Here is a 50,864-nt window from a genome sequence, read left to right as displayed (position 1 = left end):
CTACAATAAGGGAATGCAATGTCATTTGAGACTGTCCTCCTCTGTCCTTTGTTCAAGCAGCAATTACAAGTCATATTTACGTTTATAGCATGGCCGTAGTAATTATAACGGGAGCAAAGCAAGAAGAGCACTAAATTTGATATAAGGTGGCGGTGACCCGTCGCCGTAATTTTCTTAGGATATCATGCAAATTGTTGTTCATAAGTTCTTGTACGATATCATACAAACCCATTGAAGAGAATATGTTGCACATTTGAACCATTGTTAATATGGAAATATTGAGTATAGCCGTTTTAAATGTCACATTTTCCCAAGGCATACTTCATTGAGTGTGTATAAATGTAAGTAATCCTTAGCTGTTAAATAATGTATCATTGTGTAATAGATGAGTAAGAAGGTGTTAATAAAGACATTTGGGTAGACTGGTTGTTAAAATATTCCATAGTCTGTTTCATATCTTCCTCCTGCAGCATTACTAGTTTTGACCTTTATCTCATATTCATCAGTATTCTGTAAATGAGCTTCAAGAAATCTGAATCAAAATCCATTTGTTAACAACTTATTGGTAATTGCAAACCGACCTTATTAACAAGCTAGAAACCCAAACAAAATAGGTTATGTTGCCCAAGGATAAACATCACATCTTCATATCAGACACAGCAAAAAAAGGTTGTTCTTTCACGCGGCACATTGCTGATCTTAGTACAGCCAATTATTATAAATTGCTTATAGGGTGTTTCCTGTATGAATGTGGCACTAATAACTTTGGAACCACACTATTGTCTTTCGGTGGCATCACTGGGAAATATCTGTGTGCAGCCATTTTGTCCAGATGCAGAAATTTCAAGCACCTGTCATGAAACCTGAGGTGACATTTCAATCGCTGCTGAAGGCCTTAATGTATATGCATTTCCTGCACAAAGTCAGTAGGTTGTAAAGAGCCATTGGAAAAAAAAGAGATGCTTGATGCAGTGTGACAGCCAAAGCGTTGGGTAGAGTTTCACATTCTATATATAAGCCTGGTGACTTGTGTCCCTGTTGCTCTGTTTAAATGCCACAGTCCCACTGTCAAAACAGAGAGAGGGGCGCAACAATATGATGGACCTTTTTGAGACCAACCCTTATCTTTTCAACGATTTGCGGTATTTGGAAGAAGGGGATCATGGACCACTACAGCACCTGGACATGTCCGGGGTGTCTCCTCTATACAATGGCAATGACAGCCAGGATAATGTTCCGTCCGAGACCGGGGGGGAGAGCAGCGGGGAAGAGCACGTCCTTGCGCCCCCGGGTCTCCGGGCGCACTGCGACGGCCAGTGCCTCATGTGGGCCTGCAAGATCTGCAAGAGAAAGTCAGCGCCGACGGATAGACGCAAGGCCGCCACGCTCCGGGAGAGGAGGAGGCTCAAGAAGATCAATGAGGCCTTCGACGTGCTGAAGAGGAAGACCGTGGCCAACCCCAACCAGAGGCTACCCAAGGTGGAGATTTTACGCAGCGCCATTAGTTACATAGAGAGGTTACAGGATCTGCTGCAGACACTGGACGAGCAGGAGAAAAAGCAAAACGGATCATCCCACAAAGAACACCGTGTAAGATATCACTGGATGCCAATAAAATCCTCCCCATGTGTCCCCATGATATTCCTTAGGAGTCTGTCTGTGCGCCTGTGGAGGCTATTCAGATATTTTTTTATAATGACATAATTGTATGGCTTTTATTCCCAGTTGTATCAGCAACATCCCTATAATATTCCTGCATGACATTATGATGTGTTTACTGCATGTTTATATCGTGGTGTCACTATGATATTCTTATTACAGTTGAGGCTAACAGCATGATATTCATTAAGGATGTCCCTAATGTTAAGTTGGTCATTTATATATATTTGGGTTTTATTTGGAGTTTTATCTCTGTCAAAAGAATATTAGGCCTGTTTCCAGATATTTTTTTTTTAGGTTGTCAGTTGCCAATTTCATAAAATGTGCTCATGTTCATGTATAAGGTTTTAAAATTAACTGACAAAAAACATTTATGGGTAATTTGTGCATTGTTACAGGTGGAGTATCACTGGAAAAAGTCCTCAGAGACCTGGCCAACCTCTGCCGACCATTCGACCGCAGCAATAATAAACCAGAGAGAAGGTACATATGTCAAACTTCATTTATACAATCAACAGTAAAAATATAAATGAAATCAAACCATTGTATGTCAATGGCCTTTGTTTTTTCCAGGAACCAGTGAGTCTTCTGCATCCTCCAGCCTCCGTCGTCTGTCCTCCATCGTGGACAGCATCACCAACAACGACAAAAACAACTTCTCCACAAACTGAAACATTAGCGAAGACCTTCGACTATAGACAACCATTTTCAAATTTCAAATTTCCATTATTTATCTCTAAATTATTTCCACTATATTCAACCATTCTGACTTCTGTTTGTTGTGTAGTATTCATTTGTACAGCAGGAGCAACACATTTGTACATATTTTATAATATTGTAATGTTTAGTTTTATTTATTTTATATTCAAAAGCAGATAAATTCCTTTAAGAAAGCTGATATTGTATTTAAATATTTGTACATAGCTGACCAAGCCAATAAATTAAAGTTTTGCAATACTCTAAACCACTATTTTCCTAATTCTTCAAGGGCATGCTGGGAAGGAAAAAGCCTCCATGTATATGGTGTGACAGAGGCAATTCAAGCATTCCACCACTTTTAGAATCTTTAGGCTTCTTTACCATTGTAATGTTAAAATCAACAGTGGTCATGAACAGTTTAAAATTTCTACTCGGGCACAAATCATGGGTAAAACATTTTCTGCAAATAAAAGGTCACTCTACCCCTCTCTGTATCTCTGTGTTTTACACCAACACCGTTACCAGTTCAAGGTGTACCAGTTCCCCCCTGCGTTCACGGCTGTTAGAAGTCCATAAAATCAGTTCAAACTGCCCTGAAATAGTTTGCTTCTCTTTGTTCCAACTGGCCTCCAGCAGGACTGATCCCACAACAGTAACTTGAGTCCCCTCCAAAACACAGCGTGCCTCTCCTGTCCGATCATATGTTGGGGGACATGGAAACTTGGGCAGCAGGATTGTGGGTGCAAAGCCCGCTGGGATAATGAAGTTATTTGAGCCATGAGGTCTTAATTCATCATCACTTGCTTCATCGTCACGTGATAGAGTGTTTACATGCGAGCTATTAAAATGCGTGACGGGACGCTAACGGCATGGAAATCCATTGAGTCTTGTTTGTCGTGTTTTGACATGAGAAGGGGGCGTTTGTTGATGATGTCGAGGTGTGCCTGTCCCCCTCAGATCTCTGTGGACGACACAAAGCCCTGGTTGACCTTTGGGACTCTGCCTCATCTCTCAGGCCTGCAGACACACACGCACACACACACACACACAAACACACACACACACACACACACACACACACACACACACACACACACACACACACACACACACACACACACACACACACACACACACACACACACACACACACACACACACACACACATACATGTCCATGCAAACTGTCACATGTGTGTCAGGTTTATTAAAAGGTCAAGACTACAATGTAACATCCCATAAGGGGAAAACAAAGCTATCTCAAAGAACCAGGGGGAGTGTTCAAACTGAGTTTTTTGTGCCTAAAAAGTGTGTTGAGTGACTGGTTAAGGATGCTGAGATGCTGTCCTATGTGCCCACAGCTGTGAAACCTTCAAATGACTGTACCTTACATGTGATACTTGCATGTTTCCTGAGTACATTTAAAAGGGTTTCATAATGTATTGTTCTTTCAATTTGTAAATGTTTAAGGTTTTCTTTCACATGTATTGCCAGTTTTGGGCAATTTGTTGTTTTTGGTTATTAATAAAGTTATCTAATCTAATCTTATACTCTGCTACATATAAGCAAGTGTTAGTCAAGTAAAATTCTACTTGATCAACTGCCAGTATCACTAATACTTATCTGAAGATATAAATTGTAAATGAGGACATTCTGTGTAACTACATATTTCATACTTTTCACACATTTTAACTGCAATACTTCTGTACTTTTAAGTAAAATTTTGAAACCAGGACTTACTTGTCATGTAATATTATTTTTCCGTATTTGTATTGGTGCTTTTATTGTTAATAAGAGCTGAAAAACATACAATAATCCTTAAATGGCACTTTTCTAAAAAACTACTCACATCTTTGACCAAATATCGTGTTTTCTGTAGACACCAGACAGAAACATGATACCCCTAAACAGTAATGTGGTTTTAATGGGCTCCTGCCCACGCACTCAATCTGATAGCAGTGTTACTTCATCACATTTTGCAGCTCCATGGGTATCTGCTCATTTAACGTCTTTGGTAATGACTGCACTGACCTAAATTGTAGACCAAAGAAATGTTTAGTTTAACGTGGGTACTTACTGTCTGAAATGTAAAATACTCTCTTGACATACTTGACATACACATAAACCTGCAGTTGTCTTTGCTGTAAAAACTCCATATCCAGCTGGGGTTTGAATCTTGCTGTCTAATACAGGACAGTATACTGTGTGTTCGCTCCATCAGACTCCACTCCCCACAAAGCAACGGCACATTCTGAGAGCCCTGACTTTCTCTTGTTTAACTTTGCAGGCAATTCGGTGTTGTTGATGACACCATATCATTCTAATTTGGCAGTGTTTTTTTAAAAGTCTAAGCCGATGAAAGGCGAGCAGTTATTGGGGGGGATGATAAGCCTAGAGGCTTTATTTTCCTTGAATATCCTGCGAGGAAAAGGATTCACTGCAGCAGGGCTGGCATGCACCTCTTTCTGCTCAGTGCCAAACAAATGCTGTTGCCACTCAAAAGGCTTTTTTGTTTCACTTATTCTTGTGGGGAAAGTAAAATGGACTTTATGTGTGGTGAAAGCTAGCCTTAAACAAAAACCCACTGAGCTTTGAAAAAGTTTTTTTTTTTAATTCAGTGTTATTTAGGCCTATTCACATTAATTGATTTTCCCTTTGAAAAACACTGAATAAATGTGTACTTTTGTATGTGCATATTTTGTAATGTAGTTACAGAGACATTCTTAAAACTCCAAATTCACTAACAGGATTTTGGCAGTTAATACATATAAAAATGTGATTAAACATGAGCTTAAATTTCACCTAAAGGAGCTTTAAAGAAGTATCTATTTTGCTGGAATGTTAGTGATAAATGGCCTATCTGTCAAGGCTTTGTGTTGCACCAAACAAGCAGCATATTAAGTCAAAGCACGAGGCAGTTTGGAAGAAATAAGGTTTTCAGACGTGATGGGTGATGGACATAAAAGATCACCTCCTGCCCTTCACTTAACTCCGTCTCTGACCCTTGAGAACAACAAAAAAACCAAACTCAGAAGAGTTCCCAAGAGACCAGCCGAGCGCACTGATCGCAGCACCGGCCCGCGCGCAATAACGGTGCCAATATAAGTATTAAACGCCATGTGCTGCGCCGATCTAACTCCAGCCTCAATTAGCGATCGCTTGATACCAGGTTTTCTCATTGTCGACCTTGTTCTCAGCCTTTGATCTCCTCAGCAGCTACAAGCGCAGGAGAGCCGATGTCTTCTTCAGCTGTGCCTAATCCAAACTCGGACGGCAATTCGGAGGCAGCATGTATACTGGTGTTTTCTTAGGTGCGCACAGTTCCCAGAGAATGGGGCTCGCCAAACGTTTTGACACATTGTGAGAAATATCCGCATTGTATCCTTGTAAGCTGTCAACAACATAATTAGCTAAATTAGTCTGCAAGTCAGGCTCGAACTGCTCAGAAAAAAGCCCCTTTCAGTGTGAAAGAGAGAGCAATTCCGCAAATAGAGAGACAATTAAACTTCACTCCAGAGCAGTTTGCTATGTCACCATCTTTATTTTCCAGAAACAGATGAAACTAAACAGAATGAGGCAAAATCTAAAGAAAAGTACCTTTTTAATAACATTTCTATAACCTATTGTGATGGTTTGATTTGCACTGTAAAACATTTAAAAATATCCAATGCATTTGTATTATCTTTTCTGTTAAAAAAAGTAACACGTAATAGTCATGCTGAGATTGCTTAAAACCCCTCAAACCTTCAGTCCACCACTTAATAAAACACAAATAAAACTCCTGCACCATAATGGCCATCTGTTGTGGGCTGAATCATAGTACCTGAATTGTGTCAATAACTTTTAACGGTTAAAATTTGGTACTTGGAGGCAAAATGGCGCAGGGAATTGTGCAGTGGTGTCAATTGTGTAATTAGTGTTTTGATGAGCTTTGGCAAACAGGGATCCCCTCATTCCCAGCACCTTCAGTGATGAGCTTAGGGTGTTTAGAAGGGGCTTACCACTGTCATGTGAATTTACAGGGCTTGAAATGTTACACCTTCCTTTGCAGCTGGGCTGCATCTGCAACGCTGTTGTCTCCGTGAAAATTGGCCTGCCGACTCCTACAAGTAGTCATCCTCTTCTTCTGCATAGTTTGACTAAACAAAACACAATCTTTAAAATGCATGTCTCCGTAGCAAAGTGTCACTTTCTTTGTCAGGCTTTGATATGATGACGCCTGTAGGCCGGTTACAGATAAATCGAGCAAAATTAAAGCTCTTACGATTATTCAAAAACGAGTCACGTTGTGATTACAACGGCAAATATTCACCCACACTCCTGAAACATTCCCAAGAATTGTACTCATCATGGCATTGCAGGAGAAGGGCAGTTGGAAGGAGAGCGTGGTGATGAGTAGGAAAACACCAGTAAGTGCAGATGTGGGAAACTCTGCAGGGTTCTGGGGGGTGAGAAGCAGCGCGTTGAGATGGGGCAGGGAGGGAGCTGAGCTAACCCCAGCCTGCCTTCTGGCTGGGCCAATGGGCCATGGTAATTAGATCTGGCCAATGTGGGCCCTGGGCTCTGGCCTGGGGGCATATAAGGGGGGCCTGGGGCAACAGACTCCTCATATCACTCAGAGGTCTCCTCTCTCTCACCCCACTCCTCTACCCTCCTTACTTCCTTTGTGCCCATCTCTACACCCATTCAGACCTCTTTTCTTCAGCAAATATGGACGTCTTCTCACCATCTCAGGTCTACTACGACAGAGCGTGTGCTTCATCTCCAGACAGCCTGGAGTTTGGCGCCGGCTTGGAGCTCGATGGCTCTGAGGAGGACGAGCATGTGAGGATCCCCGGAGCCCCCCACCAGCCGGGACACTGCCTCCAGTGGGCCTGCAAGGCCTGCAAGCGCAAGTCCAACTTTGTGGACCGCAGAAGGGCCGCCACTATGCGCGAGCGCCGGCGGCTGAAGAAGGTCAACCACGCTTTCGAGGCTTTGAGGCGCTGCACCTCTGCCAACCCTAGCCAACGCCTGCCCAAGGTGGAGATCCTGCGCAACGCCATCCAGTACATTGAGAGCCTGCAGGATCTGCTACGTGAGCAGGTGGAAAACTACTACGGCCTACCTGGAGAGAGCAGCTCTGAGCCCGGGAGCCCGCTGTCCAGCTGCTCTGATGGCATGGTAAGACCTCTCATCCACATGTTCAGCCTCTTCATGCAGACATGTGGTTCTGCAGAGTCTTGCTCCAGCTCTGAAACCAATGTAATGTCAGCAAAGGAAACAACTACACCTGCATGCGGGCCAGAACTTCATCTATTAGAAACTTCACCTCAAAAGACCTTTATTGTTGTATTTCCAGAGTCTTATGTTTAAGCCCCATCATTTCTCAATACCATGCATAAGTATTTCATTTCAAAATAAAGCTTGCATTTTCAATTTAAAAACCTATTGTTCAAATAAGCTTGTTTTGCTCCAAGACCTCCTTTACGATGCTTCTCCATGCATGTCACACTCTCTCATTGTTCTTCAATACACAAATCTACAATCTCTGCCCTCTGTGTGTGATGGGTGTAATTAAAGGTCAGGTTGAATTAGTTGTTCTCAACAACAGTCTGAAGGAGACAGTGTATCAGCTAATACAAAATAACTTATCATGCTGGCTAGAGTAATGGCTTTCCCACCACGGGACACTTTATAGCCCTAATAAACCGAGCTAAATCCACCTTACTGAAGTCTGGCAGGAAAAAACGGGCGCTTTTCTGCATTCCATCCTGACTGCATGTTCTGCACCGCTGCCAGGATTTTCTGCAGATTTACTAGGAGAAAGTGTCATCTTGCACAAACTGGTGTTGCTTCCACTGATACAATCGATTCGGCACGCTCAGATCCAGGCAGGGGAAGGGAGTGCATATACTGCCACTTTGGCTTTAAGGTGGATGTGAAATAAAGAAGGCCATAACTTTGGAATTCAGGATTTATTAGCCTGTCCAGTATATTGTGAAGGGCATTAGTTGTTTTTTTTGTGCAATTTGTCCTGCAATTCCTTTTCCGTATATACTTATGCACACATAAAACATCATTTTCTGTTTGCAAGACTTCAAGGGTAAAGTTGATTTCTGTTTTTTCTTGCAGGCCGACAGCAACAGTCCAGTGTGGCACCATCTGAATGCAAACTACAGCCACAGTTATTTATATGCGAGGAACGGTAAGACCTTTTGAGAGCAACAGCAGCCTGATGTGATTATGACTTGCATTTGAGTCAGCATAGTGCATTAAAAACCCAATAACGTGATGTACGTGTGTTTTATTTTGCCTCTGGGAGTCCAGAAGTACCAGGATTTAAGCACATATCTTTTGTGTTTTTTTTTTAATAAACACATGTCCTCTGTCTTCCTCTTATCAGACAGTTTAGGCAACAAGGCAGCCGGAGCCTCCAGTCTGGAGTGTCTCTCCAGCATCGTGGACCGTCTGTCCTCGGTGGAGTCCAGCTGCGGGCCGCCAGCTCTGAGAGACATGGCCACCTTCTCCCCCGGCAGCTCCGACTCGCAGCCCTGTACGCCAGAGAGCCCCGGATCCAGGCCCGTCTACCACGTCCTGTGAAGGAAACCTTGCTGTGACGTGGATATATTGCCACGGGCAGGCACCCTGCTCTCACCATACACCAGCTGCATTTGCAACAAGAGATAAGAACTAGTGTTGTGCGAATCTGAAGGAGACTCAGCCGTATCTGAAGACCTGCGGCAAGCAGTTTTTATATTGTACATGAGATTGTAAATACGTAATGTAAATGCCCATTTATTCTATACATGCTATTATACCCAATGAGACATATTTAATTATGACAGTTAATGTAATGATGCATTATTCCAACATGAAGTGGTATTTAAGCTGTTTTAATTATTTACTTTACATGTTGCCATTAAATCTTTCACGGTTTTGTACAAAAATTTGAGCCATTTTGAATTTATTTCTTCTTCCTTTTCTGTTTCTTTGTGGCCATGTGTTCAAATACAATCATCAGGTTAAATGTAGGAGGTGTAATAAGCTAAAATAGTCAAGAAATAGGATCACTTAGGTTTGTGTTTTTCACTCGTGAAGACACCATGAACATGAAACACCAAAAACTGATGACTAGCTGACACCGTTGTCATTTATACACATTTTGTTTTGGAGAAATGAAACAGAGTAACACAACATCCAAGGGTGAGAGCAGTTGCCATCATAACTGATCATAACACTGATCAGTCACAGTTTAATGGGTTTGTAACTGTTTAAAGGTGCATCATCAGCTAAATAAATCATTTAGGATACTGTACCAGGTTCTCGTGCTTTTGCATGCTAATAAATACAAGTCCTAAAAGATGACACAATCAAAATAAAAGCGCAAGTTGTTTATCACATATCGCGCAGGGCTCATCCAGAACATTCTAGACTGTCTCCAGCTAACAAGGTGTGGAGATCACTTTAGAAACTGATAGAGGTCAACTGATACCATTAATCATTTGACAGGGCTATAATCACTCATGTAGCCTACTGCGTGTGAGTCATTACAGCGGTGTAAAAAAGACATTTTATCCTTCTAAAATATGTTTTTTTTCCTGCATTATAGCAAGGTTTTAAAGAAAAGAAGACAGGCATGTTAACAATTAATGAAAATTTATTTCAGTTTACCAATTAAAAACACATTTGTCCTTCTTTGTCCACAGCTCTTTGTATATTTTATGTGCCTGGGAGTGTTCAGGGGGAAGCAGCACCGTGTGTACCTGTTTGTTCTCTCCTTCCAAATGTGAGTCATCATTAACACCCTTGATTATACCATCAACACCAGAGTTGAGAACAAATAGCCTCTAATTGCGCTTTGGGGGGGAGGGGGGATTACATGTGTGTTCTATTGCATCGTGTCTTTGACCATGCTGTGTTTGACTTCAGTTTATGTAGTCCGATTGAGAGGCAATACAGCAATGTAAAAATCACAATACTTACACAGAAAGATCTATATTATATAATATCTTTTGTGGTTATTATTCTAATGGGTGGCTATGGCTAGAAGGTATAGAGTGGTTGCCCCTCAATCACAAGGTGTCAAAGTGTCCCTGAGAAAGACACTGAACCCCAACTTGCTCCCTGGATGCTGCATGTGTAGCTGTCCACTGCTCCCACAAGATGGGTTAAAGGCAGTAATTGAGTTTCACCACATTGTACTGTCAATTGTTTATGACGAATGACAATGAGGTTTCGGAGTTCTTATGATTACATTTATTCAAATTTCCTTTCCTATAATGTCTTTTACTTTTGCTCGGCCTTTGTTATTTGACAAATACAGTAAATAGAAGATATCTACCTGTACCTCTCTTATAGGATTCCTTAAAATGGCGTCTCAATATATCATCATTTTGCTCATTGAGCATTGTGTTCTTCATTATTGTTTGAAATGCTGATGAAAAACTAAAGCCATTTTAATTTAGTTATTCCTTGTCAACAGTGGTGAAAGTTACAATCAGATCCTTCAGTAAAAGTAAAAATACTGGCATTCAAAATCCGGCATTCAAAAAATACAGAAGTGCTCGCTACTAAATAAAGTATTAAAAGTGGAAGTAAAATAATTCCCTCTAAAATGTGGGACTAGAAGTGTAAAGTGGCACAAAATGAAAACACTCATGTAAAGTACCTTTAGAGGTGGGAGAAGTGTTCCAACACAGAATAAAAGAAGCAGTATAAAAACACTCCATAACAAGTAAGCACCCTAAATGTAAAATACATAACTGCTGTTAGCAAAAGGTAATTCAATTATTAAAAGAAATAGTACTCATTTTGCATAACAAAATGGCCCGTGTTGTACTATTATATATTTTTATTAGATTATTATTGCCAGTGCATTCATGTGCAAGTAGCATTTTTATGCTTAGCGTAGCTTTCTACCTGTGCCATAAAGATTAATTGGTGCACACATACATCCACCTATCCAACAGCACTTTCTTACTCTATCTCTGGAGAGAAGCTCAGAGTAAAACAATACCAGCAGTTCCACAGTGGTTCAGTCCCTCTGCTCCGGTACTGTGAAACACCGTGGACATTCCAGCAGCGCCTTGTGTTTCACCAACCACCACGGCTGCGTGCGTGCGACACTCCAAATGTCACTGATGTCATTTTCCATGGCACTTTGGTTACGTACACTTTTGTTGTGATTCATGAATCGCTCGCTCACTGAGCCTAGAGTGTCAACACAGACACATCCAAGGCCCTGTTTACATGACAACTAAATATTTTATTAGGTGTGCCTTTCGTTTAGATGGCAACAGCATTTTTGGGACTTAGAAACGCAAAAAAAGTGAAACCAGTGGAAATCTGGAGGGTTGAGATCTGCTCACGGTGGCTCTTGTTGAGTTTATGTCACAGGCATGTGCCAGTACAGGAAAATAACAACAAACATGCCGGATTATTTCCATATGTCAGACCTTCAAGTTGCACTAGAAGCTGTGATGAACACACAAGAGTCTTTTCAGCAGTTATAGGAAATATTCACAGATAGTGTTACTGATCAGAGAAGGCGCGTAAATAACCTCCATCAAATTATTGATGCACCAATTTGTCGGAGGCGAACCAGACGGCTTTGGACGAGACCTGGGAGAACCAGTCAAAGGTGGTGCAACTTTGTGGAAGGAGTAGTTGATGACCATGCATGGCATGAAAACTTGTATGTCCAAAGATGGTCTTAATTGTCACCTTAAGTGAAGAACATCGTCCTTACATCAAGGGTGAAACAACAAACATGAAAGCACCTGTTGGAGTCTTGAAAAAAGGTAGCTTGCATGTTGTATTATTTGAGCGGTTGTTGTGGCCAAACATTAAATCAGGGGAAATAAAAGATAAACAGGGAGAGACCTTTATAAAATCTGACTTTCATTATTTATTGATGTGAATTTTAATCTTGACAGAGCATGGATATTATTTTTTTTGTGATGAAAGGAGGGAAACGTAATAAAAACACAACAGTGAGAGTGATGTCTGCAGCTTTCAAATAATACATACACAAACACACACATAAGCATGCAAACACACAGACAGACATATGATAAGGGACCAAACACATGCGCAAATAGAAGTAAGAAGGCTGTAGCAAAAGTCTACAGAATGGATTTCAAGGATTCAGCCATGTTGAGCCAAGTGTCCAACGTCTTTTCTGGTGCTTCATTCATGCAAGCTGTAGAGTTCAATATATATGACATCCAAAACAAGTGTCCAAGTACGAATAGACACGTCATGAGGGGTTTTCCAACGGGTTGCAATCATTTTCTCAGCAGCTGTAAGTCCAGCAAATGCAGCTTGTTTTTGCATTGTAGAGAGTTGAAGGGCTGACTGATCATTCAGAATCTAAACAGTGGCAATAAAAGGTTCAGTAACATTAATCAAGGTGGATATTTTGGATGCAGAGCATGGATATTATTTTAAAAATAGTGTACTTCTCAAAAGCATGACTCAAATACCAGCACAGTCATGACTGTAGTACTCAGTGAGACCACAAGGATGAGGTGTTTCTTGCATTTCCTACATCAACACCTCATTTTTAGCTCCTACGTTTGGATTCTAATGTAATCAAAACGAATGCGCAGGTTTTTACTTTAGGGAACTATATATAGTCATAATCCTAACATTATGACTCTTGAAGGTACTTTAAATTTGAGGGGAAATACTGATCTTACGAAGGAAGTTTAACTGGGATCTTTGGAGAATTGAATCTGCCCTCTGGCAAAATCTGTCATGTGGGACAGCTGTCTAAGCTAGGATCTGCAAAGGTAGACAAAAGGAGATGATACGATGTAGTTGCTTCTTTAGTTTATGCGGTTTAGATCATTTACTCACTATGACACACGTTTTATTTCGCTCCTGTGATGTGATGTGATCCTGAGGAGGTGTTACATTCTGGCTCTTTGCTCCTGATTAACAGCCATGGACACGGGTGAGGAATCTGTCATCTGCATTAATGTCACCTGCACTCTTGAGTTTTTTTTCACTTCAGGCTTTGATCGGTTGCTTCATAATTAGTCGTTTGCTGGAGAATAGCTCCAACAGGGATTTTATTGCACATGACACCGTGTACAAGATGTTGCCGGTGAAGAAACAGCACTGCTTTGTGTTTCCAGTTTTTATCCTTTGAGTTTAATACCTTCCATTCACAAGAGTCTCTTGATTAGTAGCAGTGTCAGCTCTGTGTATTGAGTTAACAAAAGGTCCTTGACTTTCTGTTCCAGGGCTAAAAACCCGCACGAGTCTTCGGAGGGGCATTTCAGTGCACACGGTTTAATCACCTCACCTTCAGCAGCTGCACTTATCACTGAGAAGCAATCAGAGACTGTTGTATTATTATGTTATGAGAAATGAACACATCATAGTTTTTACTGTTTTACGGTATAATGCTGCATGCTACTATACTTTCGCCAATTTTGTAATTATTCTAGGTACCTGACTGGGGGTCAAACCAAGACACATAGCCATCATTCAAGAGTGAGGTGACCTTGGTCATTTTTCATCTTATCAGCCTGAGTGGAGTAAACATTCTAAAGTTAAATAATCCAGTATTAAGACTCTGATGTTCAAAGTTCTAAGTATCGCCACATGGCGCTTAAACAGCTGATTTAACACATTTTTCCTTTATGATCGGATAAAGGGATAGTTTTTAGTTTTTTATTGTTAAATGGGGGTGTATAAGGGAATCATCCATTGTCAGTGTATTACCTACATGGAGATTTGGAGAAGCAGGAAAGAGCACCGACACAGAAGCTAACCAATGTACTGCTCTGGATAGGGTCAGCAGTTAAATGTATTTTAACCACCTAAACAAAAAGGCCCTCCTAAAAAAACATTCTTATCTGTATAAGCATACGCTATATTTAAAATATTTTCAACGTTTTACCTTGCAGTAAAGCAGAGCCTTAGAGAGAATGAACTGAAATTGTCTGATTGCTCTCTTCAAAGCTGTGTCCTGCGAGGTACAATCACAGTTTTTGTCAAAGGAGTCTGGTAACTTGGAAGAGAGCATATATATTTATAACGGCTCCAGTTCCCCGTCCTAAAGGGCTGTCTGCGGCAAGGTAAAGCAGCCAAAAATATATAGCGCCACTTAAACTGAAATAGATTTTTTTTTGGGGGCCTTTTTTAAGGTGTCTAAAACATGTTTAACTCCAACTACTGCTCCAACTACTCCATACTGTAGGTAAGACGACACTATGGAGATGTACCTCATGCAACCCCATTTAAAAAAAATCCAATCTATCCCTTTTTAAACTCCCTACTGCAATGTACGCTGCCACAATCTGCTGAACTCTATGTTCCCACCAAAACCTTTTATAAATAAATAAGGTTTTATCTTTTTGGGAGGGCTTAGATGTAGCAAGATCCCCAACCAAACCATCTTTATTTTTGCAAATCTATATTTTCATGTACTTCTTTGCAAATAATTATTCAGAAGATGACAAACATGATTTCTGATGCTCCCGCACAGTTAGCTAAATGATAAAAAGGTAGTATGGGAAATGAAGAAAGGGTCAACAAAGCATTCACTGTACACAAGCACATAGATTTATTTATACAAATATAGTATGTATAACAATTGCATATCAACAGTTTGTTGTCGCTTTTTTATCTTGACGGTAAGTACAGGACCATAAGCTTCAAAAATGTTCAGTCAATTAAGAAAGAGTACCTGTGATTTAAAGATACAAAAAGGGATCAGTTGTATGGAGATGCTTTGCTTGACGAGTGAGTGTCCTATAAAACCTAAGCCCAGAGGTGACCTAATACAACAGCTTTGCCTTAATGTGACCTAAGTGCTATCAGGTTGTTTAGGAAATGGTAACGCGCAACACATTTTATGCATTTAGAAGGATTTTGCTCTGCTGGACTTGTGCAATTAGGTGTTATGTTATGAAAGGTGATCACTTTCTGTCAACAAATCCATAAAGGAATAATCATAAAAAATGCAACATATTAACGTCATGACAGTTTTTCATTCGCTGTTTCATGGATGGAGGAAAAAAAACAACCTCTGGCACACAGGAAGTGATGTATTTTATGTTTTGGATTTAGTTAGGATAAATTGAAGGGAACAAAAAGAGGTAAAGCCCGCACAGTTGAGCAAACAAAGAAAAGAAAGCCACTTACAGAAAAATAGAAAAAGAGGAGAAATACAAGATGATAACAAAGACACAAAGCAGTGATCTCGGGGAAGTGTAGGGCCAAAGAAAAACACACAACAAGGAGCGCTTAGCACCAAAGACGATAGAAAAGTAATAATCACTTTTATCAACATTTTCGTTACAGGTACGGAGGATGACAGAAAGAGAAACATTCCACTCAGTCTCATGATAACTTCTCAAAATGATTGTCAAAAGAGAAACCAGGATCTACATGAACTATGGGCTAATATTCAGCAGTTATACAAGGAATAAATAATAATCTGCACATCTTAGGAAGAAAATAATATATTTAAAAGGAAGAATATTATGTATGATAAATCTCTGATCTCATAAACTATAAAATAGACTGGACAATAATTCTAGCATTATTTTTGTGTATTTAATTCCCACTCTGTTCGAATAAAAACTGGTGACATTCTGTTTGCCTGTCGAGAACAGGACACTTTACATTTCTGAGGACTGATTTTAACTTTGGTAAAATCTCTTGGTAACATCTCGGTCTCATGGTATATTTTCTAGATAAATCTCAGTTAGGAGTCTGGTAATAATCACAGTTATTGCACAATAATTATTTATGCCACCTGTAAATCAATAATCTCTTTAAATGGCACAGAGGATATACTGGACACAGAAGTTGCCTTACAGTACATAAGACCCATTTTACTTTACAATGATTTACATGTGCACGTATCCCATAAACTCTGTATGTACGCATGTATCCGATAGTGAATTTTGTGTCAAAGGATGAAAAAACTTAAGAATGTGTGTTATTGCTAAACCTACAAGATACAAAATCTTTCCTGCTACAATATATAAGGTAAAAAAGAGTTCACAAATTCCATATTCCAAAACAGGACAAATTTGACAAAAATGAAAATAAAACTGATGGTCATTCATACAGAGATACAAGCACCTGTTGAAAAATGAATAGAAACACCACTGTACAAATGATATCTATGGCAAAATGGCAAAGGTGCCACGGTGTAGTGGAAGTGGGTGAACAATCAAAAGTGGATGACTGTAAACAAACCAACAAACACAAGAAACGGGCGTTTCAGTCAGACTCACAACCGGGGAGAACAACTTATAAAAGTGAATACAAAGTTAAAATGGACAACTTTCATTGCTAGACTCCCTCATACTTGTTTTTCAAAGCACCAATTTTTAGGACGAACGGCTCTCTTTGTTTTTGCTCAGTAATCGGTGGTACACTGGAAGGGAGAGAGGAAGTAAAAGAGTCTTCTACTTGTTGGTTTCTACCACGATGGAGAGATTCCTTTGGGATCCTCAACAACAAACAGATGGTCTTTGAGATCCACCTTTTCGCTCGCCTTCACTTCTTCTTTTTTTGAAACAACCTGCAGATCATTAAAAAAAAGAGAGAGACAAACTGAGAGCGGTGCCTTAGAGCTCGCTGATGGTTCAGACATAGAGACTTGAGTGTTATCTTGACAACGTTCTGCACAATGCATATTTATTTATTTCCTAATTACTCTGTGTCACCTCCATACTGTGCAATATGTCATTTCCATTTATCTGCACCTTACTCATCTGTATATCTGTGTCTATGTAAACTGTCAGTTTATATAAGAGCATTAATAGTGTTAATATTACTATTATAATTATAACTCTAATTCTATTTGTTTTTCATTTTCTTATAATAATTTTTGTACATCTTTATATTTGTCTATTTAATGTGTATTTGTTAGATTCTGATGTGTGTACATTTTTCTTTTGAACTGCTTTAACGAGGGAATTTCCCCAGTGTGGGATCAATAAAGTTTATCTTATCTTATCTCATCAAGCTAATTCTGTATTGCCTGAGGATTTTACTAAATTTTTATACTGTTGATTCAAGTACTGTTTGATTCTCATACCAACTTTAAAGCTTCAATTCCTCCAACTTCTGTACTTTTGGTACAAAAATATCTGCTTTTAAAGGAATAGTTTGGATCTTTTGAAGTGGGGTTGCATGAGGTACTTATCCATAGACAGTGTATTATCTACAGTAGATGACGGTCAGCACGCTCCCAGTTTGGAGAAACAGGCAGGAGTACTGACTCGGAAGCGAACCAATGTACTGCCGTGGACGAGTCAGCAGCAAAAAGCATTTTCTTTACTATATGTGAAAAAAGTATGTGACTGTATTCATGTCTTTACAGTATGTTTTAGAGCTATAGTTTTCAAGCATTAATCTGCTAAATAGAAGATAAGTGGTGTCAAGGCCTGTGTGTGGCAGTTCTGTTGTGTTGCTTGCAACACTAGAGTGCAGAAACAATGCTAGCTACTGTAGCGCAGGGCACTTGCTGACTCTGTTCATTGTATTACACAGGCACAGAGAGCATCTATGCAGGAGAGACTGTGTGAATGCTTTGTTTTTCTGCACATAGAGCTGGTGCCTTGGAATAAAAAGCTGAAAAACAAACCCTGGGAACCACAATACAACACAATGCAGAGTCATACCCACTACACAGGCTCTGAATAAAAGTGGGGGGATGTGTTTGTTCCAACTACAGAAGTAAACTTTGGATAATGCAAGACAGGAAAAACTAATGTTGACTCAAAACTTATTATGAAAATGTATGTAGGTTCTAGTTTATGTGGTATGGGTCACCAAATGCTGCCTATATATGCAGGGTTTCCTGCAGCAATGCATGGTGGAGGCGGGTCACCTTGCCTGACATACATCCATTAACAGCTAATACATTTTTATAAAACAATACATTCAACTCTCAGGGAAAAAAAGAGTAGAGGCAGTATTTCTTTACATGTATTTACCATCTACTAATTAATGATCAGGAGTTCAAACACTTAGCTGTGTAATGTAGTCACCTGTGTTGGTAGACAGAGAGACAGTCAGAGAGACAGTGACAGAGACAAATGAATGCCAGGCAAACCAGTGGCTTATGTTGCATTCTTGTCTGCTTGTGTGTGTCACTTGGTCAGCAGCCGCTTGGCCGCAAAAGCAAATTTCTGCGGTCAGCATGCCAGCATTGATACTGTACAACATGAACCCTGCTCAGTTCCCTCTCTGTAGCTCTACCATAATACACTGTTACAAGCTCTCAAATACCTTCCCAAGCTGCACTGTGCCAAGTGCAAGACAAGAGATATGCTTGGGGGATTTGGCATCAAACAGACTGCGACATAGGGATCCTGGACACAGGCCCGCCTCCAATACGTCAGGGAAACGCTTAAATAATTTGGGAAGCCTGGCCAGAACTAAGCATAGCATGATATGATTTAGCTAGCTTAATGGTCTGTTTAATGTCTGTAAAGTTTCTTCTTGCTTTTAAGTTGAGCTATTTTCACACAGTAAAAGTCTGCTTTAGTTTGGCTGGCAGTGCAGAACTTTGTTCTAAATTTGGACTGTAAAAAATATTGTTTAAAGCAGAGGTTTGCAGACCCTCTATCCAGCTGTGGCTTCCAAATAACAGCATTTGAGGCTGTATTATCATCGTACCTGCATGAGCATGAGCCTCAGAAGTAATTGGTTCTACCTTGAATAATTTATAGCCTTTACAACAGAATCACTGGCAGAACATAGCAGAAGCAGTGAAGTTTGCATGCACAGACGATACCAGCTGCTGAGGTTGCTTAACATACCACTGAGGTTTTAGGCTTCGTGCTGGGATGTAAATGTTTACTACCTGCACATGAGCCAATGAAAGTAGTTGCAAGGCATAGCATGAATACAACTTAAAAGGAGAGTTGAGCATGCTTCTTTCCATCTATTTTCCTTTGCTGAATGCTTGCAAAATGTTTTAATTTTGACACTTTCAGGAAAACCACTTTACCAATTAAGTATGAAATAAACCATACAGATGAAAAGTAAGCTTTCTGAGGAGATTTAAAATATGAAAATGAATCCGCCTGTTTCACCTTGAAACTGGAACAGATGGGAGTCCAAAGCTGTGCACATGCTCAAGAGGAAAACGATGAAAGATAATACTGTATGTGGATATCATTTGCATCAATATCTGTATATCTGTAAAAATAACAAATAGCATACACTTTGGATCCAAAACTCTATCAAATAAAAAAAGGAAAATCCATGTTGAAGCTCAAAGATAATATGTGTTTCTCTTGAGTTTACCACAGCCCAGTCCAGGCTCAGCTATGCAAACTGCGACTCTAAGCCCAAATAAAGCCACACACCGTTCATAAAGATGCCCACACACAGAGCTGAATCAAAATCAGTAAAGTATCCCTTTCATATGTACTTCTAATATGTCCCAGCCTATTAAAACTTGTGGGACTGGCTAATCGTTCATGTCAGTATCCTCTTCTCTGGTGGTGCCTTACCTTATGTCCGACCCCCACCCTTAAAGCAATGAAGCGCCTCACCTACGACATGTGGTTCTGCTGAGAGGCCACGTTCTGCTGCTGTTGCTGCTGCTGCATGAGGATCTGCTGCTGCTGGCGTCGCCGGGCCGTACGGAGCTTCTCAAAACGAGCTTCCATCTCTTCCAGCACTTTGGGGGTGTAGCGAACCACCAGCTTAACACTGTCCTTGGCCGCCTTCAATAGCTCCACCGCTTTCTCGTGGTGCTCGCCCTCCACGCTCTGCAGGGGGTTTAGAGACAGAGAGAGAGCATCATTTTAAATTAAGATGATTAGAATGTGCATTCTTAAAAAGAGTAACTCCCATTTCCTCTGTGATGTTATATGAAACAAGCAGACTTACAGTCAGTGTTATTCAACTCTCTGTTGCTGTTGGAGTATTTCTGCTTCTTATTCAAGACGTGCTGCACTTTGATGTCAATAGCTCCTGACTGTTGACTGACATATCAAACTGAGCATTGCTCCATTTTGTGAGAAGTTGCTAAAAAAATATTTCAGTCACGGATATATCTGTTTGGAAGCAGGCTTAAATAATAAATAGGGATAGAAAATCTTATCTGCACTCTCTCTCTCTCTCCGATCCATATTATTGAGGCTTTGTCCCCACATTCTGTATCAAAGGTCAGACCTACCACGCCATTGACAGAAAGGAGCTGATCCCCTCGCTTTAGGCCGCCCTGCCTCTCAGCCACACCTCCGGGGATGATGCGGGAGATGTAGATAGGGGAGTTCTGCTCCTTGCCACCCATCACGTTGAAGCCCAGCCCTTCCTCCGTCTTGGGTAGCTCCACCACTCGTGGGTGGGAGTGACCTTCACTGGCTGCAAATGCTGCGACCGTGGCCTGAAGGAAGAGAAGGAAGATGATCCTTTGTACTTATTACTTTACTACTAATTCAATTCAATTCAATTTTATTCATAGTATCAATTCATAACAAGAGTTATCTCAAGACACTATACAGATAGACCACACTCCAAAATTTACAAGGACCCAACAGTTCTAGTAGTCTCCTAGTCTCCTCTGACTATCTAACTATCCCCAAACCCTGAAAAGATACCTGTATGTGCTATTAATGTTGAGACATTATATAGTATAACAATGTATAATACTGGGTGGAACTGAGGCCAAACATGGGCTCAAACTTAACCTGCACAACCTAAAACATTTCATTAGTAGAGCTAATGCAGAGAAAGAAGAGTTTACAGCGCTCATTTTCAGAATGATAATTGTATTTTGAGGTTGTACCAGAATAGGTTAACATGGTTTCATTTTAGAAAAACGCCACATTTTTGTTGTGCTGCACATTGCTGGAGATTCTGTTTTCACCCTGTGTGTTTTAGCTACAGAGTGAGACATTTCACTTCTTTACTATCTTTGTTGGGAGTCACATCAGCGCAGTAGCTAGGTAATGACCACATCAGCTAGCCTACTGTTTTTCCAACTTTGGTTAAAGTAGGATTAGCTGGGAGACTTCTTCTAAACGAGGGACACTTGTGGAATGCCTGCAGAACAGGGACATGGAAGTAGTTCTTTTGTAGATTATGGTGAACTAGTGTGTGTTGTGTGGGAGAACGAGCTAGCATGCTAGCATGCCATCTTGTCTCGGCTAGTTATGTAGAAACCCGATTTTGAACAGCTCACCCGGAGACTGAAGGCAGAGGACATTCAGAAACGTGTACCTTACTCAAAAGAGCATGGATGTTTTTTTTCAAGTTTGTATGTGTGTGGAAGCACCAGATACACAAAATCACACCCCAAATCCCATGGTAACTTGCTAATGCAGAAGGATCTACAAGTACAATACAGAAATATACAGTAAATGAATCATGAAGACTATTAGATGCAGTTGAACGCTCCAGAAGTCCTTTCATACTTTTGTTACAAACAATGTTCCCAAAAGTCATGGATGAACTACATCCTTCAAATACACTTATTGTCTTTGGAAAAGCTACAGGAAATCTTAAAAACAAAGAAAAGGGTTTCTTTTTCATTGGGGACAACAGGTGTTAGGGATTTATAGTCTTACTTTTGCGAAGGGCTACTAACACTAACTACACTAACCAAAGCTACACATCAACATGACATCAGTTGTCTTGTTGTTTGAGTAAAACAGCAAGTCTTGCTGCATTATAGCTTCTAGTCTTCAACGTTACACTCACAATGAATGCAAAGGATGAAACCCATTTTAAAAGTAGTAAAAAGTGATTGTGAGGATGGCTAACAAAGCATTAAGATTTAGTCTGGGCTAGGGGAATTAGACTCCACATGTGAAGTTCTCTGGCTTTCTAAGCAAATGGATTAACCCAACCAAGTTCACACTGGAGGAGCCGCCAGACACCTTTCACCCTCTGTAACTCTACCATCTGGTTGATGTCGCTGCCTGGCTTTGAGGTTTCTTTGAAACGCAAGCTCCTTGCTCCTCATACGCTCAGAACAAAGCACCCAGGAGCTTGTTAGCCCAGGCTGGGAACGCTAATGGCAGACGAACAGAGAAAGAGACACCCCGTGCCCACTGATCCATAGATGCTTTGCCACAGGTGCCTAGCTGTCAAGTTGGCATCATCTATGATATGTAAGGTAGAGCGAGAAAAGGGAGGATTAAAAAAAGGTGGGGGTGGGGAGTTTCTGTCAGAAGCTTTTGCAGATGTGTATCTAAATTCCTCAGCAGCGGGCAAGTATCTTGGCACTTTGAGGCCTTTGAGACGTCATCCAGGCAGCGTCCCTATCTCTGCTCTTCCTTCCATATTCATAAGCATCTTCATTTCCACATTTATTTCTGCTGAAACTGTTTTGCTCATTTCTTTCTCCTCTCCTGCTGCCTGCTTTAATCTGGTTGTTGCATCTGCCAATTTACCCTCTCCCTCCCTTTTTTCTTTCTGTCTTTCTTCCTCTGCTCCCCTTCCCTCCGTGTCCCATTGTGAAGCTAAATCCATGCTGTCGCCTCCCAGGCCTCAGAGCACATCGACCTTCACAACTTTATCTGGATTTCTGCAAACAAAAAAACAATCTGGCAGATGGCCGGCGCCTCTCAAACACAAGAGGAATTTCAAATTAAAAGCGTGCTAGAGGATAACCTTTTGGTAACAGCAACACAGTGTAAGTACGACTTATATATATTCAAAGCCACTTGATCATCAGCTCCCATTATTTTCTCAGGAGCCCTGGTAGTCCCTGTCTCCATTAAGATCAGTAATAAGGGCCTTGAGCCAATAATTAGAGGCTGAACTGATTTAATTAATGAAGCAATCAAAGAGTGTCAAGTTGTTCAGGTGAAACACAAAACCCAACTGTCAGGAGATTCACCATCCCACTAACTAAAGTAGGGTACTCTGGTCATTATTAGACTTCATTTTCAATACCATTGCTGCAGTATTAGTCTTTTTTTTTTTTTTTCAGACTATCTGTGTGATACTGATTAAATTGAATTTTCGCTTGTGCCTGGCTTAGTGCTATCTAAAAATACCTTTTAAAAACATCCAGTGCTTTCAGTTGAGAGTGTGCCCACAGGTACGTTAGCTCAGGCCATTAGCTGTCTGTTAATTGCCCAGTGGATATGCAATTTAAATATAGATTTAGGAGCAGTTTTGGCCGAAAAGGCAAAAGTAGGAAGGAATTTAAAAGCTGCTTACTCTACTCATTCATAGAGATGTTATTTTTAAGATCACACCATGGTGCCCACTTGACAAATGACATTTGATTGACATTGATATCCCAAATGGACTAGGCTAACTGATATGTCATTGAAAGAAATCCACCAGATTTACTTTGTTGAATCTTTCCTTTTGTTGAATGTCTAATTTTGTGCAACTGTTTGCAATGAGGGAAATGAGAATATGGATACCACTGTCATGTCTGTGCATGAAGTATGGAGCTGATGCTAACAGATGTTTAGCTTAGCTCAATGGGAAACAACTACAGTAGCATGGCTCTGTCCAAAGTTAAAAATACACCCGCTGGCACCTCTATAGTTCACAAAGTAACATGTTTTATTTGTTAATCCCACAAATGTTTTAAATTTTTGTATAGACCTAACAAACAAGATATAGCTTGTTAATTAGTAAGCTTTTGAGTTGCTGGAAGGTGTATTTTTTAACTTTGGAGACAGCCAAGCTAGCTGCTTTCAGTAGCCATTTAAGATAGGCTAATTACCTCCTGGCTAAACCTCTATATTAAATGCACAGACAAACCCCAATGTTTTCATCTAGAAAAAAAGATGAAAGAATTTCAAAACTAGCTGTTTTTAAATTTATTTTTATGTACAGATAAACGAACAATAGCTTTAGAGGCCCTCCTTCCAGACTTTATGCTAATTTAAGCTAATTACTAAATAAGCTGTGCTTTTCTTTTAATGTTAAAAAACGGTTAGTGGCATCAACTTTTTTAACTGTGCTGGATTATGGTGATATACTATATATGCATTCATCTGCTCAATGCCTTCAGATGATTGACGCAGCCTATCATGCATCGTTGAGATTTATTACTAATTGTAGAGTTCACACCCATCACTGTGAGCTGTATTCTCGTGTAGGGTGGTCTGCTTTGGCTACACGGAGGCTTTGTCATTGGTATACATTTATATATAAGGCTATTCTTGGTGCGCTTCCATCTTATTTATGTTCACTACTTATGAAGAAAAGTACTGGTCATTACTCTCTCCGTTCTCAGGCTGTTGTCTTGTTTTCTGTCCCATGGGTCAGGACTGAGCTGGGTAAAAAGACCTTTGCTCACTCTGCTCCCTTTACATGGAATTTGCTGCAGAAGGACTTGAAACTTAGTTAATTGGTTCCTTTGAGTATTTTTAAGCTGAAAATGAGAAGCTTTGAGTTGGACTCCCTCACATGTCAATGTTTTAATTGAGATTTCATTGTAAGTGCATATTTGGTTTTTATGTGTGTGTCTTTGTATGTATGTAATGATGTGATGTAATTTTGATGCCTATCTTGGCCAGGTCTCCCTTGCAAAAGAGATTTTTAATCTCAATGGGTATTACCTGGTTAAATAAAGGATAAATAAAAAAATAAAAAATACTTCCTGACTAGTTTGCTCATATGGCGCCATTTTGAATACTACCAAGCACTCACCCGCTGTTAGCATTCCATTGACTGCCATTCATTTTGGAATGTGAATAACTTTAGATCTGAAGCGTTTAAAAACTTTATTTGTCCATTGTTTATTCCTAAAGAAACACGATAATGTATGAAAGGCTTCATTACCGTTTTTGGTAAATAAAAACTAGGCTACAGATTGTGTCATAACCAAGCGACTTGCTGTTGCATTGTCAACAAATCACCATATTGTCAGGAGAAGCTTGCATTTTTGACTTACATTAGCTGTTTAGGTTTAATAACTGATGTTAACTAGCATTTTAGTTAGCAATAATTAGCCTGTGCCTATGTTATCTCCTCACATATATCTACGCTCTCCGTCTCGGCAAGATTCGGAATGACTGAGATTTCTCTTGGCACAGCTACCAGAAGATTTACAACTTTCAGACAGGTTTACACGTCACATCTACGTCGGCAAGCTCAGTTGGAGGCTGTGCAGTAACGCTCAGCCCTCCGGAAAAGTGCTTCTATTAGACTTCCCTGGTCTCTGTCCAGAACAATGGAATCTGTTGGTCCATTTCTTTAACTGTCTATGCACTTAACCCACAGACATGTGATGAGAGGTACCAATCTTCTCATCTAACTCTCAGCAAGAACGCCAATAAGTATGTTCATCAATATGTTGATCTATTACATAAAACAGCAGTTTAACTGCAATTCACCAGACTCTGCACCATTGTGCTCTAGGCAGAGTGTTGGTTGGAAGAGGCAACAAAAGCACTCATCATTTGAAGTCTTGTACAATCCCTCTGCAACCATCCTCTCTTTCTGTTCACATCCTCCACATACCCACTCATCCACTCCTGTGATGTATTGAAAAGGAGTGGACCCAGCTGGACATTGAACAACTGAAGGACAAAGAGGCGCTCTCATCACTCTCCACCCTGCATCTCATCATCCTCATCCTGCACATGGAATCAGACAAGCCTGCCCACTTTGCTTTCTTTCAGAGGCCTGTGTCTGTTGCAGGCAAGGTGCTGATGACAAGTCCTGCTCAAGTGACCTCTTTTGTACACAAACATTTGCTTATTCCAATCACACTGCACCAGGAAATATCTAAATCTGGATTTTGTTCTTTACCTGTGACACAACAAGAGTGGTAGAAGCAAATATATTAGAAAAAAAAACGGATTTGCTTTCTCAATCTTATATGAGCTTAAATCAATAAAGAGACATGAGCTGTCATCTTAAAAATCTCATGTGAGCAGTGAAGCGTGATTAAACTATCAAAGCCTGCAAAGTGAATATAGAAATAGGTTATCTTTGTTTGATTTAAAATTACACAATAAAACATCTCCTTAAACAAAAAAATGAAGACATCAATCTAATGCAGCGAGCTTGTCAGTTGCGATAACAGCAAGACAAATATATGTTTTTATCATTATACTGTTTTACAGAGTTTAATCCCGGTTGTGTAACAGGATATAAGGTGGCATCAGTGTTGCTTGTCTAATGGGAGTAAAGCAGAATAAAGATGGATATCTAGTGGCTTTTTATCTGTTGATTCATGGTGAACATTATGTGGAATTAAAGAAAGATTTACAGCTCAAATCAAAGACAGTTAGTAGCTTAAAATTGTTGAAACAAGGATGACGAGCTGGACGTTCTAGTGGATTCACTCTGAATGAAAAAGAATTCCGACATTATATTGTAAACACAGTTTGATATATGCTGTCAGTCTGTCAGTTTGTTTGACCGTGTGAGTTGTGTTAATTCACCCAAAGCATGCTAACTTCTACAAAAAAATCTATGAACATTCTACAATGTGTGTAGCCTAAATAAAATAGTCAATTTGGTTGGCGGAATTTCCATTTTCATTTGTCTTGCAATATATATCAATTTTTACCAGTTCATGTCCTCTCTTTGCCAGATTCTGTAGTGTGCATCCGCCTAGCTTTCCACTGTTATTCTGCTTGTCTGTTCTGCCTGATCGACTCCCTGACTCACGGTTTGATGATTCTGGGTAAACTTGGACTTTTATCTTACCGGCCTGTCTGTGACTTGTGCTGTTGGGTTCAATCGTGCCTATTTTCTGAGCAGTTAACAACAGAGTTAGTTTAAATCTCGCCAATAAGTAGGGTCTACCAAATTACTCCTGATACAGTGCTCGCTCGGACCACGTGACATATGTTCATTCTGTTAAATCTACTGTAACTTTTAAATTACTGAAAGAGTCCAGTATTATTCAACTATGATCTTTTCATAATTGGATTCATTCTGCCAATGGGTCATGTTAGTTTTGCACTCAGCATCTCCATTTTGAGGATAAGGGAAATGCAGACTCTGGCAAAACTACCTCAAACAGTGCAAGCCTCCTCCCAAGCTTTCCAAATAAACTTTGACTCACTCATAAACTCAGAGTCCAATCAAAAACAACAATGCTGGATTAGCTGTAACTGCATTGGGATTGCAGTACTTGTGCGGAAATGTAGAGCGTAGAGAAGTATAAGATAAAAGGTATGTTTAAGTTATTGTCAAATCAAGAAAACTAAGTGCAATGTTATTCTTTGCAGTTAGCTAGTCAGTTTTTTTTAAGAAGCCCAATACTATAGATCATAAATTTTCCTCAAGGGGTTTGACAGTCTGTACAGTTACGGTGCACTACTAATTGCTGAGCCAGGGGACTCGTTTATTTTCAGTCTGACAAGTTTCATGTGCATTTATGTAAAACTGTGAAGACTGGGCGTTGTTGCCTAATACCACGCACACTCTTAATGAGGGCCATTAACAAGTAGAACATACTTTGCACATTTCATTCTGCTTTGGCCAGAAGAAAAGATCAGGTCCAGGTTACTTCATTGGTACCCGTGGGTAACCTAGGCTTACAGTCTAAGAGGCAGGACACCCCTAAAACTTTGTAGACCACCACATAACAAGCAACACACCAAACATTAAAACATGTAATAGAGACAGTAAAACATGGATAAAAAGAACAGAAAACAGTACATGACCAAAGTGCTTGTGCATTTTGTGCAAATAATTCTAATTCTACAGTTTGTTTAATAAAGTGATTGTCGCTGGGACAAAACTGTTTTTGAATCTTGTAGTCCTGCAACCGGGGACTTTTCCGTCCAGAAGGGAGATCCTGGACTTGCCTATTCACAGGGTGTAGGTTATGTCCTAAGATGGCCATAGCTATCCGCTGTAGTTGTCCAGCATACAGGGATGCAGGGTGCAGCTGGGACTCCCCAGTCTGCTTACTTGACCATATTTTACAATTTGATTTAGGCGATTGTTGTGCTTAACTGAAAAAAACATGATGCTAAGGAGAATGATTTGATGGATTCAATAAAAGCATGATAAAATAATGCCATCTTGGTCTTGTCTCATTCAGATCTCCAAGGCAGCTCTTACCTTGGCCGTGGCCCTGGCCTGGTACTCTGGACAGCCATTCACCGTGATGGTTTCATGCATGTACTGGTACACCTGAAAGTAATGAAGACAGACAGGTGTTAGAACTATGTTTCACATGGTTTGAAACTGAAATCCCCATCCTACTAAGCTCAGTTAAGCAACATCTTATTTCCATAGTCAAATAATGGTATGCCTTCACAGCTGGCCGTCCAGAATGTACTGTATCAGAATAACTGATGGAAAACACATGGCACTCAGGCCCAGAGTTATTGCATGCTAGTACTACTATATCTGGAGCAAACTCCCAGAAAACTGCAACTCTCAGTTCTTTTAAATCAAGGCTGAAGTCCTTTCTTTTTGATGTTTTGCCTTTCTTTAAATGGTTGTTCATTTCTTCAATGCTTAATTTTTTATACTGCACTGTACTAACTGTTTTTATTTTTAACTGTTCATTCTTGTGTTTTATCTGTTTTTTTGAACTGTTTTTGTGTAAATTGCCCTGTTGCTGTAATGTGCTATACAAATAAAGCTGCCTTGCCTTGCCTTGCCTTACCAATCCCACTACTTAAAAATACTACTCACAAATAAGTCCGCTTACATTTATTTTACATATTCAATCAATATGTACATCTCATTACTTTGCCCTCAAATGCATTTGTAGGTGAGGCCATGCAAATCAAGGTTTTGCCCAATTTCACTAAAACCTTCTTAATGCAAAACTGCTTTGAAATGCAAAGACATCAGCAGCAAAGCAGTTAAGTGAGAAAAATAATTTTGTGTCAAGACTCTCAGAGAAGATAAAAGAATATTTAAATTACTGTATTAAAGTATGTTTTAGGGTACAGCGTTACCAGCCTTAAAGATTACACGGCCTAAAAGGAAGTCTCCAGCTGAATAGTGCTGTTTATTTGTGCAGCTCCTTGGTATTAACATATATTTCACTGATCATTAACGCAAATATCTATGTCTAATCTATGACACAAAAAACGAAGACAGTTCTGAAGGCTAAACGGATCCAATTATAATTCTCAGCTCAGGAAATTTAGGCATAAACTGACCCTTAATAAACAGCCCATACGGTTTTTAGAACAGGCGGTATTACATTTCTGCTGGGCCTGAATTGGTGTCAAGACATGCGTGACTGTATGTCGAGCTGGGTGAAAAACTATTCAAACTGAGGCAGACAGAATCAATGTGCCTTTCCTGTTAACATGTGTCTTTTAAAGACATTGCACAACTGAACATGCTCAAAGAATAAAAAGACAATACGATAGATACAGTGTTGAATGAAGATATATGGTTAATATACTGTAACACAAAACCCTTTTCTAGGAAACCGGTCTGTACTGCAGCTTAAAGTCACATCCATCCAATGCTGCAAGCAAATACAACAATTGGAGGATGGAGATGCTGTTCAAGTCATTGAGATGTGTGGGCTGATTACAAAAAAAGCCTCAGAAGAAAGGTTTCTGCTGAGTTTGTGCAATTGACACAGAGAAACTGAGAAGTTTTCCAAGTACAAATACACCTACTTCTTTTACATGTACATGTATGGCAGTTTCAGTTCATTGAGCAAATAAGCAGTCACATCATAATAAGAGTTCTAATGAAAACTTCTCAGTGCAAGTAAACTCTCACTCTTTGACATTATATGTTATTATACAGTATCTATTATATGTTATGGCTCAGAAATGAATTTTAATCATCTGTTACCACTCACTACATGATGTCTCTCAAAGCATGGCAGCTGGCCTGGAAGCGAGCACGCCTGCTGGCTTTGACGTGCCTATGTGCAACATTGCAAAGGCCTTGCTTCTCTGAATCTTTAAAGGATGTATACATATAGGATACAAACCACGACATAGTCGTGTGTAAAGATTTCAAAGAGGAGTGAACAAAATATCCCTGAGCTTCTGTTGTCTTGTTTGCTCATGAATTTCAAAGACCAAATGAGTTTGCAACTCTACCACTCAGACTGCAACACATTTTTGTAGATTTATAGCGCTGATGTATGGGCGGAAAGGAGGCTGCAGTCACGCACACACACACACACACACACACACACACACACACACACACACACACACACACACACACACACACACACACACACACACCACCCACGCACACACACACACACACACACACACACACACACACACACACACACAGCTCCCAAATGATATACTTTCCTGAGGTCTTCTTCCACCTTTGCACTTTTTGAGGCTGAGCACAGCTTTATAGATGCCATGAAAGGCTTTTCTTGCCTTTATCTGCCTGCAGAGTGGCTTCTTACTTCCCTCAGCTTTCTTTTTTTTAACACTACTGCAACTGTTTACTGTATTACACCTATTTATTCTACCTGCATTTTTACCTGTAATGGCCCTTTTCAAACAGCAGTGTTACAGATAGAGCTGAATTGCTCATGTCATATTTCCTTTGGGGAAATAATTTGGTTCTTTAGCTGCTAAATGCTCAGCTATGTTCACCAGGCAGAGAAAAAAAGAAAAAATTATACTGAGAACAGCCGCCTGCTGGGTCTGGAAACAACACTGATGAGAGCTGTAACTACCCAAACAGTGAACAAACAATGAACTGATAGATACAATGTTAGATAGCGTTAAGGGGAGTCAGGTGAACAGCTTTTGTTCCCCTACAAATATTTAGTAATGCAGCTTTGAAAATTCTTTTTGCATTCTTTTTGCATATTTAATTCAATTTTCTGTATAAGAAATGAGAACTAACTGAGGAATATATTAATAGTATCACAGTAATCTAAAGGACATAAAGCAAGATGCACATTTAATATCTCTATATGCATTAACCCAAATGCAGTGTCCTGAATGACAGAGACATAACATGGAACAAGCTGTGTGCTTTTGAATGTCAGTCTGCTCTTGTTGTGGCTTTTCTCTAAAGAGGCCTTCTGTCCTACGGGCATATTTTCAATTCCCTTTCTGCCTTTTCTCTGGCCAGACATCTTCACTGCCCCTCCCTGATACCATCAGTCCACCCTCTCCTACATGTTTCCTTCTTGGATAGTAAAATGCACACACACACTATTATTTCTGATAGGATACACCTGTGAGGATGCTAGAAAGCCAGAGACCAGAGAGAGATGCCTGCAAGGCAAACTAACAAGACAACGCTGCTTGTAACTATACAGTCCTGCTTCCTCTACTGAGTCAGGAGAGGCAGGAGGGGGATTTTAGCCTGGCAATGTGGTTGAAAAAGGATGAAAACCAGCACAGGGTTTAACAACACACTTTCCTTCTCTGCGGTGCTATCCTTAAAGGTAAAGGTACTTAATTGTCACAGACACATACATGTAGTGAAATTCATTCTCCGCATTTAACCCATCTCTCAAGGGAGCAGTGGGCAGCCATTTACAGCACCCAGGGACCAACTCCAGATCTGAGCCAGAACTTTTCTCAAAGGCACTGACTGGAGAACCCAGTACATGTTTTTCGATGGTGGGGGAAACCAGAGCACCCAGAGGAAACCCTTTACAGAAAGGCCCAGGAGGACCTGGATTCAACCCGAAACCAGGGACCTTTTTGCTGTGAGGCCACAGTGCTAACCATTAATCCACCATGCTGCTCCTCCTCACCCTGACACAGAGGGGAAAATAACGAACTTGCACAGACTGACTTAATGTACCTTTTGTCCTTTAACTTAATTTGGAGTGGGAGGCTGAGGCATCATTGATGGAATCAACACAAATCCTTTCGCTTTCGTAAAAAGCCCAGTCAATTATGTTGATTGAAATTCTCTGCCGAAGTGCAAAATCAGTTGCAATGTTAAATGCTGATGAAAGATGTTACGGTTCTAGTCTGCTTTTTGCACTTCTTGTATTGTCGGGTGGGACCCCCTAACCCAATGTACTACAGATTCCCACTCTCCATCATTTCCAGCTGGTTAGCTTGTCCATTCATTTCGTCTTGTGTCCTTCTTTTCCTATTAACAAGGTTGATTGACCCTGACAACTCAATCAGGATGACGCGGTGAGACTAAAGCACAGACCCACAATTCTCTCCCTTGCATCCCCCCACCCCCCATCAGTGATGAGCATGGTGGGGAAAGACAACCAGATCATCAAACAATATCTCTTTGTCACTTAGCCCAACACTGCTGAACAGACTCTTTTCCCTGCTATCCATTCTTCATATTGACAGCCGGCCTGTCATCCTTAACAAGGCTGATTCATGTTCGGTAAATTCTATTGACTAAGACTTAGGTTTTGGAGGTACACTTACAGTGGGGATTTTTTACTATATAGACAAGATTAGTATGTCCATCTTATCGGGCTCTGTGTCGGCCCACCAGACTGTGTAATGAGCTCCATCACATATGTGTGTGGAGAAAGGAATCATATCACTGATTTTCAAAAGCCCGGACTTGTAAGAAAGGTCATCTGAAATAATGAAATGTCCCTGAGGTGTGTGTGCGTGATCCAAATGAACATGGGGAGGGTTGGACTTTCAGTTCAACCTGTGTTTTATGGCTCTTTTACCTTAAGCATAGTTAACACTGATGGATGAAATACAGGAAAGAGAAGCGAGTGCAGTCAAAATGAATAAGAATATGATTATATAAAAAGGAAGAAAACTGTTCCCATTAAAGGACTATACCAATTTGCCTTTTGCATGCCTTTATACAAAGCATATAGTATTTTCTAATGCAGATGGATGCATGTTATTCTCTTTGTGTGTCATTAGTGTCATTATGTTATAAAAGTCTGAAACCTCAAAATTGCTTGAGATTGATATTCCATCACAATGAGCATATTTTCTCAGTTATTTATTTATTTTGTGGTCATTTTTGTGGCTGAAATTGTTCATTATCATTTGTTGTATTCATGTGGTGTCAAAATAATCAGAAAAATGAGTTCCTGGCTGGGAAGATTCAGATTAACACCCCTCAAGTCAGATAAACAACTCAAAAAGTCTGTGAAAATACATCATATTACGCAGAAACATGACCATGACCATGACCATGATCAAATGTCGGGTTGATGGTGAGAAACTCTTTTATTAATTAATTTCTTTTAAAATTTGTAATATGGTATTGCTGTCCACACTGAGTACCCTAGATTGTTTAGGAAAGGTATTTATAAGCATTAACCCCAAGTCATGTAAAGCAATATTTTAGTGGTTTTAGGTAATGTATTGGGGGAGTGATGAAATCACTAATACAAAGCGTCAAACTGTGTCAGCATACTTGGTTAGAAAAATGAATATTACTGCAGAATACTGAAAACAGCTGTCAAAATGTTGAGCAATAAAATTGCCTCTTGTTTGTAGTGTTCATTTTGTTTTCACATTACGACATTAAGCTCATGAACCGAAGTCGGAAAAACAACTTCCCAGGTTGCGAAATGTGAACATCAAGGACATACAGCATGAATACAGCGTTTCTTCCAGGGTAGTGCCCTGCCTGGTAGGAAGCTCCAAGTAGATCTAAACTTTAAATCTAAATGACAAACAATACGCAACAATTGAAGTATTAAACATCATAATGTGGATCTGCGGGTCATCTGGTATAATTATATCCTGTGGATGTGAATGGCTTCTCTAATTGTATCTGGTACAAACTGCACATCAGAGGACACAGCTGTTTAGAACTGTGATATTCCACCACAACAACACCTTAAATGCTCTATGTAATAACAATAATAATATACAGTATGCTGTGGCCTGCACTTACAACCCGCCCTCCAGCTGGCTCAGCACCACAGAGAGAAGCCGTCAGCCTCTCTTCAGCCTAGTCATCCCAGAGCATCTCTGATTATTTCCCTGATGACTGTGTTTAGGCAGCTCTTTGTGGGTGACGTGGTCTGCAGCTTCGCTTCTTGGAAAAGGGCATTTGCTGCTGCTACTGAGGCCCTCTTCAGAGGTTTTTGAGAATCATTATCATTGAAATCCAGCGACTGGCGCTGTGATTACTCAGCCGGTTGCCAGACATGCAGTTGGTGTCGGGGTGTGCCAGGCCTCCCCTGAGAGGGCCAGAGCAGAGCTGGGCCCTGTGAGTGGAGAAGACTAGAGCTTTCTTCCTTCCTGTCACTTTGCATGCTGTCGGGGTTTTTACACAATGCTCTGTCAGAAGCCATTTCTCTTAAATTAGCGTCATTGCCAGTTTTGTCGAATTTTTTAATATTATAAGAAGACCCTGGCTGTAAACAAAGCTTATAATGAGTTTCTATAAGAAATATGTTGAAAACACTATAGAATAAATATCTAAGTGACAAACAGAAGGTTGCAGAATTTGTTATGCCATAAAAAGTGACTTTGGTAAACCAGAGATGTCAGCAGCTCATTGAGTCATTGACACAGATAAATACTCCAAAACATATTGTGGTTATTTTTTGCTCTAAATCAGTAACATTGTATTTAATTGCCCTTTTATTTGCAACACAACACTATGATTAGGTCTGCTTTCATCCCAGGATAAATTACATTTTGACTTTGTTTACAACTAACTTGCAACACAGATGCCGTCGCAGCATCTGTCTCTCTGCTCTCAGCCCTGTTTGCTTAACAAATCCATGTCACTGGGCGATGTTACAGTAAATCACAACAGACAGGACACTAAATATACAAGATCTGCCATTATCAGCCTGTGTAGGGGGGCTATGTAGAATGCTCTTGTTTTCTCTGTACCCCGTCCGCCTGATGAATGGTGTTAAGATGATGAATAAGTGGGTGGGTGTTTGCCTGCTAGTAAATAAAAGCATTCCAAGCAAGAGGTGAAACTCTCCTCTTTATGGTTCCTACTTTATTCCGTGCCTGTAAAATGGAATTAAAACCAATCTCTTACAGTGATTTTGTTAATTAGAATTCCGTGTAACAAGCTTATCAAACCTTCAAGTTAATGAAATTCTCATAATGTTTTCTGGCCTCGTGATCATTGAACTGTACCGTGTGAATGTTTTATGCAGTCAAAAATTCAATTCAGCTCCAGAATTTTAATCAAGGTAGTTTTCATAATGCTGCAGTCATTTTTGATTGATGTAACACAACAGTAACTTAAACGTACACTCACAGATTTTGTTGTTTTATAGCCATAAGTCCACCAAAAATTACTGTTTTGCTGAGTTTCAAAGCATCAGTAGTGACCTACAGCAGGAGCATGTTTTGGCACCACTGTATACTCAAACACAATCAGGGAGTTATCTTTCCCCTATGATACAGCCAAGTCATGGAACCACTGTGCTACATGTTTTAGCATGGCAATAGCATGGGTCATGTCATGCCTTCACCATCCTAGGAATAAAATGATTGTGTCCAGTCTGGGTCCAACAAGCTACATGACTAACATACCGTCGGTTAAATTCACATGAATAATGCAAGGCGAAAATTAAGGACTACAAAACAAAGCAATTTTTACAATATACTGTCAATGTAAAAGCATGACGACAACAACATTAACAAGAAACATTTTCCACAGGCTCTTGAAACATTAGTGTGTCCAATCTTTCTAGCCATTCCAACATGATGAACTACCATACTACGTTCAAGCTAAGCTATGCCAACAACAACCTGCTGTTGTCTAATATTTACCTCTACATTATGTTAAATCATTTCTTCACAGAAAGTCATGGTTCAACTTTTCTGGTTTGTTTGGATAAATAGAGAAAAGAATGGTCTTGACAACACAGCAGCCATGACTAAACAGGTAAAAGAGCAACAAGAGCGGAACGAGTTTAATGAAAGATAGGAAGAGAACTACAACAACAAATGCTAGCCCGAGAAAGGTCAGCGTAGAAAATTAAAATCAATAAATAGTCTTGAAGAACAAAAGAGAATGAAAAGACATGAGTCATGCTGATGCAGTTTCATTGACAGTGACTCACCTCTCTGATGGCTGTGCAGAACTCACTCTGAAGGACCTTCTTCAGTGACTGGAGCTTGTGACCAGGCACGTCACCGGACTCCTGCAGCTTCTCCAGCAGCTCGATAGCCCTGGCAACATCTGGCCGAAAGGGGGACACAGATATGGTGTGAATGTACTGCATGTGTGTGGGCCATCATGTCAAGGGCAAAGAGTAGAAAAAAATGCTTTATTCAATTACATAACTGTAACAGCACAACCATGAGAAAGGCGCTGGAGTGAATCAATGAGTAGGATAATAGAAATAGACTCAGTCAAGGCCAGCTGAGGCAAGAAATATTGCAATCCCATCCATGGATCATTTGCATTGGCTCAGCTTTATGCATGAGAATGGAGAGAGGGAATAAGTAAGGCACTCATTTGTTAAGAGGTAACACTTGCTGGTAAGAGTAGGCACACGCTAGGCCTTACAAAGCATTTAACTAAACCTAAGCCTTAATTTAGAGCTTGTGACTCTGGGGTCTACTGAGCTCTCCTCCCTTAATTAGCGTGAGTCCAGTGATTCTACCAGTTTGGCTGATTCATTTCTTACCCTCTGAAACTGGCAGACCAAATAGAGCTGTTTAATGGAAGGAGTGGGAAGGGATTTGGTGCTCAATCACTCAACTGTTGGGTCAATAACATATTTTATTCAGCTTGTGTGTCCAGAGACCTCCGACCACACAAAGAGAGATGATTGGTGCAGTTTTACAGCAGAGCTGTGGAGCGTTCTTGCATTCTAGTTTCACACCCAAAAATATATTGGTGTTGCATATACCCCATGAAACATCAAGCCACCATAATCGCTTGAAGAGTAGAACTGTGTGTCGGTGTCCCAACTGGCAGTGGCAGATGACCGCCCACCAAGAGTCAGGTTCTGTCTGAGGTTTCTGCCTGTAAAAAGGAGGTTTTTCCTCGTCACTGTCGCACCAAATGCTTACTCGTGGGAAATTGTTGGGTCTTTGTAAATCATAGAGAGGGGTCTAGACCTACTCTATCTACCATACAGTGATGAATTGTGCACAGAGGCATCACACACACACACACAAACACACACACACACACACACACACACACTAGTATTGAATTCTAGAAATGTGGGAGTAACTCAATAAAGCAGACAGAGGAGCTTTTACTCTCTGAAAAACTGTGGGAGACAAGAAAAAAGTAGTCTCCAGCTCTGACAGTGAGAACACTGTATGAGGCAATGAAAAGGAAGTGTGGAACACACTAGGATCGTACCTTTTATTGCATCTTTGCTTTTATACTACGTGTGGAGACAATGAGCACCGAAATCCAATGCCTGTTTCTATGTCAAGCCCTCTACAATGCAGCTCTGAGGATTATATTGATCTGCTTGAAATTGCAAGTACAGTTCCCATTGAGGCCGTTTGTGGCGCACGACAACTCGTCTAACGGGAGTTGTATTGGCAGATGAGAGCTGGCAATGAGGCGAGTCATCACAATGATGGTAATTGGCCATTAATCAAACTACTCTACTCAGAGTCTTGTGTAAAGATGAATCGCACTGCTTTGACGCGCCCTGCACAGCGTTCAAGCTCAATGATTGGCCAGGCGTCCATGATTGCATGTTTAAATCATATATGCTGACCAATGAGGTATTCCAACCTTAACCACTTGAGGTCATTGCCTTACCTCAAGTATCTGCCTACCACTCAGCTGCTACGGAAAGCACTGGGTGAATAACAACGCTACAATTACATTTATTTACCACTGGGGGCAGTAGAAACAAGTTGTGCACAACACAGCTTTGATATTTTAAGTTTATATGGTGAACTTCTTGACAAACAGTTGAGTATGTATACATCTAGTACTTATAGAGCAACATTAGCATTCATTTGGAGTTGCGTCTCGGCCCCATGTCAAACATAAGTTTAGTATTCATATTCATTTCCAGTATTGTGTACTACACATAGAAACAATCACAAGGGGTTCTAAGGAGCGGCTATTCTGCTAAGTATGCCATATTTCTGTTTTCTATCTAGGTGTTTAAGTCAGTTTTTCCCTCTATGCCTGAACATCAACAAATAGAGATTGTGAATAGCTTGTAATGAGCTGGTATACTTCCAAGCAGCAAGGGCATAAGCAGGAGGTTTATGAGCATTTGATTCTCATTAAAAGGAGGTCAGGAGCCATTCAGGAAATATTTTTCTTTCCTCTCTGCCAATATTTTCCCATGCTCATTAGCACCATTTTCTTCACTCGCATCAAGGACTTTGACGGGGCGAACTTGACTTCAAAGATTGATATTGCAGACATTTTAGTGGGGCTTTCATCTCGCTGATCAAAAGTGAAATCTGCCCATTTCCTAATATAATCTTTCTAAGTTGAATTTGGGTCATTTTAAATTATTTAGCTTTGGATCAAACAGAGGAACTGCTCAATTAAATGTCCCAATGTTACCTACATTGACTATTGTAATAACTGTAATACCGTAAGCGTGCTGCAGTGAATATATGTCACGTCCCTTTGCAGTTTTAACCCAAAGTAAAAACATAAAGACCGAAAAGGTAATTACACGTGTCCACGCAAACTGAGTGGTGATAAGTGGCAATCATATATAATCATATACATAGAACTCTCTGGTTCACACAGAGCAGCTTAGAGGTAATGACATGTCTGCTGGCACCGTATTTGCACATTTTCCCTTTACTGCTCCCAGTGATGTCTAATCACTGTCACACTTTTTTATTCAAGTGAGATACCTTTGTGAGAAATTGAGAAAACAAATCAAATTATGATCTCAGTTTTGTATAGAGACAGGTCAGATACATATCCTGGTGGGTTATTTCTAGCACATAATATAATGCAAATACATTCCCTTCAGTTCTTTGTAACACAGGTTTAAGCAAAAATGTCCCATGAGTGCATTTAATTTCCCTTTGCTCTGCATGCTTGATGTAAAAGTGGTACATTATATGAGTTCTGTGACCGATCAGAGGGGTGTAAAAAAACAAATAGGGGAAGAGGCATTCAAGGGTAATTGTGTTCCGTGACAGAGCAGCTGAGATGACTGCAGGGGATCACTGTTACGTCACATTAAAACCAAATGATTCCCAGTTCACATGTGCAGCAAAATTACATAATACAGTAATTGCCTGGCAGTGAGAGTGCGGGAAATAAATCTCCTGAAAGTCCCTTTGCACTCTAATAACACTGACATGCTGAAAGACCGTACATAGGTCACGTTATACCTTCAACGGAGAAAAGAGGCTGATAGAAAAAATGAAGCGTAGTTGAAGATAACATTCTACAAGTATGTGCTCAACAACACCCACATGGTGTGCCTATTATATGCACAGTCTATGAATAACTTCAGCTGGAGGGTTATACATGAAATATGATCCCACCCGTGACTAACCAACCCTGCTATGCAATCACAACAAGCATGAACCCCGGTGGATACAACACAATTTTGACATAAATAAACAATAAAGTGTATTTTAAGCCATGCATTTCTATTGACTTCACCAGTGGTGAAACAGGCATTGTGTTATACAGAAACACTTTCATATCATGCCTCTTTATGCTTCTCCTCTACATTTCAGTTGCAAATATAGTACTTTTTTATTCTTTTTCACTTTTTTAGGGCTTGTACATTTGGGTCCATCTGAAGTGCATACCAACCCACAAACTGAAATAGGACAGCCCACTCAGTTTTTTTATGGACTGCCTCGATCAGAAAAAATGGGATTTTTCATTCAAACTGGTCATTCAGATTTGTCTCCACTCAAGAACTACCATTGCAAATGTTTATTGTTGATATGTTAACATCATAATATTAAATTTCAACAATGTTGCCCAGCACTACATGTACTATTGCTTAAGCTGATTGTCTGCCCACCTCGCAGCAGTGAAATTATGCAACAATACTATTAGTAATACTATTATTATTAAGTTCATATGGAAACTTGTTAGCATCCAGTTTCCTATTGACACATCCAGGACACCGAGCAACATTAGCATTCACTTGGAGTTGTGTCTCAGTCCACCTGCAGAATGTGAATTCAACATTGCCTCTCATTTAGCTCTGTTTTGGATCTCCAGCGGCTCCTGAGGGAAATATCTGTCACTTTGCTGCTAAATGCTCCGCTATGTTCACCAGCGAGTCCCAAACTTTGCCAGGTCGGTTTTAGGAGTTTTTTGTTTGTTTTTGACTGTGAGTGAAATTAAAAGGTTGTGGACCATAAAACCAAAACAACAAGCTGACAAGTTGAAATGCTGCATCTCATTCACATAAATAATTAAAAAAAAATGTTGATTATGCCCCTTTAAATTCTGTATATTATCTGCCAACTACTGATCCTCATGCCATTCCAGAGCCTGTTATTCCATCCTTGCCCTGCAGTTGGTGTAAGCATTTCTCACTTCTCATCATCACTTGACTGCCACACCCAGCTGCATGGCGCTTCCCAACATTCTCATCAACCCCTCAGTATACATACCTGACCCTTTCTCTCAGTTCTCCACCAGATTGCCCGTTGTGCGACTCAGTCTTAGCATTCTGGCTTTTTTATTCTTGCCCTTTTTGTCCTGTTACCAATCCCTGTTTTTAAGCCTGGACACACAGTAAACCTGGTTTGCCTCACTTGGGCATTTGAGTCTGTCTTAATAAGCTGCTACATAAAATATTTGAACAATTCTGCCATCACTGGACTCCACAGACATCCCGACCAAATCTGTTTCACTGAAAATACAGTAAATGACAATCAAGTTCAGCCCTCAAATGCTTTGTTGTGCTGTTTTGACTCTCAACCCAGAGACCCGAAGTATCGTGCTCGAGGGGATTCAGTGGGTCCAGATGTGTGCAACATCTGTACACTTTTTTTTTAATCCGCCTCAAAGGAAACTATATGCTCAATCGCCACGTCGACAGGTCTGCCAAATTTAGCATATCTGAAGCAGACTGCACGCAATTAGGTCATTCTCACTCTGTAGTTTGACAGATTATTCTCCAAAGGAAGAGAAAAGGGAGCTGATGTTGCTGTATCTAAATGAGACTTTCTTTTTTTTAAGAACGTTGACACAAGTCTCTCATTATCTTGCAGAAAAAAGCTTTGGAAAAAAACAAAAATATTGCAATGTGCACAGGAGAATGGTGACTTATAATTACAGAAGATATATTTTGATGTCTGTGTGGAGTTAAGACACAAGTCAGAAAAACTTGTGTGCATGCAACATCAAGATAGAGTTACGGTGTAATGTACTACTGCTATATTAGGCGGAGTGATGACACCGGCAGAGATCCTGTCAGCAGTTAATTTCCCGCTGCTATACTTAGGATGATGGCATTCTCATTAGTAATACTTCATGATTAAATGAGATAAGTTCAATGCAAGTTTTCTTTAATTACCTAACTGTCAAGACCTCACTAATACTTTCTTGGAGCAAAGTTTCCAGTATGTGTTGATGATGGAATCTCTATTTTGTTCACTACTGTGAAATGTAGCAATTAAGTCATGCAAAAACCTGTGCTTTTTTGGGTCCAACAGATCTTTACTGCTGGCTCTTCCCTCCACTCGTTTGCTCCCATATAATTTAAAGGTGTTCTAGAGCTTTACACAGAATTAAAATACAGGTAAATCTTCCTAAACGTTTCCTTTTCTTTTTCACATCAAACTGCAAGGTCCTGAACGAATGCATCAAGGACTACACTGTTTGCGAGATGAGTGGGAAGACAATATCCATCATTTGTGTTGTCGGTTGCCTAGCAACAGTTTTCATACAACTTTAATCACTTGAACGATAAACATATAGTGTGCTTGACTTCCCATGTTGAAAATATGACGTCATGACATCAACTTGACAAAAGTATTACAACACAGATGGGAGTGAGGGGTGAGCTAGCTACACAGTCATTGGACCCTAACAATTTGGATTTTAAACAACTGGTACAAAAATGCTCCTGCCTATTACAGATACCTGCTACTTGGATTGAATGCATGCTGGAGGCTGTAGAAAGACTTTAAAATAGAAATCCAAGAATATTAAGAAAAACAGAAGGACAAGTTAACAAAGAATAAAAATAAATTCCTTGAAAGGAACTTAGTCATAGATGTATCATAACAGTGTTAGAGCTTCCAATGGAGTATGGATCCTCTTACTAGTAATGTAAAGTACTGAATATGTTTTCTTACATAATCAGTCACATAATGAACAGCGCTCCCTAATATAGCTTTATCACTAGCTTTAACAATCATAATGATGTACAATATACTATGAATATAACCACAAAGAGACATGTGCTTTGCTTACTTCATCATCACGCATTAATTATCTGTGTACACACACACACACACACACACACACACACACACACACACACACACACACACACACACACACAGCTCCCAGATGATGTTCTTTCCTGAGGTCTTCTTCCACCTTTGCACTTTTTGAGGCTGAGCACAGCTTTCTAGATGCCATGAAAGGCTTTTCTTGCCTTTATCTGCCTGCAGAGTGGCTTCTTATTTGCAAACTGACTGATTTGTTTTGAAAATCAAGTGCAGCTTCAGCTAGCACTAGTGCTAATCCTGCTAGCACTAATGTTAGCGACACATCTGTGCCAGACCACCAGGGAGAGAGACAGGACAGTGAGGAATATGAGGAAGGGGAAGAACCTGGAAATGCCACGGCCAATTTTTGTTCCCAGTCCGTCACTGCATCAGGCTGACTAAAAAAGGTCATCCTCACCATTTTCTGATTAGGAAAAAAGGCGCAGAGCTGAACTAAGCCACAGTGACACGTAATGAAGGTTTCAGCACTCGACAAGGCAAACTGTTGTGGGGATGTGTTCGTATATTTAGTCAATTTATAACAGTGGCAGAACTGAGCGTTACTCATTTTCCGTACTTAAAATGTCATTTTGACAAAACTGCCGTGATGTAAAGAAGCTTGCCTAGATCGGAGGCTGAGCTCATTAAACCACGCCGTTGTGATTCAATCTCTGAAAACTGAAGATCCTCAAACTTCAAATTCTGCTTAGATGACCTTCCTCTGACTCCCCTCCTACCTTTATACCCTGAGAGATGCTATAAGGGATGCCAAGCATGCTAGTGTAATTTGTCCTGAGAAGGCCTTGCCATCTGCCACCGCCACTTTGACCTGAGCACCTTCGGTGCCCTTGGCAACTCTGCTGCAAATTCCAACCATAAACACTGAAATTAATCACACTCTGAATGAGCAAATTGGCATGGCAGAGTTTTACCAAACAAGTCTCATGCCAAGAGAATTAGCTCGAAGTTGCCCTAGTGCGACCAACCCCTTCGAAGCACGACAAATAAATCCCTCCTAGAGGGCTAATGGCTTCTTGTGGGAGCCTGTGGTGAGAGCAAAGACCGAAAACATCGCACTTAATGTCATCTTCATCCTCCCTAATTACTGGACCGTGTCCCTGGAAGACAGTTACTTTGAGAACCTTTATTTCCATATTAAAAGGACATGAAATTTCAACAGCTATGGGGTGACGTTAGCTTGTCAGCAACCCTCTAATCTTTCAAATCGCTGGTGTGACTGAGAGCATGTGATGGGAATAAGGTCTGCCGTCAAATCAGTGAACTCGCCATGATCTCTCAGAGGAAACACAAGGACTGGGGCATTAGAGGGCTGCAGACATTCCCTTCAGTATATTAAGACAGTAGGCTATAAACTGTGCAGTGATGGTTTGAGTCACTAAACCTTGACAAACTGGAAAGAAAACTAAAAGGAGCTGCAGTACTTGAAGGAGCGAGGGCTTCTTTCTGGAGTTGCCAATTTGAAGTGATGTTCAACAGCCTCACAGGGAGAAATGCACTGTTTAGAAACCCCTTTCTCAGGCTGACTAAAAAAAGGTCATCCTCATCATTTTCTGATTAGAGAAATGGCACAAAGCTGAACAAAGCCACAGTGATGTGTAATAAAGGCTTCAGGGCTTGACAAGGCTCCACAACATGCTGCTGGGCAGCGCTCCAGTATTCTGCTACATTTAGTCAAGTCATAGTCTGTAACCGATGGCGCTTCAATTACCGGATAGTTCTGCTTTCTTTGTGTTTAGCAACCAGCAACCAGAACCTCCGAGCTAGCAAGCTAACGTTACATGCTGAAAATGGCAAGTTTTGAAGAAAATTTAGAGGCCAGCTGGCCATTTAGGCCAGCCTGCTTGGTTTACTGGGGGAATAATTGTAAATGATTACATGTTTACGGCATTTAGTCTCTCACTGGGACGTTTTAGGACCACTTGCACACTGCTATACACTTGTAAGAGCAAATTACGTTTAACCCTGTATCCAGCTAACTTAAATAGCTCCTGTTACTGTACTATGTCAACAGTTAATATTTTATGTGGCGTTTTCTTTTGGGGGGTGCCAATGTTCCACCAAAACAAGTTCCTTTCCGAGACCAGTTTGCAGTCGTAGCACCTTTGTGACCAGAGCTTAGTGATGCCAAAGACGATTGTGATTAGTTTAAAGAAATGCAAACAATGAAAAACAACTTCTTTTTTTAGATTCTATCCAGGCATGTTATGTGTGGAGTCAATTCATAACAGTGGCAGAACTGGGCGTAATACATTTTCAGTACTTAGTGTCATTTTGACAAAACGTATGTAAATAACCACGCCCAGATCAGAGGCTGAGCTCATTACACCACGCCGTCGGGATTAAATCTCTTACAACTGAAGATCCTCTTTTCATATTCGTCTTGGTTGACCTTCCTCTGACTCCACTCCCACCTTTGTACCCTGAGAGATGCTATCTGCGTGATAGAATTCAATGTCCCGAAACGGCCTTGCCATCTGCCACCTCCACTTTGACCTGGATATCCTTGGTGCCCTTTGCAACTCTGCTGCCAAGTATGCCTCCAATTTAATTAGAAAAGAACCTTTATTTCTGTTTTAAACGATGGTGGCTTGGAATATCAACAGCTATGAGTGACGTCAGCTTCTCAGCAACCTTCTAATCTTTCAAATCGCTGGTGTGACTGAGAGCACGTGAAGGGAAATAAGGTCTGCCGTCAAATCAGTGAACTCGCCATGATCTCTAAGAGGGAAAACAAGGACTGGGGCATTAGAGTGCTGCAGATAGTCCCTACAGTATATTAAGATAGTATGCTATAAACTTTACACACACTCACCAAACCTTGACACACAGGGAGGAAAATCAAAATACTTAAAAGAGCTCTTCCTAGACAGCCTCACAGTGAGGTAGTCTGTGTAGAAAAAACACTTTCAACAGAAAAGCTAGCCTCTACCGACTAGAATATGATCCTCCAAATAATATAGAATAAATAGAATATGAGCTACAAAAGGTTGCATTAAAGAGTATGACCCACCTTTTCTCAAATTGAAAATCATGCCTTTGTGCCTTTTCAAAGGTTCGATCGCTCTCTCTTTCTACCTTTATAACCAACAGATGAATTCAACAAGTTCACTGCTGTATGTTTGGGGTTATCAAAGATCATGCTGGGAAATTGAGGAAGCCGTTGTCTTTTAATCAGACACTGTCTAGACATGCACTATAGTTCTTCAATTATGAGCTGTAGATATGCACGCTATGAGTTGTGATATACATTCGCTGCTAATATAGGTCATGCATTTCATTCACAGTACAGTCAATTCTCTTTTAGGGTGAGTTTGATGTTTTAGCCATGCTAGCTGCGTGATACTATGGGTGCCCCTGTTGATCGGTCGGTCCATCATTTTAAGTTCAGACTGAAACATCTCAACTTAACTATTGAATTCATTGGCATGTCAAATAACTGTGACTATTCCTTAACGTTTGACCTAGTATTATCTGATCGAAATTTCAATTGTCCATTAACTTTGATTTGTGAACGAAAACCAGCAGAACTAATGACGTTTTCATCAGCCTCAGCTGCACTCTGTATTTGGTGCTAAAATAAGATGTTGAACCTGGTGAGTATTATACCTGCTAAACATCAATATGTAAGCATTTGTTATTCAGAGCGTGTTACATGCTGGTGTTAGCCTTTAGCTAAGACTTAGACTTTTAGTGTAGTTTTATTAATCCAACTTGCAATTATTGCACACAGATAATCTTTCTTCTGGCAAATGGTTAGAAAGCTAGTGTTACTTATTCTCTATAAGTTTCTGACAAAATTCCTTGATCACGAACTGAGGTACACCCACGGTGACCTCTGCTCTCACTATTTCATATCCGGCTGTCATCTCTGAGACTTGCCTATTTGTAGTCAAATGCCAGCTCGACAGAGAATGCAGACTGGTTTTAATAAAATATCCAGGAAGTTCTTGATATAGGGGTCTGTTGTTTGCTTAACACAGTCATTTCCACCGACAATAACAGGAAGGCTGATGATGTAAGATCTTTTCATCCTGCTGTGACCAAACAAGCCAAGTGGGAGTTCTGGACTTAAACTTCTCTATCTGTTTTCTCACTGCGTGTGTTTAAAAAACTCAGCAACTCTATAGAGCAGCTATAAAGAGTATACTCCCCAACGAGACAGGACTATCTTTTCATTAGCAATTATAGTGTTTTCTCAAAGTGGCAGCAGCTTAAAACAAGAGAAACTGTAAAGTTACTTCTCTCTCCCTCTCTCTTTCTCTCTCTCTCTCTGACGGCTCCTGTGTGAAACTATCATTAAGACTGCTCCTGCCATTACAGCTGCCAGCCGCTGACTGGTCAAATTCATGTCACAGCATGCGAATATGGATCAGCCCCCCCCCCCCCGAATATAATCAGATAAAGCAGAATGTTGACATTTTACCAAGACATTCCCTTATAGCCCCAGTGTTTAAAAGCTATCGCTAAAGTTAAGCTTTCTATAAGTCTATAGGATGATTGGTGAGAAAGGAGTGGGATGTGTTGTGTCTGTTTGCCTGGTGCAATCTTAGACTAATTTCATTAACTCTGCATGGTATAGCACTTCTGCACCCAGCAGATTGTGCATCAGTAAAGCTTGACTGCCTACAAGCATTACATTTTAGTGAAGAACAAATTGGAATTGAGCACATGGAAGAAAAAGTAAATCGAATTCTAATAGCAGAAAATGATCAATTGTGGCTAATTACTTGGATTCCACATAACAAGTGACACCAGTCAGATTAATCTCTGCATAATTATTTATGCTCCCAGCCGATAAAGTGTATTTATAGTCATCTCCTGTGGCTTGAAAGTGACTGGGGAGCTGATGCTAGCTTTACTCGGCACAGAGGAAATAGCTCTCCTTTCTCTATATTTGACAGCATCTATTTCCCATGCAAGGCTTGTGCAATATTACTGTACATTACACCAGGGGATATGCATTGGGTATGAATGTAGGACTAGGATTTCTTTCTTTCACAAAAACAGTCAGTGAGTTTCTCAGGCATGTATAAATAACAGTTTGTACTTAAAATCTGTATAAAATCTCCCAGTGGTATTACCATGACATTCCTAAGGAGACTCAAAATGTATTGTTGGAAATAAAACAAATGCTAAATATGCTAAATTGATCTGAGAGGCATTACTACTTTACATTTTCAATGAGGTCAGGGGATGCACAAATAAGTGTTTAGGTCCCATGGTCTACAATTACATACGTCATCCAAGCTCTTAAACACTACCTGTAGTGCATTAAAAAAACAGGTTTTTAGAGTACCATCTCTATATAACATTAGGCTTTCATTGCAATGTGCTTGCATACTGTATGCTTCCAACAAGTGCAAAAAGACAACAACTAGCCTACGTCCTGCACATATTCCTGGCTTGCACCTGCCCAATTCAAATACAAAAGTTGTCTCCTATATCACAAAGTAGATGTTCGTGCCAAAGTGCTTCAGTTCCTCTGAGGCTTAATGTATACAGATGAGAGCAAAAAGCGAGCTGTAACGGGATAATATCACCGAGGAGGTTACATAATAAAGATGGGAATAAACGAAACGCCATGTAAGGGGGTCCGTTTGTCAAATGAATGATGGTGAATTAATGTGTGTGACCATAGAATCCCCAGCTATAATTTATCGGAGGAAACGAGCGCTCCTTTCTGCAAAACACACGCACGGAACGGACAGGCTGGGGACGTTTTCATTTAGAATTGCTCGAGCTCATATTGCCTTGAAATGTCGACCTGTATAAACAATCTGTAGGAAATATGCGTCCGGCACAAACATCTGGATCTACCCCGGGTTGCCAGTTCCTTGCCTAAGTTTAAAAAAAAAAAAAAAAAAAAGCTCACATGACAAGCACAATTCGCAAAGCTCCGAGCGCCTTACCTCGATCCAGAGAGAGCGGTTGGACCACTGTCGCCATGACTGCTGTTTACTGGAGACTGGAGACTACAGGAGCTGCAGCATCACACACAGAGAGAGAGAGAGGGAGAGAGAGAGACAGAGATGAGGGGATGTTGGGAGTGGTTGGGAGGGGGATTAATCTACCTCCATCCTCATGACCCGGCATCGTTTGCACAAGAACTGCAGTTTTCTTACAGTCCATCTTGACATGACCGTCCACTAGCCTCCTATAAAATATATATGGTACCTTGTTAAAGATTTTCTTGACATGCAATCTGCCACAGTAAGTGAAATTATCATTTAAACCATTAACTACTTGTTGTTTCGCACGTTTTAATAATTTGATTTCCAACACTCATCACTTGATTAAATGTGCTTATTAAAAGTGACGCGATGTCAATAACCATGAAAACCTAAATCAAAGGCACATATCTGCTCAGGAGACAGATGTATGACCAGCACACTACATGGCCAAAAAGACACTCGTACCCACATGTGTTTGCTGAACTTTTTGTTACAAAATCATGGGCATTAATATGCTGCTATTACAGAATCCACTCTTCTGGTGTCAGGCTTTCCATATGATCTTGCTGCAATAAGTTGCTCGCAATTGACAAGTACACAAAAGTAGGTGCATTTGTAAGTACTTTTGGCCATATGGTGTATCTCCTAAATCAGAGCAGCATTTAGGACTACTCTTCTCTCTGATGAACAAACCCCCAATCATTGTTCACAGAAGTCAACCAGTGGCCCCGGTTTGCAGGGGCATAGCATAACATTTTTTTGGGCCCCTTCCACGCATCCACAGCTATTCATTCTAGCATCTTTTGGGGCCCTTCTCATATGAGGGCCCTGGGTACTCAGTCCCCTTTTTCCCCCCAGTTTGACGCCCCTGCTGGTTTGCACACTTAGTCTCTAAATGATGTGTGTCTCTGTGCCTGCATGTGTAAATGCTTAGCCGTGTATGATCCACTCATCAATTGTACTCCTGAGATCAGTTGATTTCAGCCGTGCTTGCTCGCCATTAAGGTTTATGGTGAATCACTGAGCCATGCTGTCTGTTATCTGCTCCCTTGGCTACATGCACTGCCTGCAGCCTGATAAGGACTAAATGATGGTAGTGAACCTTCGTTGGAGGGCTTAAGGATTAATCCTCATGTTTATGTGCTCCCACAGAACGGCGCCAAACCACTGACTCTCTTCATCTACTGTAGATCTGCTGCCTAATGGTGCCTGCTGCCGTGGCATATCTCATACCTGGCCAGTCATTGTACTCGACAGAAGCAGTGCTCAACAAAAACAAGTAGCAAATCTCTAGATGGGAAGGGGGGGGTATCCACAGTTTCACTGAAATCATTTAAATCTCATTTATCTTCCTCTCTTGAAAAAAAATCACTTTGTACCCATTTGAGAAACAATTATCTCACATTCAACCTCACTTTACTTCAAATTGGCAGCTATGCAATATGTCCAAGAATGACATTTTAAAAATGTCACATTGATGTATTTCCGCTGATTTCAGATTCAATTTTCATCATTTTTAAGCATTTCAGGAAATGTTCTGTCATCGTAATGTGCTCTGTTTTTGATTTGTTACCAAACCTAATCACACAGTCCATATGTGCTGGTGAATTCCAGTCACCCACGGTTCCACCCAGCTGCACGCAGATGTAAACTGGTTGTAAGTGGAGGGCTGGACGGACGGATGGAGAGAGTGAGGGCTTATAGACAGCGCACGGAAAGAGGGCACAGAGAGATTACAGGCTCTCACCCATATGGGCTGGAATACAGTTCTGCTTTTTTTTTTTTTTAAGAGGTAGGATTATGCTGCAGCGCTCTTAAAGCCCTTTCACTACAAGTGAATGGATTTCTGAAAGGTCTCCTCTCCCACCAAAGGAGATGCAAATATCAATTATTGGACTAAAGTATATTTGCCTATCAGATCAAAGCTTAAAACAGTGTCAGAGAGTTTGTAGGCACCAATAAAGTCAGTGCAAAACAAACTCAACAGGTTATGAAGAAATACTTAATCATTTCAAGAATTATGCTTATTCGTTTCTTGCTAATAATTAGATGTGAAGATCGAGACCACTCCCATGTCTGTGCGGTATATACAAATAAAGCCAGTTACCTTATTGTAGCATAAATACTGAAAACAGAGGGGAAAAAGCCTGGCTCTGCCCACAAAGAACCAAATCTACGTACCAGTAACTCTAAAATTACTAAATTTACATGTTATACCTTTTTAGTTCAAAACGAAAAGTATAAAAACGTCAAGTCATGGTTTGACAAGGACTTATGTGCCAGATGATTTCTTGGCCTTATCAAAACAGAACATTTGGTAATGAATTTTCATTTTATTTGCTTGTGCAGCATGACTGTGATCTACATGGAATGTTGCACTGGGGGGGGGGGG

General features: G+C 40.3%; 3 protein-coding genes across 4 annotated transcripts; 2 read left to right on the top strand and 1 right to left on the bottom strand.

The window, feature by feature from the left end:
* Positions 1 to 1,039: 1,039 nt before the first annotated feature.
* Positions 1,040 to 2,845, top strand: myf6 (myogenic factor 6). Its single transcript, XM_032505574.1, has 3 exons — positions 1,040 to 1,590; positions 2,058 to 2,142; positions 2,233 to 2,845. The coding sequence occupies exons 1-3, from the start codon at positions 1,096 to 1,098 to the stop codon at positions 2,328 to 2,330; spliced, it is 678 nt and encodes a 225-aa protein (XP_032361465.1). The 5' UTR covers positions 1,040 to 1,095; the 3' UTR covers positions 2,331 to 2,845.
* A 4,043-nt stretch (positions 2,846 to 6,888) lies between these two features.
* On the top strand, positions 6,889 to 9,279 carry myf5 (myogenic factor 5). Its single transcript, XM_032505573.1, has 3 exons — positions 6,889 to 7,521; positions 8,473 to 8,545; positions 8,744 to 9,279. Exons 1-3 carry the CDS (start codon positions 7,069 to 7,071, stop codon positions 8,938 to 8,940), a joined length of 723 nt encoding a protein of 240 aa, XP_032361464.1. The 5' UTR covers positions 6,889 to 7,068; the 3' UTR covers positions 8,941 to 9,279.
* Positions 9,280 to 14,893: 5,614 nt separating this feature from the next.
* On the bottom strand, positions 14,894 to 48,567 carry lin7a (lin-7 homolog A (C. elegans)). 2 transcript variants are annotated; one of them, XM_032505570.1, is made up of 6 exons: positions 48,431 to 48,567; positions 36,188 to 36,306; positions 28,336 to 28,407; positions 20,510 to 20,719; positions 19,885 to 20,099; positions 14,894 to 16,891 (listed from the first exon to the last, which is right to left on the bottom strand). In XM_032505570.1, exons 1-6 carry the CDS (start codon positions 48,465 to 48,467, stop codon positions 16,867 to 16,869), a joined length of 678 nt encoding a protein of 225 aa, XP_032361461.1. In that variant the 5' UTR covers positions 48,468 to 48,567; the 3' UTR covers positions 14,894 to 16,866. The 2 variants fall into 2 exon arrangements, with proteins under 2 accessions (XP_032361461.1, XP_032361462.1); XM_032505571.1 differs by having other exon boundaries at positions 19,881 to 20,099; positions 48,431 to 48,566.
* Positions 48,568 to 50,864: the final 2,297 nt, after the last annotated feature.

The sequence above is a fragment of the Etheostoma spectabile genome, chromosome 23, assembly GCF_008692095.1.
Source record: "Etheostoma spectabile isolate EspeVRDwgs_2016 chromosome 23, UIUC_Espe_1.0, whole genome shotgun sequence".
In the NCBI taxonomy this organism is placed as follows: Eukaryota; Metazoa; Chordata; class Actinopteri; order Perciformes; family Percidae; genus Etheostoma; species Etheostoma spectabile.
The sequence above is the reverse complement of the archived record's forward strand: the minus strand, read 5'-3'. Positions and strand labels throughout refer to the sequence as shown.

Coding starts and splice junctions, on each gene's coding strand:
- lin7a (XM_032505570.1), bottom strand. CDS start 48,467: ATGGCGACAGTGGTCCAACCGCTCTCTCTGGATCGAG. Junction 36,307..48,430: donor ACCGCTCTCTCTGGATCGAG/GTAAGGCGCTCG, acceptor CCTTTCGGCCAG/ATGTTGCCAGGGCTATCGAG. Junction 20,720..28,335: donor AGGCCAGGGCCACGGCCAAG/GTAAGAGCTGCC, acceptor CTCTTCCTTCAG/GCCACGGTCGCAGCATTTGC.
- myf5 (XM_032505573.1), top strand. CDS start 7,069: ATGGACGTCTTCTCACCATCTCAGGTCTACTACGACAGAGCGTGTGCT. Junction 7,522..8,472: donor CCAGCTGCTCTGATGGCATG/GTAAGACCTCTC, acceptor TTTTTCTTGCAG/GCCGACAGCAACAGTCCAGT. Junction 8,546..8,743: donor TTATTTATATGCGAGGAACG/GTAAGACCTTTT, acceptor TCCTCTTATCAG/ACAGTTTAGGCAACAAGGCA.
- myf6 (XM_032505574.1), top strand. CDS start 1,096: ATGATGGACCTTTTTGAGACCAACCCTTATCTTTTCAACGATTTGCGG. Junction 1,591..2,057: donor CATCCCACAAAGAACACCGT/GTAAGATATCAC, acceptor GCATTGTTACAG/GTGGAGTATCACTGGAAAAA. Junction 2,143..2,232: donor AATAATAAACCAGAGAGAAG/GTACATATGTCA, acceptor TGTTTTTTCCAG/GAACCAGTGAGTCTTCTGCA.